Source organism: Nyctereutes procyonoides, unplaced genomic scaffold (assembly GCF_905146905.1).
Source record: "Nyctereutes procyonoides isolate TBG_1078 unplaced genomic scaffold, NYPRO_anot_genome, whole genome shotgun sequence".
NCBI classification, from domain to species: domain Eukaryota; kingdom Metazoa; phylum Chordata; class Mammalia; order Carnivora; family Canidae; genus Nyctereutes; species Nyctereutes procyonoides.
In genome coordinates this window covers 13,308,946-13,381,034 of record NW_026575121.1, presented here as the reverse complement: position 1 = coordinate 13,381,034, position 72,089 = coordinate 13,308,946, and positions in this window count along the sequence as shown.

Below are 72,089 nucleotides of genomic sequence, written 5' to 3'. Positions count from 1 at the left end.
ATTCTTTTGTTCTTGGAGAAGTCTCTTGAAGATTCCTGGGATTAGTTCTGAGATTAACAAGTAAATCTCCATACCAAGGAATGAATATTCCAGGCATTTTTCAAACTGCTGCTTCTAGGCTATATCTCAGAGGGGTCATTTGTTTTGCTGTTTCCTTAAAGGCAGGAACTCCATTTCCTATCACTCCTAGGTTCTTCCTAATCCTAGCCTGCTGATTTTTAAAATTTCAGGTGTTAGGCCCCAGTGACTGTAAGAACTCACAAAATTAATAAGCTCCTCTGTTTTTCAAGGCCAGCATTTCCCAGTGAGCCCCCTCATGCCTGGCGTGGGCTCTGTTCCTCTTTTCTCTGGTGCCTGCAGTGTCCCTCACTCCCACAGACAATCCTACAGGTCAGTGTGGTTCCTGACAACATTTCAAGCCTACCTACCCTTTTCAATGTGGCCTCTTCTTCTACATTTGGGAACTGTTGGGAGGTCAATTCTACTAATCTTGGGTGGGTCATTTTTTTTTTTTTACAGTGATGTGGGTATTATCTTGGTGTATCTGTAGGATGTGGTAAGCTTAAAATCCTCCTACTCTGCCATCTTCCCCAAAATTCACCTAAAAAGGATAGTTTTGAAATAAAGTGATTCATTTATCATTTTAAAAAGCATTATAGTTCTCTTTTTGGGGACTCCTGGGTGGCTCAGCAGTTGAGCGTCTGCCTTCGGCTCAAGGCGTGATCCTGGGATCCAGGATCAAATCCCACATCGGGCTCCCTACAGGGAGCCTGCTTCTCCCTCTGTCTGTGTCTCTGCCTCTCTCTCTGTCTCTCATGAATAAGTAAATAAAATCTTTTAAAAAAATAAGAAAATAATTCTCTTTTTGTCATTATCACTTGTATAATATTTATAGTAGTAATTGGACATTATAAGGCAACATACTTGGTAGATTCTCAACAATTGATCAACTTTTCTTTTCTTTCCTTTCCTTTCCTTTCCTTTCCTTTCCTTTCCTTTCCTTTCCTTTCCTTTCCAACTACTCTAGGAAGATATAGAAGCTTCTCTAAAACTGGTATTGCATTCATTATTTGTTGCAGACATACCTTGGAGATGTTGTGGGTTTGGTTCCAGACTGCTGTAGTAAGGTGAGTCAAATGAATTTTTTCATATTCCAGTGTAAGAAAAATTATGTTTAGACTATACTGCAGTCTAATTTAAAAATAGTATTTGCAAAGACTAGTAACCATTGTCTAATCTTTCAGCAAGTCATAGTCACAGATCACCATAACAAATATAAAAATGAAAAAGTTTGAATTTTTTTTTAGAATTATGAGATTGTAACTCAGAAAATGAAGTGATACTAGAAAAATGGCACTGATAAACTTTTCCAGTGCAGGGTTTCTACAAACCTTCAATGTGTAAAAAATGGAATATCTGTGAAGCACGATAAAGTGAAGCTTAATAAAATGAGGTATGACTGTATATGACTATCATTTGCATTTATCTTCTTTGTTAAACCAAGATGGTTCTTTGTCCCTTTCTCACTTTGTGAGATACTATAAACTTGTGATACTATAAACTTGAAAAAAAATGAACAGAAACATTAACTACACATTATGTACACACAAGAATGCATATAAAATTCATACATTAGATACATATTTGTATAATAAAACTAACAGTAAAAGAGTTTGGATCATGATGGACCCCTGTCCCAAATAATAAATATTTTCTGTGAACAAAAAAAAAAATTCAATCCCTAATACCACCATTCACTTTCTCTTTGTATGTTAAAATATGTACACAAATTACAGAAATAAAAAAAAATGTACTGTATCTCCCCTCTCTGTGCCTTTGGGTTGACAGTAAGTAGATAACAATTGGGGCAGATAAAATATATAAGTGATGACTAGATAGAAAAGAGACAGATAAATGTGGTTGTTATTTTAACTGTCTCTACAGTATGGAAAATAATGCTACTAATCCAGAACGTATGAAGAGAATACTCAAACTACAGCAAGTCTGAGATGCTATAAAGTATAGATTGTCTGACATTGTATTTAGAAAGGTATGGTAAACTTTAACTTATAACTACTTCAATAATTTTCAAAAGCAATATATTTGACACTGATCATCACATAGGATGGTTACAAACAGAAAACAGTATTTTTGTTAAAAAAAATTATTTATGCATGGTAGACACACACACACACACACATACAGAGAGAGAGAGAGGCAGAGACACAGGCAGAGGGAGAAGCAGGCTCAATGCAGGACTTTTGATCCCGGGACTCCAGGATCATACCCTGAGCCAAAGGCAGGCGCTAAACTGCTGAGCCACCCAGGGATCCCCCACAAAACTGAATATACTATTAAAAACTATTAAAGAAATAAATGAAAAAAAAGAAAGAAACATGTAAGAGGCAACTTTTTGTCATCAGAATATATAGCCCAACTATTTTGTTCATATTCTGATCCTTAAGATTCTTTTCTATATACTTTCTCCCAACTAACTATATAAATTTAGTAGATATAAATGATAATCTAAACTAGAAAGGATCAGGGGATTACTTTGTTTGGATGAAAAACAGGTTATATATTACACATGAGATTTATATATTCCTTAGAATCTTAGTTTGATGGGCTAGAAAAAGCATATTCCTCAATTTTATATTTTGGTACAGACCACCTCATGTTTTTGCCTCAGTAACATTTACAAGCATGCCACACCATTCCTTTCAAAAATCCATAAAAACTAGCACCATCATTTAATAATATTCTTTTCTTAGAATTTGAAACATCCCTTTGCACAGCATGGGGAACACAAATAACTCTGGCTTTAAAACCACTAAACCCCATGTATGCTCAATGCAATGCACAATGTAGCCATTTATTTTATGACATTTGTAAGTGAACATTATATGATGCTATCTCCAGATAGGGGTGTTTACAGAGCTGATGAGAGAATAGAATGCAGACAGTTGGTAAACTGCCAATTAACAGATCCAAATATATAGCAAATGAAAGACTCCAAGAGAGAATAATGATGACATGGATGAAAATAAATGCAATATCCTGTGATATTTCAGATGTATAATTTTAAATGAATGTAGAATCTACTTTCATGTTTTTTATATTTTAAAGGTGGATTCATGGGGATCCCTGGGTGGCGCAGCAGTTTGGCGCCTGCCTTTGGCCCAGGGCGCGATCCTGGAGACCCGGGATCGAATCCCACATCGGGCTCCCGGTGCATGGAGCCTGCTTCTCCCTCTGCCTGTGTCTCTGCCTCTCTCTCTCTCTCTCTGTGGCTATCATAAATAAAAAAAAAAAAAATTAAAAAAATAAAGGTGGATTCATTCTTGTAAATGAAAGCTTTAAAAATATTAGATCTGTATTCTTTTATTCACATTAGGATTTAAATATTTGAGTTATTAAGTCTTTAGAAACAAAGCAAAATGAGCAATAAAATTAAGGATCATTATATAGTCCCTCTTTTCTTCATCAGTTGTATATTTTGCTCAGTGTGCTGGCCATTAGGATATCTGGCTGCTAATTTGGAAATTCATATGAAATTTTTTTATTATTTCCTGAAGCAATTATTATAAAATATATTATTTGCTAGTAGGAGATTCTCCTTATTCTTATTTTAAACACATCTTTAACCTTTGCAACTCTATTTTTTTTTCTTACAATCTCAAGCTGGAGCTGGGAATTTATAAAATTGTAGCTCATTAATATTAGGTGAAGGTTCATAAAAGAAGCATCTATTTGGTCATGCTTCATCTGGTGTATCATAATACAAAAGTAGCATCATAATCACATATCATATAAATAGTGATATTTAAATATGAACAATTTATCTGGTGATGTAGCATTTCTAGTCATCTGTCACTACCATTTCTCTCCAACATAAATAGTAACTCCCCCAGTTCTCAAAATGTATTGTTAATAAGTGGCAGTTTTGCTTATTACTCTCTGATTGGCTTCTAGGAACTTTGATCCCTTTGTTGCTAAGTTTAATGCTTTCCTAATGCATTTATTATTTCCTTATACTCAGTCTCCTCCAAAGTGTTCTTTGGAAACTACCCTGTTTTCTTAAATTCTTTTGGCAACTCAAACTTTTGCTGTTAGTCTCCTTCTACTTGCTAATACCAACTAAATGCCTGCATACTTCAGATGACGTCATATTCAAAATCCCTTATTCCAAATAGGATATTCTTATTCCCTTTCATGGTGACTCACATGAAAGAAGTAAAATATGCCTCAGTGCCCTTGATTACTTTAAAAAAAAATCAGTGTTGCCATATTTGTTGTTCAACTAAAATGAACTCACAGTTGACTTCTGTGAATCAGTCTTGGACCCCACTTAGGTTTTTGGAACACCTTGATTTTTTTTTTCTTCTCAGTTATCCATCCTGGATAAAATAATAACAAAATGTATTTGTAAAGCAGTCTTACATAACAAATGAGATATCATTGAATAGAGAAGTCTTGAATTTTTTAAATTCAAAAAAATAAAAGGAAGAATTTGGGGGGAAAAAAGAAATTGCCTGAATTTTATGAGTCTGGCTCAAGTTGAAAAACAACCTTATGAATAAGTAGAAAATGATAAATAAATAAGTTGGTAGAGAAATAAAATAGCAGAGGTAAAATAGTTGTTTATAATAGAAGAACTCGATATTCCAATTTTCAATTTAAATTAAGCTACCCTGGTTAACTGTCAGAGGAAAAAAGTAACTATATACACAGACTTACACAATAGGTATAGGAGAGGTAACCTTGGTGGCCACAAATGATAGAACCTATATTTTCAATATTTTCTTTAATGGGCATATGTTTTATAATGGAAGTTAAAAGGTATCATTTAATAATTTGATAACAAATGGAAGTAAATTCAAATCCCTTTGATACAACTATTTTTTTGTACTTTGGAATTATTAAATCAAAAGATCTAAAAATGACTAGATTGATTTCTAGATTCAGGTCTATTTCTGGAAATTTCTGAGGCCATCCTTGGCCTTTATGAGCAACAATATAAGATCTATGAGGTGATGCAGTCATCCTAGTAATGTTATCTCCTTCGGTTCTACAGTCATCTATCTGATGATACATTTTATTTTTCCAGTTCTTCATTTCTTCCTCATCTTTGAAATAACCTAATTCTCAGGGAAGTAGAGCTTTGGTAATTAGAAAAATATCACTGTTTATGACATTATTCCATTTGTAAAAGCTGACAGATACTTTTCAGTTATGTAATTTGAGACATAAATTGGGGGAGATTGAAAAAATGAGTGATAAGACATGAGAATAATTAAACTTTTGCTTGTGAGCTGGCTCCACTTTTTATTTTGGCATGCTGTGATTATTAAATTTAGACAAAACAGATGAACATGGGGGAAGGGAAGGAAAAAATAAGATAAAACAGAGAGGGAGGCAAAGCATAAGAGACTCTTAATTCTAGGAAACAAACTGAGGTTCTGGAGGGAAGCAGGGTGGGGAGATGGGGTAACTGGGTGATGGACACTAAGGAGGGCACTTGATATAATGAGCACTGGGTGTTATATGCAACTGATGAATCAGTAAATTCTATGCCTGAAACTAATAATACACTATATATTAACTAAATTGAATTTAAATTTAATTTTTTTAAATTAGACAAATAGTAAATTAGACAGATGGAAATGTGAGCTAAGATGTGACATAAGTCAACTACACAAAACAGCTACTCCATACACAGACTCACGATGAATTACTATCCCTATGCTGAAAGTGGAGGTATTTGCATTTTCTCATCACATTTCTATTTGATGATGCCACCAACTACCAATTTATCTACTTCAGCTTAGTCTCTATCCTGAGATTTAGACCAAAGGGCTATATATAGGTAACTAATTACTCTTGGAATTTCTGGTCCTGTTATCAATATTTTGAGACCAATTGGCTGCTATTGCCTTTTCATTTGTGTGCTTCCCACTTAAATTCAGGGAACCAGATGCCTCCTAACTCATATTTCCCATAGATCATTAAAATCAACTGGTCATAAAGTAATTATTCAAAATGTGAATGAGTTTCCATGTGTAGTCAAGACACACCAGGATCCCTTTGTTGAATTGTTTTCCCAACTATCAGTGGGGCTCAATTAATATATGTAATTACATAGGAGAAAGGAATTTAAAAAATGCTCACAGATTTCTCTCAAAGTCTGGCTCTTTGCCTCCAATGCAGGGTTGAGTGAGAAATATGGCAGTAAGCCAAATTGTCCATCTTCCAAAATCAGTCACAATAGAATCTGCTGGATTGAAATAGAACATTAGGAGTTTAGTTTGGCACTCAGTACTTTCGGCCAGTTCTATATTTATGACATGATTTACTGGGCCAATCGCCCAAAGAAGCTCTGTGTCTGGCTGCCCAGTTTTGAAATAGAGAGAAGAGTTCATGACCACCATGCTTTGTAAACCTACATTTCTGAAAATTATGTTTCTTTATTTAAAAAGGCTGTGAGATAGCCAGATGTGTGTATTGGGGAAAATCAACTGTTTTGTGAAAAGGCTTTTGTGCACAATTTCTAAAAACCATCAGTATCACTTGAATTGGTTACACATTGCTTTCTGGCAGAGTAATTTCTGTATTTATATAGTTGGCTAAAAATGATCATCATTGAAATTTCATTGAAAGATTCTACAAATGTATCATTCTTGATATCGTGTTTTATTAAATATACTGTTAGGAAAACTATGTGGCCGAAAGGTAAGAACATGTACTTTGTGTCAGGTATGAATCCAGACTTGTTCTTGTACTTCCTGTGAAAGATGGGCACATTTACTAATGAAATTTCTCAAGATTTACTTTTCTAACCATTTGTAAAATTGCCTCACTGGGTGGTGGTAGGATTACATGAGTTAATGCATGTAAACCCTGACCACAACATCCCATGAGTTATCGTTAATTTACCCACTTTTAAACTAGGGAAATTAAAGCTTCAGTAATTTCTTAATGGTCAGGAAGGAAACAAGTGGCCATGTTCATGTTTAGACATAACATGACAATGTGACCTCCAAACCCAAAATATATCTAACCAAGTACTATCTCTTCTAATATCACCTCACTTATCTGTTCATCAACATCCTCCTAATTATCATCATTTTTAATGTCATTGGTATCATTGTCTCCTAATCATTGGATTCATTGAATTATCATACCATTATCATTTTTGTCATCATTATAAACATAAATTTATGATCTATAAACACCATTTATGATCTAGTTCTATAGCCTCCTAGCTCTGTAAACTTGAGCAAGTCACAACTTTTCTAAACCTCAGTTTTCTCATTTTCAAATTAGAAATAATATTTTTATCTTCATCATAGTAGTTACTGTTAACTAAAAATATTTAAATAAATATTTGGAATAATAAATATATATGGTTATTATAAAGTATGGTTGGCAGTAATAATTTGATTATCAATAGGATGAAGTTCTTTTTCTGTTCTTTTTTTAAAGATTTTATTTATTTATTCATGAGAGACACACACAGAGAGAGAGAGGGAGAGAGGCAGAGGGAGAAACAGGCTCCCTGCAGGGAGCCCGACATGGGACTCCATCCCAGGTCTCCAGGATCACACCCCGGGCTGAAGGTGGCGCTAAACAGCTAAGCCACCAGGGCTGCCCCGAAGTATAACTGTTAAAGATATTTGACCTTAATAGGTGTTTAATAATGACAATTTTTACTAAGTTATTTTAGATTTGGATTTAGTTTAATTCTGAAGTCAAAATGGATCAAATTTAAGCCAGTATACTATAATTTAAAATGCACTAGGTAGGAGTAAAAAAATTCTAAATTGAGGTCTTAGCATTACCACTAACAAATTACGTGATCATTTGCTAAAGCTGTAACCAGACTGAACCTCATCTTATTCATCAAAATCTTCATAAATGTTAAGTAGAAACTTCCTTAATTACCTTCAAGAATGGTCTAAAGAATTATATTAATAAAAATATGAGCTGAAATCTAATATCAAGGTAACACTATTTGGAAAGTTTATTCTTTCTAATAGATATTATCCTAAATTTTTGGTGAAAAAAGAGGACTAGTGGATCAAATTCTATGAATGGTGAGTCTGATTAGGGCACAAAGTTTACTAATTTTGGAATTTTTTAGACAAATAGAAATATGATCATAAATTATACCACAAATATTAGTACTATTGTAATTATCACAAATCAAAAAGTAAACTAGAAGACTAGCAATAGATATTTCTGCTTGTGAATAAGTGAGGTATTAATAACTTTTAATAATTAGGATTCACAAAGCAAAACAGGCTAATGGTTGGAATAATAAACTTCTCCTTTCAGTGTAAAAAGTATTTAGTCTTCATTTATGCAAATGCTCCTAATGAGGACAGTGCTGATTGAGTATTTTGACCCTTTGTACATCACTTTTTTTCCAAGGCAAAACTTTACTTGCCCTCTTTCTCATTATGCTTCGCTTTGAAATTGATTCATATTCAGCTCTGAAAATGAAGAAACCTGGGCATTCATTTAGATGATTAATTAGGAAGAAAAATTTATTCAGTCTGAAAAAAATTATACACAACCCTACTAGCCACTCAACACTGGCTGAAAATGAGATGTGATTCCCAGAAGTATGACTTGTTTTCCTGGGAATGAAGGAATTACTGCAGCCTTAGACTTCAACTGACTGAGCTGACTTTATTGCACTGGAAAGACATCCCTAGTGCAGTCATAACATCGGCTTACCAGTATCCCATTTACTTAAGTCATAACATTTGAACTAACATTGGAACTGATTTACTCCCATCCTTCATGTTTAAGTTAACAGATGGAATAAACCTTTCCTAAAAGAGAATACTGATATATGCCTGACTCTTGTTAAGGTCGAATATTTTATCTGCTTTAAAAAATTATTAGGCCACGGGTACCTGCCCATGGCTCAGTCAGTTAAGCATCTGACTCTTAATTTCAGTTCAGATTATCGCAGGGTCGTGGGATCGAGCCCAGCATTGGGCTCCACACTTGGTGCTGAGTCTGTTTGTCCCTCTCCCTCCCCACACTTGCTCTTTCTTTTTCTAAGTAATTAATTAATTTAATTAGAATTTAATAAGCCACATTTTAGAAATAGGTATTTCATAGATAGCCTACGTATCTTTCCACCTACAGATTTTTCATCTAATACACTTTAATCACTGTGATAGTTGTAATTAAGAAGCCTACCTTCCATGATATCCACTGAATTTAATAAGTAATATAGCCCTACTTTGTGCTACATGGGTAATACAGAGAATTAGTATTTTCACTAGTGTTTACTTTTAGATTTCATGTAAGAGTACATAGCTGTGAAACAATTAGAGAAGCAAGTGTTTGTTATGGTGGAAAAAGTAATACTCTGTGACTAGACCATTTAAAGAAAGTTTCTCGGGATCCCTGGGTGGCGCAGTGGTTTGGCGCCTGCCTTTGGCTCAGGGCGCGATCCTGGAGACCCGGGATCGAATCCCACGTCGGGCTCCCAGTGCATGGAGCCTGTGTCTCTGCCTCTCTCTCTCTCTCTCTCTCTCTCTCTCTCTCTCTCTCTCTCTCTCTCACTATCGTAAATAAATAATAAAAAAATTAAAAAAAAAAAGAAAGTTTCTCTAAAAAAAATATATTGTTATCATAGGAAGGCAAGACCATAGAAAGTTTGCCTAACAAAGAACTAGAAACTTTACAGCAATAAAATTTGAAGAGATTAACAAGGAAATAAATCCCATTTATGGTTTGATAATATTGCAATCTGAGGTAAGCCAATTTTGGTAATTACATTTGTTTCTTTTGTCAGATATCAATAACATTAAATAGAGACAAGTGAAGTATAAAATTATCTTCTCTCCCCATACTTAAATCTTCTATCAGCTGGAAGCAAATCTAGAATGAGGTTTTGACATATAACAACATGTATTTAGCAAGAAGGCAAAAACAAGCAAAACTACCATATAACCTGTAATTTTGATAAAGCTCTAACTCATTTTATCACACTGAAAAGTACGTTGTATGGAAGGTTTGTTTGAGATTATTATGACAATATCCTAGACACCAACTTTAGCTAATATTTTAATCTGTGTGAAATTTTCTTGCTGGCTAAACATACAGGACTGGATAGGGGTCTGGGCCCAGGGCATCATTCTGAAGGGCCGGGTTCCGAATTTTAGAGTTTTAAAATATTATACATGGAAAATCATGGTGTTTGAACAATTTTTCTCTCAAATTACATCCCTTGAGTACTATTTAAATAGAAAAAAAAAGTATGAGATGAATTATGTTAAGAAACTCTATACTAACCAAAGATGAAGATAGTTGAGATAGGATTGAAAGACTTGAGTCAGTCATAACTAAAAATGCCTAGAGTATATATATTTTTTCTCAAGTTCACTTCAAATATGAACTGTAGTTTGTACACTGAAACTGATTTACTTCCATATATAACTACAGTTAATGCTAACATTTCAAAAAGAAAATTATAAACAATATAGTTTTAACCAACTAAATATTTTAGTATGATTCTCTAGTAAATTTAAGCACCCCTCATATGCTGAGAATTACATTCTCAAGAACAATGGTGATTTAATTATAATATGTTAAATATTATAACCTATAGTTTTCCCCCAAAATTATCTTTACAGCTCATTTTCTGCATTAAGATATAATTTAGGACAAATCACAGTAGATTATTTCCAGACTCTACATTTTTAACTGTCCTTTTTGTTAATAATATTAGTTCTTAAAATAATAATAATAATAATTAATAATAGTTGTTGATGGGAGCATATGCATCTGACTGTCTTATTTTGGTGAAGATTGAATTACCCCAATTCCCTAAAATTCTTGCAAATTGGGAAGTCAAAACAAAGGACTTTATGAGATGCAAGTTAAGCTTTCTTAAAATTATATCATTTAATTGTATATGTATGATATTTAATGCTTAGTTTTACATTAAATATTAAATTATATTTTGTCATCTCAGTATGAGTGATGCTGAGATTAGGCAGTTGATTAAATGATGAAAGTTTGATTCCTTCTTCGTGTATTGTTTTTCCTTTTGTTATCAAAATATACCTTAGCATCACATGAATATCCAACATCCCTTTCTCTCCCCACCCAGTGCCACTTGATGATTCTTGCTTAAGTTAATGATCATATCAGGAGTTGAGATATAGTGATTTTTAAAAGAAATCTATAATTTAATCCATATTGATTAGCTTTTATCACTAAAGTAGACTTCTGATTGTACAGAACTATTCATTTATACAGGAATGATAATGACCACTTCTAAGAGTTCCTCCAAAACTGTTACCTAATAATCATAACTTTGTAAACATATTTTTCCTTATTTCTGATTTGTGATCATTTAGACTGTTCTCAAATTATTTTAATTGTTAAAATGTCCATATTACCCAAAATATCTACAGATTCAATGCAATCCCTATCAAAATACCAATAGCATTCTCCACAAAACTAGAGTAAATAATCCTAAGATTTGTATGGAATTACTAAAGATCCCAAATAGCCGAAGCAATCTGGAAAAAGAAAAATAAAACTGGAGGTTTTATAATTCCAGATATCAAGATATACTAAAAGCTGTAGTAATCAAAACAGTATCATACTGGCACCGAAATAAATACAGAGATCACTAGAACAGAGTAGAGAGCTCAGAAATAAATACATGATTATATGGTCAATTAATTTATAACAAAGGAAACAAGAATATACAGTGGGGAAAGGGTCTTTTCAATATATGGTACTGGGAAAACTGGATAACTATATGTAAAAAATGAAACTGGACCTCTTTTTAACACCATACACAAAAATGAACTCACAATGGATTAAAAACTTAAATGTGAGACCTAAAACTATAAAAATCCTAGGAAAGAACACAGGCAGCAATTTCTCTGACAGCCATAGCAGCATTTTTCTAGATATGCCTCTTAACGGCAAAGGAAACAAAGGCAAAAAATAAACTATTGGGACTACATTGAAATAAAATAAAAAAACTTCTACACAGCAAAGAAAATAATCAACAAAACAAAAAGACAACCTACTTAATGGAAGATCTACTGAGTCAAGTCTTTTTGTACCTATGGAGACGGTTTTCCTAACCTAGCTTCCTGAAAGTTCTGGTCTAATCCAATGTGGATAAAAGCATGTTTTTGAAGGTCCTTCAGGAATATTTCATCAAGTAAATCTAGATTGACATTCTTATTTTCCCAATATAAACCTGTTAATGGTGTCATTAAGGTTTGACAAAGATCATTGCTCTGTAAAATTATGAAACTGATTAGTGATATCCATGTGAGGTCCTCTCCTAAACAGTTGGTGTAATTCATAAAGTTTTAAAAACTGACATGGTATAAAATATATAAATACTGAACTATTCTACCCCTTTGGGTTTGTGTAACAGGCCTAGAACACCGACTAAGTCCACATTCTACCATGAACAGGGGATGCTGTAACATAGCTTGACTGGAATATTACTTGAATCCTAAAATATAGGATTACTATTAACCTATTACTATTACTATTCTAACCCTTTGAGTTTGTGTAATAGGCCTAGAACACTGACTAAGTCCACATTCTACCATGAACAGGGGATGCTATAACATGGCTTGACTGGAATATTACTTGAATCCTAAAATATAGTACCATTACACTGGCCTCCAGTCAACTCTAAAAATACTTATCAGAGTAGATAGTTGTGCTTTATCAAACCTTTAAGATAAACTTACATTTGTTGTGTCAAATTGTAAATGCCTGCTTTAATTTTGTGGTATAATTTAATATTAGATTTGTTTTTATTGTAGTAGAACACCTGGTATCTCAACTGTGAGGAAAAGGAACCATGCCCAAACCTACCTTTAATTGTGTGAGATTATTATTATTGATATCTACCAAAAGAACCCAACAATAATGATCAAATTGGATCTGATAAATTAGCAACAGAAAGCACCAAAGTATTAGTAATGCCTAAGATAGAATAGTATGGAAAGACTTCCTCTGTTTAAATTTTAAAGAATGTACTAAACTTTAAAAGAATTTTAATATATACAAATTCAATAGACTACTGGATGCTTAAAAAGTTCTATAGCCCTCTCATCTGACTAGAAGTATATTATATCGGAGCTAAAGTGATAATTTTGAGAAAAGTATTCAGACATTTTCAGTCAACATTTATTTGAAATAATAATAGTAATTTCAAAGAGAATATATTTGTTTATGAAGCATTTCAGTTTAGGCAAAAACCCAGAAATTACATCACCTATATTTCCAGAACATCTTTGATCCTGGCTCCTAATATAGTACTGTCACTGGTAAAAATGTAATATTTGTGATTTTACTTAGGCATGCCTTATTAAATATATCTTTATTTATTATTAGAAAACATTACAGAGTCACATTACATTACTGTAAGGACTTTATTACCAGATTTAAGGATGTCAATATAATGTAACAAAATTACCTTTAAAATGATAAAAGGAATAAGACATTTTACTAGAAAGCTCATAAAGATCATAAGAGGGAAGGATTGGAAATAATGTATGCAATGATTAAATAGATGTTATATTTAATGTTATTAGTGGTAGATTCCAGTCATGCCCTATTTTATTTAAAAGTTTATAAGCCAAGGTAGCCAAAAGATAGCCAAGAATTGCTCATATTCTATCCTTTATTGTATATATGCAGTAATATATAAAGAGAAAAAGAGATATATTCTCCTTTATATATCTTACTATTTTCTGGAACAAGTTTAGAATACTGCGGATATAATATCTATCTATGAGTATAAATCAGTATTAGAAACACAAGCCATATGACTAGCAATTTTCTTCAGTGGAGAAACAAAATGGATAATTGCTTCATTTACCACATTTTATTAATTCTAAGTCACATCTAATCATAAAATGCTCTTTTCTATAAATTTACCACAACATATGAGAATAATGTGAGTGAAACTATAACCTAATTCTTTTTCCTCATGAATGCTGATGACAAATTTGTCATGCTATTTCTGCTACAATTCCAAGCACAGATCCCAGGCTTATGATCATGCAGGGGAGCAGCTGATATTCCTCAAATCACAAGTATTGAGATTTCAATATAGAACTAGACCTGTGTTGGACCTTCAGGGAAGATGGCGGAGTAGAATGATCCTAGGCTCACCTTAACTCATAAATACACATAATACCCACATCAGTATAATTAACCCAGAAAATGATCTGACAACTGGTAGAACAGATTCTCTACAGCCAAATATAAGAAGAGGTAACACTGAAAACAATAGGAAGGGCAGCAATGACAGGAGCACAACTGACTCAGGAGTCTATCCCCAGGAGGGACGGCTACTGCCAACAGAGAAGAGACAGGAGCAGACCTCATACTAGGCACCACAGGCATGGAGGAACCTGCACTGGGAAGAGCAATCCCACTAACATTTGGCTTTGAAATCCAGAGGGCTCTAATTTTGTGAGTTCATACAACTAGTGGGGCTTAACACCTGGAAATATAAAGTACAGCAGAGTTGGCAAAAGGAAACTGAGTACCCTTAAAAAGAAAGCATAACAAACAACCCTACTGTGATACAACATAGAAACAGTGGTTTGAAAATACCTGGGATATATGGTGAGGAGATTTATTTACTAATGTCAGAACATGTGCAGGAGAGGCAGGGATCTTTAGATTTCTCTAAGAACAAAAGAGCCATTTTCCTCTCCAGCCTAGATACAACTGCTGGAGCTAGTGTGAATACTCTCCAACCATCTTGCTCATGGTGCCCCATGCCCTGCATTTTCCTACTAACTTGCCATGTCAATAGTTTTCCAAAGCAGCTCCAGGTCTCTTCCCACAGCAGACAAACATTAACACTATGTGACCTGCCCCCATGCTTTCCTACAGAGCTGCTCAACCAACCTGCCTTTGGCAGGAGTCCATTTAAAGCAGCACACCAAACTTGGCATTGTGCAAATAGCCACCACAAAGGCCAGTACCACTGAAAAGTGACTCCTTCTCATGGGAAAAGGAAGATAACCACATGCACAATCCAGTACTAGCCCCAGAAGTGAGCTGGGGGTAGACATTGGCCTGACTGCAGGCCCCACCTTCCAACAAAAAGCCACTTAGGAAACAACTAAGGGAAAACATCCTGTAGTTTGGTGTGAACACAGCTCTAGCAAATGCCTGGTCTGACTCAACTCAATCCCAGAGCAGCCCCAGACTGGCTCACTAAAAGCACAGGGCCACCTTGGGCTTGAGTTAAATCAAACAAGACCTGCCCACAATAAGCAAAGAGAGTCACTGCAGATGACTAGACTGAGGCAAGCACAGCTCAGCCACAACAGTAGGGCACACATATACACAAAAGAGATGCACCTGAAGCATCAGGTTCTAGTGCAGTGGACACTGCACTACAAGATACCATAGACCTTTTCTTCGTTAAGTCACTACTTTCAAGAACAGGAGACATAGCTGACTTTTCCTAACACATAGAAACAAATAGAAAATGAGATACAGGAAAATGTTTCAAATGAAAGAACAAGACAAAATCACAGCAAGAGAAGCATGCTAAACAGAGATAAGTAACACCCTGATAGGGAATTTAAAGTAATGTTCATAAAGATACTCATCAAACTTGAGAAAACAGTGGAAGATCTCATTGAGAACTTCACTAAAGGAATATAAAACATAAAAAAGAACCAATGAGAGATGAAGGACTCAATAACTGAAATTAAAAATTCACTAGAGGGAATAGATAGTAGGCTAGAGGAAGGAGAAGAATTGATTAGTAACACGGAGGACAGAGTAATGGAAAGCAATCAAGCAATAAACAGGATAAAGAAAATAAAAGACTAAAATATGAGAGTAGATTAGGGAAACTCAATGACATGATCAACTGTAATAACATTCACATTATAGGGAACTCAGGAGTAAAAATAGAAAAGGGAACAGACAATTTACTTGAAGAAATAATAGCTGAAAAGTTTTTGAATCTGGGGAAGAAATCCAGATCAGGAAGCAAAGAGATCCTCCAACCAAATCTATCCAAGGATGTCCACACCAAGATGCATAGAAATTAAAATGGTGTGACAAACTGATAAAGGAAAAATTTCGAGAAACAAAACAGTTACATATAAGGGAAACCCCATATGTCAATTAGCTGATTTTTCTGCAGAAACTTTGTAGACTGAGAGTGCCATGATATAATCACAGTCCTGAAAGAAAAAAAACAAAACAAACAAACAGAAACACAAACACAAACCTGCAACTAAGACTACTCTATCCAGCAAGGTTTTCATTCAGAATACAAGGAGAGATAAATAATTTCCCAAATAAAAGTTAAAGGACCCCATCACCACTAAACCAATCATACACGAATTCTTAAAGGGGACTCTTTGAATGGAAAGGAAAGACTATAAGTAGGAGTAAGAAAAATAGGAAGCACAAAAACAGTAACATTAAATATATCTATAAAATTATTGAAGGGATTCATAAAAGGATGTGAATTATGACTCCATATACCTAAAATGTGAGCAAAGGAGGACAGAGGAGTAAAAATGGGATGCTTTTAGTATGTGTGCAAACTTAAACAACCGTCTCATTAATATAGACTGCTACATGCAAATGAGCAAATGATGTTGTATATAAAATTAATGGTAACCACAAACCAAAAACTGGTAAAATATATGCAAAAAATAGAGAAAGGAATCCAAGTATATTATTAATATAAGCCAGCTAACTGTGAAAATAAAAGAGAGGAAAAAAAAGGAACAGAAAATAAGTACAAAAAAAAACCCTGTAAAACAGGTAACAAAATGACAGTAAGTACATATTTATCTATAATTACTTTAAATGTAAATGGACTAAATTTTCCAATCAAAAGACATAAAGGAATGGATTTTTAAAAAAGCAAGACTCATCTATATGCTACCTACAAGAGACTCATTTCAGACATAAAGACATATACAGATTGAATGTGAAGGGATGGAAATACATTTATCATGAAAATGGGAGTGGAAACAAAGCTGAATAGCTGGATAGTAATACATCAGACAAAATAGACATTAAAGACTACAACAAGCAACAAAAAGAACAATATAAATCTTAAAGAGAATACTCCAACAATAAGCTATAACAGTTGTAAATATTTATGCACACAACATAGGAGCACCCAAAACAAAAGCAGCTATTAACAAACATAAAGGAAGTAATCAATAATAATACAATAATAGTAGGGGACTTCAACACCCACTTACATCAATGGATAGATAATCCAAACAGAAAATCAACAAGGAAACCTTCACTTTGAATGACACATTGGACTAAAGGCTTCTAACAGATATATTTAGGGAATTCTGTCCCTAAACAGAATGCACATCATTTTTAAGTGCAGTGGGAACATTTTTCAGAACAGGTCACATGTTAGGCCACAAAACAAGTCTCAATAAATTCAGAAAGATCCAAGTTCTACCATACATCTTTCCCCCAACCCAAACTATGAAACCAGGAATCAACCACAAGAAAATCTGAAAAGAACACAAGAAAGAGAAATAAACTGAAAAAGAAACTGAAACAGAGAGGAGACTCAAATATGATAAGAAATGAAAGACTAGAAATACCTATCAATGGCACAGAAAACATAGGGCTTAAGAGACTAGTATGAAAAATTATACACCCATAAACTGGACAACCTAGAAGAAATGGGTAAATTACTAGAAACATCAAACCCCCCAAAACTGAATCAGGAGAATTAGGTCATTTTAACAGACTAATTACCAGCAATTAAACTGAAGCACTAATCAAAAAACTCCCAACAAATAGTAGTCCAAGACCAGATGGCTTCAACAGGTGAATTCTACCAAACATTTAAAGAAGAATTAATATTTATTCTTCTCAAACTATTTCAACAAAGAAGAGAAAGGAAAACTTCCCAATTCATTCTATAAGGTCAGCATTACCCTGATACTAAAACCAGTTGAAAATGCTAAAGAGAGAGAGAGAGAGAGAGAGAGAGAGAGAAACAGCATGCCAATATCTCTAAAGAACATAGATGCAAAAATCGTCAATACAATATTAGTAAATGGAATCCAAAAATGCATTAAAAAAACATTCACCACAATCAAATGAGATTTATTTTGGGGTTGCAAGAGTGGTTCAATATTTGCAAATTAATCAAATGTTATACACTACATCAAGAAGAGAAAGGATAAAAACCATATGATCATTTCAAAAGATGCAGAAAAAGCATTTGACAAAGTACAATATCCATTCATGATAAAAACTCTCAACAAAGTAGGTTTAGAGTGCACATACCTCAATATAATAAAGGCTATATATGAAAAACCCACAGCTAACGTCATATTCAATGGGGAAAAACTGAGAGCTTTACAACAAATGGTGCTGGGAAAACTGGACAGCCACATGTAAAAGAATGAAACTGGACCACTTTCTTACAGAATACACATACAAACTCAAAATGGTTTAAGAGCTTAAATGTGAAACCTGAAACCATAAAAACCCTAGAAGAGAACACAAGCACTAATCTCTCTGACATCGGCCATAGCAATATTTTTCTAGATAATGTTTCCTAAGGCAAGGGAAATAAAGGAAAAAATACATTTTGGACTACATCAAAATAAAAATCACACAGAAAATAAAACTCTCAACAAAACCAAAAGACAACCTACAGAATAGGAGAAGACATTTTCTAATGATGTATCTAATAAAGAGTTAGTATCTAGGGGATCCCTGGGTGGCGCAGTGGTTTGGCGCCTGCCTTTGGCCCAGGGCACGATCCTGGAGACCCGGGATCGAGTCCCACGTCGGGCTCCCGGTGCATGGAGCCTGCTTGTCCCTCTGCCTGTGTCTCTGCCTCTCTCTCTCTCTCTCTCTGTGTGACTATCATGAATTAAAAAAAAAAAGAGTTAGTATCTAAAATATATAAAGAACTTATGCAACTCAACACCAAAAAACAAAAATTTCAATTTAAACATGAGAAGAATACATGAACATTTTTGTCCAAAGATTTGCAAACTGTTGTAGTCACTGTGGAAAACAGTATGAAGCTTCCTCAAAACGTTAAAAATAGAATTGCCACATGCTCCATAAATTCTACTACTGGATAGAATTGGTAACCGCTAATTTGCAAAGGTATTTATATCCCTATGTTCATTGCAGCATTATTTACAATAGCCAAAATATGGAGGTAACCCAAGTGTCCATTATAGATGAATGAATGAATAAATACCCACAAACAGGAATATTACTCAGCCATAAAAAAGGAAAGAGATGTTAACTTTTGCAACAACATGAATCAATGTAAAGGATATAATACTAAGTGAAATAAGACAGAGAAAGACAAATACCATAAGATTTCACTTTTATGTGGAATTTAAGAAACAAAACAAATGAATAAAGGAAAAATGAGAGAAGCAAAAAAAGACTGAAATATAGAGAACCAATGGTTACCAGAGGGGATGTGGAGTTAGGGGGTATTGATGAAATAGGTGAGGGGGTTTACTAATCATGAAGAGCGCTGAGTAATATGTGGAATAGCCAAATTACTATACTGTCCACTTGCAACTTGTGTAACACTGTACATTAATTATACTGGAATAAAATATTTTTTTAGAAAAACTAAATATTAGCAAGCAAAAACAAAACAAGAGAACAGGACCTGTGTTACTGCCATATCAAATTTTATTGAATCCCATCAATTGTTTCTTTCAGCAGTAGGGCTGTGCTTCTTTAACTATACAGCTAAAAGCACCAAAGTCTGAGACTTTCTTCTACACTCTGAGATCCAGTTTGCCTAAAACACTGTGTTCTGCCGTAAAATACAATGGATCAACAGAAGTCCATGTTTCAGGTACTATTCCTGTTTCTGCAGATCTTCACAAATAAATGATTCTTTAGCAGGGTTAGTGGATTGTAAATTTTTGCCTTTGTTTTAGATAGCAATCTTAACGATTATTGAATAAGCTACTTTAAATTTCATAGATGTTTCTAACATACCAATGTTTCTAACATATAAATTAAAAATGCATATATGAAAAATGATTAAGAAACTGTTCAATATTCCCTCTCACTAATAGCCTAAATCTATATTAAGTTTTCTAATCATAGTCAACAATTTCATTTGTTTCCACATAATGCATTAGTTTTTGCCCTCAAGAGCATTGGTTATCCAACTTTTTCAGACAAGTACTTAATTTTTGTCTACAAAACTTTCTTCTAAGCCACTGAAACCCATTTTTAAAATTTAGATGCTGCTATTACATTAGTATGTTTTATTTTACTACAGTCATAGTTGTTTTTTTTTCTTAACAAAATTACTTACTGCTGGAATGTAAGCCACTTGTACAAAATCACTGGACGTTCTCACAAACTGATAACCTAAAAATATCTAATTTTCCATAGTAGTCTCTCTCTCTCTCTCTTTCTCTCTCTCTCTTTCTCTCTCTCTCTCTTTTATTTAAATATTACTAGAAATTTGATAATTTCCCATTTCATTTTTTTTTTCCCCCATGGCCAGTGATTGGAAATTCTTTTGTGTATCTCAGAGTAATAAGTTAGCTTTCTTACTTGGGAGTGTCTTCCTTACTCAAGTCCCATAAAGGATTTGCTTGTGGCTTTCAAGAAAATTTGAAATTGCAGCCACATTCCTCCAATGATGAATATTTGCTTCACTAATGTCTTATTTATGCCCTGCGGTTCTGCCTCTATGCCTCTGAATACACAATAACATTTTGCGTTGCAATGCTGAGACATAGTGGAACATTTTAAAAGACATTTAAAATGGTAATCAAACTTGACATGTGTAGTTCCAATAATGCACATGATTCAATTGAAGTAATTACAATATGAGTAGCTGAGACCAAGGTCATACATGGCAGGTAATGACAGCTCTGTCATAACTGGTAACAGTCTTATGGTGATTGTAAGACTATAACAATTGTGACAACAATTGTCAAATGCATCCCACTCTTACTAATATGAAAATGTGCAAAAATACATTTCATAGTGTCAATGAAATAGTCACTTAGAATCAATGAAACTTTTTTGCATATATCAGATAAAGGTTTTATCCTAGAATACAGATAAAATTGCTTCCTCTCTTAAATTATTTTTTTTTTACTAAATCATGGAGCTTTTTTGTTATTGAGAATATAGTCCCAGCTAAACATTATTTGTGTTTTGATATATATACATTTCTACTTCCAAATTTGCCCCAATAAATCTGTGTATATTTTAAAAGCTGAAGCTTTTCTTTGGATATATTTAATTAGTAATTATGATATAAGCTAGAGTTTTTGTAATTTTAGAGATATATCACTCTTTTTTAAATATTTTATTTATTTGAGAGAGATTGAGAGAGCATGAACAAGGGGAGGAACAGAGAAAGAGGGAGAAACAGACTCCCCACTTGGCAGGGAGAAAGATTTAAGGCTCTATCCCAGGACCCCCGGGATCATGACCTGAGCTGAGGCAAACCCTTAACTGACTGAGCTATCCAGGCACCCCAAATATCAACTTTAAAAAAAAAAAAACATACTCAAAACCAAAGCTATTAATGCGTTGATAAAAAGCTTTAAAAATACACAGCTTAGAAATATAAGGAGAAATATGTCTATACTCATCTCGGTATAAGAAATTTTTGTGCAATTTACTAAAGCTTTGTAGCAATAAATCCCAACTAAAGAAAATCTTTTTTAAACTAGGCTCTATGCCCAGTCATGAACCTAAGGTCAAGATCTGAGCTGAGACCAAGAGTCAGGCATTCAACTGACCGAGCCACCCAGGTAACCCAAAAGGAGAATTTTAATTTAAAATCTGGGCTGAGAGATTCGCCTTGAAACTGAGACATTGAGTCCTATCAAAGGACTATGTATGAAATTCAATAAGAATTTTACTTAGATTTACTTACAAGCCATTTTTACATGGCAGCCTGTAAAATGAAAAATGGCAATCTTTACAGAGTTTTAGCTATGTGTACAACTATCAAAATTATAAATAGTATTTAATATTAGTAAAAAGACTGAAAAATAAAGCTTTTTGGTTTCTCTTTGTTTCCTTTGTCCTTTGGTGCCCTCTTAGTTCCATCAATTTTCCTGTGTTTGGCTCACACCCATTCTCTTTCACATCCCCTTCATTCTTTCTTTCTTGTATCCCTCCTGTCTGATCTTCTCTCTTTTGTCTCCTTTAAATCCATCATTTCTTATATCTAGTTTAAAAGAATAACAGAGGCAAATTGGAAAGAATTTTTTATGGAGATTTTGTTCCTTTTCAGTGGAAAAGATTTCACCTTTCTTCTATATATTTGAACTTCACTATAGCATTAAAGCATCATACCTTTCACAGAAGTACGAGTAATGAATGGGCAGGGCAGTGAGTATATCAGTGATAAAAGGAGACAGAGAAGGGAAGAAAGGTAGTAATAGTTATCTTTAAGTATATTTTATGAAAATTTATTTATAAAAATGTGAATGGGACACCTGGGTGGCTCAGCGGTTGAATATCTGCCTTTGGTGTGATCCCCAAGTCTGAAGATGGAGTCTTACTTTGGGCTCCCTGTGAGGAGCCTGCTTCTCCCTCTGCCTATGTCTCTGCCTTTCTCTCTGTCTCTGTGTCTTTCATGAATAAATAAATAAAATCTTAAAAAAATAAGTGAAAACATTGTATGGTTCAATTATTTTTTTCAGAATCAGCATCTGTATGAACACCACACAGAACCAGAAATGAGATATGAATCAGCATTCAATATCCTCCCCTTCTCCCAGCCTCTCCTCTTTTCATTTCTCACTCTTCATTAGTTTTGCCTGTTTTTTTTTTTCACTTTACAATAATGGAATCATAAAGTATGTTTCCTTTTGTATTTGGTTTATTTTGTTTAATATATGTAAGTTCATCTATTTTGTTGCATGTAGCAGTCATCTATTCATTGCATTATAATATTCAGTTTTAAAATAAAACATACATTATAATCCACACACAGTTGCAGTAGCTTTGGATTGCATCTGGTTTGGGGCCAATATAAATGAACATATTTAAACACGTTTGTGTGTCTATCTCTCTCTCTCACATACACACACAATCATACACACACATGTTTTGTATACACCCATGAGTGAAATTGTTTGTTCAAAGGATAAGCATGTGTTGAACTTTGTTATGTATTGCAAAGAGTTTTCTATTATGGTACTGATTAAATTACCAACAATAATCCTGGATCTTCTGATGACTAAAGATTATGCTCCTTTCAGGTATTTGTCATTTTCATGTCATCTTTTGTGATGTTCCTATAAATATATTTTGCCAATTTTTATTTTGTTTTGTTTATTTATTGTTGATTTTCTGAGAACTTAATATTAGGTTGGAACTAGCAAATTATTTTATTTTAAATATGAATGGAAATCAATTTTATAGGTTCACTCTATTCTGGTAGAAATCTTTGGCAGATAGATGCAGTTGTAAATAGCTTCCACAAATCTGTGGCTTTTAGAAGTTATATATTTAGATATTTAATTAGTATGAATAATATAGTTTTCTGTTTATATGAATTTTCATTTTCTTTATTCAGTCTTTGGACACAGTTTTCTGTGATTTTTCCTAACTAGTTGAGAAGTGTGCTTATATTATTGAATTTTCAGCCTTCTTCTTATCCTAATACTGGAATCTAAGTCTAAAGATTCCTTTGTGAATAGTTTTCACTGCCTTCCACACTTTGAGATATGCCATATTTCATTTTTATGGAGTTGAAAACATTTTATGATTCTCATTTCTGAATCAGAAGATGCTATTATTCCAACTAAATAGAATATATATATATATATATATATATATATATATATTTTAGTTATGGAATTTATTCTTTTGGAACTAGTGGAGACTTTCTTCAGAGCCAACTTTCAACAATTTTGGTAAGATTTCCTTGAGATATTGTAAGGAATATTGTCATTGCATGAACAAAAGAAGAAGTTCAACAAGGAAATACCAATCACAGAAGAAAAAAAGAGAAAGAAAAAGAAAGAAAGAGAGCAAGAAAGAAAGAAGAAGGAGAAAAGAAAGAAGGAAGGAAGGAAGAAAGAAAAAAAAAGGAAAAGAAACAAAAATCCAGAAATCCTAGAGTTGAAAAATACAATAACTAAACTGACGAATTCAAGAGAGTTTCAAAAGTAGACTCAATCATGCGGAATAAAGAATCAGCAACCTGGAAAATGGGATGTTGGAAATGAGAGTGAAATAAGTGAGACAGAGAAAAACAAATACTATATGATCTCATTTATATGTGGAATTTAAAAAACAAAGAAACAAACAAAACTTCTCATAGAAAAAGAGACCAGATGGGATGTCTGGGTGGCTTAGTGGTTGAGCATCTACCTTTGGCTCAGGGTGTGATCCAGGAGTCCTGGGATCAAGTCCCACATCAGGCTCCCTGATGCATGGAGCCTCATTCTCCCTCTGCCTGTGTCTCTGCCTCTCTCTCTCTCTCTCTCTCTCTCTCTCTCTCTCCCTTTCTCTCTCCGTCTCTCATGAATAAATAAATAAATCTTAAAAAAAGAAAAGAGAAAGAAAAGAAAGAAAGAAAGAAAAAGAAAGAAAGAAAGAAAGAAAGAAAGAAAGAAAGAAAGAAAGAAAGAAAGAAAGAAGAAAGAAGGAAAAAGAGACTCCCAGATTTGCAGTTACCAGAGGTGGAGGGTTGGAGAAGAAGAGGAATTTGAGGAAGGTGGTGAAAAGTTACAAACCTCCAGGTATAAGATAAATAAGTACTAGGGATTGTAATGTGCAACATGGTGACTATAGCTAACATTGCTATATGATATATATATAGGAAAGTTGTTAAGAGTTCTCATCACAAGAAGAAAATCTTTTTATTGTATTTATATGAAAAGATGGGTATTAGCCAAACCTATTGTGGTAGTCATTTCATAATATATGTAATTGAAATCATCATGCTGTATGCCTTAAAATTCTACAGTGACGTATGTCCATTTTTCTCAATGAAACTCAGGAAGAAAAGATTTATAGTAATTTAAAAACAAAGTACATCTTGTATGATTTCATTTATCCGAAATCCTGTATAATTCAGATTAATCTATAAAAGCATTAGTAGAGGACTTCTGAGTGGCTCAGTGATTGAGCGTCTGCCTTTGACTGAGGTCCTGATCCCAGGTCCTGGGATCAAGTCCTGCATTAGGCTCCCTGTGGAGAGCCTACTTCTCCCTCTGTGTACGTCTCTGCCTCTCTCCCTCTATCATGAATAAATAAATAAAATCTTTTTTTAAAAAAAGAACATTAGTAGATTAGGGATTGATCACCTGGGGAAGATGAAGGGTTGGGGAAATGTGGGGAGAGGTGGAAAAGCTGGATTAAAAAGAATATAAGGAAACTTTTAAGGGTGACAAATATGTTCTTTATCATTTTGATGTTGGATTTACTGTCGTATATAGATATCAAAATGCCAAATCATAAAATTTAATTTACTGTATGCCAATTATAACTCAACGGAGTTGTAAAGATAAAATTGTAGAAGATATATATAGTCTCAACATGTGGGTTATTTAGTTATATTCCACTTTACTTCTTTACTTTAAAATGAGAACTAAAATTATGTAGATTTATTCCCTTTGTAATATGTGAGCACACAAGTGATTTCTACTTAACATAGGTCACAGAGTGTCTGACAAGTAAAATAAATAACAAACGAGTATTTGTGTCAGATTAACATTTATGTTAGCAGTTACTTGAAAGTTTAGCGTGTTTGTTTAGCTTTTAATTCTTGATTCAAACATATTTGCATAACATTTACTTAAAAACAACCTAAATGCTTGAAATTGCTTATTAATCATTGTAGTTAAGTAGTCTACCTGTATAATTTAGGTTTGTTATTCTGATACTACTGCATAAATTTGCATGGTTGCATAAAATGTCAGTTTTATAGTTGTTCATACACAATTGCTACTGAATTCCTATTGTGTGCATATCACTAATACACCTTTGAAGTTTTCTTTATTTGCACCAGAGATGTTGCTAAGGTCTAGGGCGTTTTGTAGCTCACTGTGAACCAAAACCCATCATAGACTGCTCTGCTCAGATTTCTCTTTTCCAAAGGAATATTCTCCTTGTAATGAATAGTGTGCATCAGAGGAGTCTACATGGCTTACATATGCATTTCTTTTTGCCTATATGAAAGCAATTTAGTAGTTTAAGCCTCAGTTGTTAAGGAGTAATGGCACATTGCCCAATAGCAGCACATATCCAAATGAGTGAAAATGGATATTCTGATGAGTAACAATACAGTGATTGATGTGAAATACTTTTCTATTTTAAAAGGTCACTAAACTTCAGAACAACATTAATCAGGTATTGGATTTGCAATTAGAGATACTATCACTTTTAAATCCATCAGACATATGTATGGACAGGCATAATCAATCACACACTGATTGTTTTGCACAAAAAAAGGCATTTTCATTCCCATCCCATTGAAGTCTGCCTGAAGAAATAGAAATATAATTTTTTAAAGCACAATGTAGAAATTTTGATACATAAACTGTCTGAACTATAGTAGTATGTGAGTCTGTTGGTGTTTATTTGAAAAAAGGTGTTGCTTATTATCATAATTATCAATTCAATTTCATATTTTTTCAGGGTTTTGAGGTCTATGTCAATAAAGTAGTATTTCCATTTTATTTAAATTGTGCATTTTTAGGAAGAGGCAAAACTACGTAGATAAATGAAAGGACCTAGAAAAAGCTAGAGATATTTAATAGTAAGATTTTCAAGTAATAATTTAGGATTCTTTTAATTATCAAGCTTTCAAACTTGACAAGTGCATTTTAACTGGCAATCTAAAATATATCCATTTTGCTATTAATTTCTCTTTTCACTTTGCTTGTCTGAGAACATTAATGTTTATTTACTTTACTTTTTTATGCATGACTATTTACATATTTACTATTTTAACACATGCTCTGGTTAGTAAAATACCATGAAACATGTTTTTTTTTTTTTTTAAGATTTTATTCATTTATTCATGAGACAGAGAGAGAGAGAGAGAGGCACAGACGCAGGCAGAGGGAGAAGCAGGCTCCATGCAGGGAGCCTGATGTAGGACTCAGTCCCGGGACTCCAGGATCATGCCCTGAGCCAAAGGCAGACACTCAACCGTGGAGCCACCCAGGGATCCCTATGAAACATGTTTGACTTAATATACTGAATGATTTAAATTAACAAAGTGATTCAACATGCTGCCTGAATTCATGAGCCGGACCAATAGGCTTCAGTGCTGTCAAAAGAGAGATTCAATTCTTATAATGTAATTATTTCAGTAGCAGCCTTTTAATCAGATAATTCCAAACTTGAAAAATGACAATTTAATGTTATTAACATTGTTTTTCAATCCACTGTTTTTCTGCCCCTTTAACCACATATGTATCTGTGTCATAAACTCTGATCCACGTTCTGTTTGTGGAAACCTGGTCATTTGCATATAGACGTGGTAAAAACATTGTGTGAGCAAGAACTAGGTGTCTACTTGCATCAAGTAGACTAAGTATATACATCTATCACTCCTCTACTTCAGGTTATTATTGAAAGTAGAAGAAATGTACTTTTATGAAAGAAACCATAACATTGGAGAATTAAACTGACCATGGATATTATAGGGATATCCAATTTATGAAGAAAATAAAAATTGTAATTCAGAATACATGAAATATAATCCTTTTCTGAGGAAAATCAAGACATGCTCCTGGCTCTGAGTCTGAACATCCAGGGTAGTGGGTGGGGCAGTCATTGACAGAAAAGAGTGAAAAGACTGTAATTGGAACCACAGAGTCCATACCCACGTGTTCCACCCTTCTCAAGCCTTCCCACTCCTTCCACCTTGCCATGAATTTTTCATCATTCCTATATAGGTCATATACGTGGTGCAGCAAAGGCATGTGGCTCATGGAGAAACCCAAGAATTCTATGTAAATTTACTCCTGGAGGTTTCTGGTGTGAATATATAATAATCTGAATGGAGACCTGAATCAGTTTTAAGGAAGTTCTCTACCACTTCAATCCATTTGACATGGTAAAAGGAAAAAAAAAGAAAGAAAAGAAAAGGCAAAGCAACTCTATTTCACACAAGTGATAAAAGGAAAAAAAGAAAAAACTACTGAGGATGAAAGATATTTTAAATTTAATCAACATAAATGCTTTCACGAATTCATGTTTGATTGACATCTTTTTTTTTGTCTTAACTGCTCTGTATTATTGAGATATGACTTAAAGATGTATACCAGACTCCTAGTACTTTTTAGGACATCCTTTTTTTCACTACTGTAGCCAAACATACTCTTTCCAACATGGTTGGCTGGGTGCATACTTAAATATACAACTTAAACCACATCTCTTCTTAGCTAAAAAATTCTCCAATATTTTATTATCTAACCTAAAGCAAAATCCAAATCCCTTACAAGGACCAGTAAGGTCATAATGGATCGTCCCCAATCCTCCTTTACCTCTGGCAAATTTTCCACTATCTTCACATTATCCTCATTGTTTTTTTTTTTTTTTTGTTTTTTTTTTTTTTTTTTTTTTTTTTTTTTTGTTTGTTTGTTTTTTTTTTTTGAGAAAGAGAATCTTAAGCATGTTCCATGACCAGGCCCAGCACAGAGCCTGAAGAGGGAGGGTCTGGATCTCACAACCCTGAGATCATGACCTTGGCTGAAATCAGGAGTCAAATGCTTAACACACTGAGCTACTCAGGCACCACTATCTTCATTCAATTGTAAACTCTGTTAATAAAGGGGATTTATTTTATTTGTAGTTTTATCCTTAATACCAAAATTAATGCCCAGACATATTAGGCACTCAGTAAATATTAATTTTAGTGAATTAAAAGATGTAGATATTGCATGAATTTCCTTAAAAATATATTTGATTGTAATTCTACAATTTCATAATTTTTTTGCATATTTGTTTAATGATTTAGTATTTATAACATGCTAACAGAAAATATGTGTTCATATATTTTTTATAGAGTTTGGGTAGAGAAGGCTTATCAAAGAATGAGGCAGATCTGATTGTCTTTTTTTTTCAAAATGGTAGATTTGACTACCTAAATAATGTAAACCAAAACCACAATCAAAAGTTGTTAGCCACAATACCAAAGTCATAGTCCAAGAAAAAATAGTCAATAACCCTCACTTCATTAATTATATTTAAATTTCTGCTCTGCAAAAGACACTGTCAAGAGAATGAGAGGACTAGCTACAAATTGGAAGAAAAATATTTGCAAAGTGACACATCTGCAAAAGACACATCTGACGAAGGGCTGTTATTTGAAATATACAAAGAACTCTTAAAACTCAATGATAAGAAAAGGAACAACTCAATAAAAAAAAAATAATAAATAAAAAATAAAAAAAAAAACACAGGCAAAAGACCTGGACATCTCACCAAAAAAGATACAGCATACAAGAAGATGCTCAACATCATGGGTCATTTGGGAATTATAAGTTAAAACAACAGTAAGATACAGTATATACCCATTAGAATGGCCCAAAACAAAAATGTCAAGTACCAGTGAGGATATGAAAAAAGAACTTTCATCCATTGCCGGTAGAAATGCAAAAATGGGGGGATCCTTTGGTGACTCAGCGGTTTAGTGTCTGCCTTTGGCTCAGGGCATGATCCTGGAGCCGCAGGATCGAGTCCCACATCGGGCTCCCTGCATGGAGCCTGCTTCTCCTTCCACCTGTGTCTCTGCCTCTCCCTCTCTCTATGTCTATCGTGAATAAATAAATAAAATCTTAAAAAAAAAGAAATGCAAAAATGGTACAGCCACTTTGGAAGACAGTTTAGCAGTTTCTTACTAACTAAACGTTCTCTTGCCATGTGATCCAGCAATCATAATCTTTGGTATTTACCCAACGAATTTAACATGTCCACAGAAAAACATCTATGTAAATCTTTATAGCAGCTTTTTTCATAATCGCCAAAATTTGGAAGCCAAAATGTCCTTCAGTAGGTGAGTTGGTAAATAAACTGTGGTATATCTGAATATTATTCAACATTAAAAATAAATGAGCTATCAAGTCGTGAAAAGAGATGGAGGTAACCTTGAATGATTATTACTGAGTGAAAGAAGCCATGCTGAAAGGACTACATATTCTATGATTCCAAGTACATCACACTCTGAAAAAAAGCAAAACTATGGAGAAAGTAAAAAGATCAATGGTTACAGGGGTTAGGAGAAGGGTGAGATAAATTGGCAAAGCATAGAGGATTCTTAAGGCACTTACAGTATACTGTATGACATTACAATGGTGGATGCATATCATTATACATTTGAACTATTCTGGTATGGGATTTTAATAGTGGGGAGACTTGTGTATATATGGAGGCAGATGGTATATGGAAACTCCCTGTACTTCCCTCATAATTTTGTTGTGAACCTAAAACTGTTCTAAAAAAACTCTAACACAAGTAGACTTGAAAAGAAAGATACAAAGCTTAATAATCTACACACACCCCAACATGTGAACATCTCCTAAAAAACAGAAAATCAATAAGAAAAAAATGAACTAATGTAAAAATGTGAAAAAAATGTGCCAAAGGAGAAAAATATTTTAGTTCAGAAATGCAAAACAAAAAATAATGTAATGTTGGCCATGTAAGGAATTTTAATGATTCACTACCTACTGTTGCCTCTTTTCCCAGTTCCTTGTATTTTTACAATAATACTGTGGGTCATCAGCAGCAAGTTTTCAGAAGGATGAAAGTGATTCCCTGTAATATGCATTTTTATTAAATCCAAGTTTGCCTTTTAGCCCGATTTCCTGCTGGCCTTTTAGTGCATCTTCTTCAGTCCTCATCAGTAAAGAAAGTAAATGTTGCTATTAGAGCAAGCTGTCAACCATTGGCCAGATGGCTCTACTGGGGATAGAATTGGTTGAAGAGTCTGGTAGAATAATTTCTTGAGGTTTAGAGATTTGTAGAGATTTGGCTCTGTGGTCAGCTTCAAGATGTGCCTGGTTAGACCAGCAATGGCACCATCCATGTTGGATATCTATCCATTTGATTATCAATGCCAATGGCTTGGGCTTTTTATTACTTCTGCAGTCTATTATGATTCAGAATAGGTAGTAAGGAGCTCTACATTGGAGATGTTCTTTACAAAAATTCTTAATCATTTGTGCATGTGTGATATTCAAAGTAGTACATACTTATTTTAAGAAAAGTAAAGAAATATATGACTGAGAACTTAAAAAAAGAAAGAAAAGAAACGTGAAATCAAAATAAATATTACCTTTCAGTCCTCTCAGGGATTAAGGAAAAGAGTGGTCTCATGCAATCTTGGAAGACATGTAACTTAGAACTACCTTTTTGTAGTATATTCTGACAACAGGTATCAAATTTTATTTGAGTCACTAGCTCCACTTGTTAAATTTATCTCAAGAATATATAAATCAAGTATGCTAAAGTATGTTATAAAGATGTTAACATAGGATTTCCCATACTGGAAAACCATGGAACCGATAATTTTGTGTTGATTAAATTAATAAAGAAGACTTACAAAATGGGGTTCTATGAAGCTATCAATAAAAGGTCAGTTATATCTATATATAAAGTTGATATTAGAAATATTTAATAGTTGGCACATCATGCGAGCCTATAGTAACATTATAAATAAATATTTAGCTGTCTGATGCTTTGTGGGTGACTTTCAGCCATGGGTTTAACCTTTGACATAAAAGATTACATAAGACAGATACATTGTTAAATGAAAGGAGATGATTTGGTTTCAGAACAAAATCAGTCTATTTGGTCATTTGAGAGCTTTAACATATCTTTATCTGTATTGCCAGTTTTGTAAGGCTTGATATTGCCTAAAATTCCTGCCAGCCTTACTCAAAAAAGAATATATTGGTAAAATTACCCCTGCATTTCCCTATGCTCATCACCAACCTCACCCTCTCTATTCTGCATCCCTTTTCCTCAATGATGTATCAGAGAGTATATCCTGTTTTCTTACAGTAAGATGTAAGAATTTGAGGAAACTTTAATTTCTTGGGACCCTGAACCTTTGCTTTTTAATAGAAGTTAAAACTTGAAGCCAAAAAGAAATGAAGATTTGTCCTTGAGAGCTAGCTTCCACGTGATGTGTATAGAAGCCTTTTCATAAAGTGATCAGGGCCTTGTTGACTCTGAAACATGAAATTCAACCGAAATTTATGGGTTTGGAGGTCAGAAAGGATAAATGGATAGGAAGAGCCACATAGATATTTTTAATTTTACTAGTTTATTTCTGGAAAAATATATATACATGTGAGATATATAATGTGCATTTTTACAAAAGTCAGCTATATTAATACATGATAAAACATTATGTGGATAATTTCTTCTTCTCTGGCCATTCAATTATATTTCTTTGATCAACTATATTTCTTTGATCAAATTAATTTAATCTTACTAGCTAAAAGTAGATCTCAGTTACAGACGTTAAATTGTACTTCCCCAAGAAAATAGGAAAGTAAGAAACACATAAGTGATGGACATATCCCTTCCCGTCTTCAGCTTGTGTCTATCACCACAGTCAATCTAGGTCCTGACTGCTATTGGAATAATCACCAGATGTCTTTTGGGTATAAGCCGTTAGAGTCCACGATAAGAATACTAAACATGTGACTTCAATAATAATCAGGTCAAAAGACACAAACTGCAGTGGTTTCAACGGTATTCTTCAATCAAAAATGAAGAAATCTGTTACACAATTTCCCCTGAAGGATCTAGATTAATCTGGGCATCTGTAGAACCCAGGAGGCCTGCAGAGATTCAGTGAAAGAACAGATTTGGTGGCTATATATCACTGAATTGAGAGTGTACTAATTAAATCTCCCATAAAAGAAAACTATTAGGCTTTTGTAGAGTGCTATCATTTATAAGAAGTTGTCATTTGGGTGTAATAAAAAAGTACATCAATAATTTATTATCTACAAATTTTAGGCACATATATTTTGAATTAAATTTAACTTACAATTTTCAAACACAAAACTAAATTTAACTGCGTTTGAAATGCCATTTCAATATCAACCAGATATTTTATTAAAAATAAGAATATTTATACATCACACCCAAGAATTCAGCTACTCACTAAGATTCTACAATTGTCTGCATAAAGGAAATATATGCAAAATACTTGAGGTAATTTATCTGAAAAATTAGGACACAGGCAGTTTCAGTCCTTGTTCTATGAAAATACTAGGGTATGCATATCTATCTAAATTGATATATGCTGATTAGCCATAAGGTAGTAAATGAATAACTGCCATAAGAGTCTTCTTCGTTTGCCTACATTGGCATTATTTCCAACATGGTGTCACACCGAAATACTGACCATAGAAAATAGCCTAAGGACAAAGTATGTAGCTCCTCATTTAAGATCAGCTTGTTTTCTTGGGACATCAGTTCTGCCTATACTGAAAAGATGGTGGGAATGCAACCACCTAAAAATCAGGTATACCTAATTTCAACTTAGATACTATTTTTTTTCACATTGGTGTCATTTGAAAGACTGATGGTTACTGTCTTCCTTCTTAGCCATAGAAGCTGGTAACTTGAAGGAAAAGAACCCTTCTAAAATACCTGAAGGAAATCTTATTTCTTTGTTTTGAATCTGTGGCATTTTGGGCTGCCTCTGAGAAGAAAAAAAAATGTTATGTCTCTGTTCATAGCATATCTACTCTCTGAGTAGAACACGGCACAGCAGTGATTTTTCTAACTTTGATAACACTCTTTATCCTATGCAGAGAATTTCGATTTTCTGTATCATCATTCAGAATATGTTACAGTTTTGTGTATACTGAGTATATACACATAAAGTGTATGAGAGACTGCTGTTATTTTTTAAAAGGGAAAGCAAATAGGAAATCCTGAATGGGATGCATTCTATTCTATTATTTTATTTTTTTACATCTATTTTAAATTGGAACATCATCTTCCTTATCAATTGCTATGTACTAAGTATCCACATTGTATGTTTTGTCCATACCTGGCTAAAGGAACTAAGCAGAAATTCTACTCGTTTCCATCAGTTGATAATGTAAACTAAATAAAAGGGATATTGAAAAGTATATAAAACTATATATCCAGAACAAATTGTGCAAAACCTAAGAGATAATTGGCTTCATAGTTTGATATTTTGTATCCCTTATGCAAAATAAACAAGAAAAAACAAAGGCCAATGCAAAGTTTCATTATTACCTTTTCTAGACATATTTTGCACCTGTGTTGAAAGTTTGAATTGTCTCAATGGGCATGAGTTCCATACTGCTTTGATATTTTAAACTTTCTTTTCTTTCATGCACACAAAAATACTATCATTCTCTATTACTTTGTACTACACATTTTAAAGTCTATATTTTACAAGGAGTGCATTGTGTGATACCAAATTTGACAAATTACTCCATCTTGTAGGCATGTTAAAATAACGTTATACTTTATGTGTAATTTGTCAAAAAAAATTCAATTACCTGGGAGAACAAAGATGTCATTATGACTGCAACAAGTTGTGTATGTTCTTCAAAGAAATCAGAAACAAGGGACCTTTCTTTCTTAATCCCTATGTTTTTATACAGTTTCTAAATAGTTCTTGAATTTAATTTGCAAACTCCTAAAGCCGAAAGAGAGAACTCTCTTGGTGTTATAGAATTTTGAACTTATTTCTGGGCAAGAAGAGAGTTTTCTTGTGTGAATTCAAATTTGCTGTCTACATCTTTTCTACGTTTCATGGCTTTGAGACAGAGTTATGATCAGTTTAATGCCATTCATATAATTATTTGAAACATTTTGACAATGTCATGAACTTAAATTTTAAGTTTTACAACTAGTATCATTATCCCTTAAATTTACATGCCACTGTTTAGGAATCCCCATTCCTGGTTTTCATATTTGTGTTGAAAGGGTATAGAACTAAGAAAGCATCAAGGTACTGCTATAAAAAGTACCTTCTATTTTTCAGTAGAGAATTATATTTAGGAAAATATTTAACAATGTAACAATACTAATTCTTTTGGTCCATCTTTAAGTTTTTCTATTGAAAAAAAAAGTTTATTCTGACTTTTTCTCCTATGTCAATCTGTTCTAAACCAAAGCTCTGCAGGAGAAGAGATAATAATCCAGAAAAAGGTGAAATACAAAGTATTAGAATAGGATAACTGATTTGATTGTTGTATTCATTAGGACAAGTGCATTTTGACTACGTGGCCTTCTTGCTCTGGATAATAGTCATCCATCATCAAGCCAGTCAGTTCTGCATCTTCTTAGTCTTCAGTTCCCAACATGGAATTTCTTAAAGGAGAAGCAGCTAAGTTAGAAATAAAGGCTGAGCCTTCACAACTTCCACCACCATTTGTTGATTATATGAACAATTAATTTGTTTCTTCTACCTCTGGAATACAACTGGATATGACATCCATTTCCACATTTCCTAATCAAGAATTGGCATCTTTGGAAGTAACATACTTTCAGCTGTTTTGCAGAAACTAACCTATTCAGAGGCTTCCTCTGTTCCTCTGCTAAGTGAATTCTATTTATGCCTTCAGACCTGCACTTTATCTGAATCATATTTCAAATATGATGAACATCTTCCTGGCACTTTCATATGATTTGGCAACAGGAATAAAATGATTATGTTTATGTAGAAAGAGGAAGAAAGATAAAAGCAAAGAAATAGTAGTGCTCAACATGAACAGAAGAAACCTTTCTATATAGCTCCTTTACTATCAATAAAAAAAAGTTGTCAGTTGTGAACACAAATAGATAATATCTTGGAACCTTTCTATTTCTCCTTCTGGTAGCAAACCATGACTTAATTATTGAGAAATATTACTATAATTATTGCATTTCTACTTGTCTTTTCTCTCTCATAACTCCGACTTGTGATGTAGTGTGGTTATTATTCTGGGGATCAAATAAATTGAAAATACACAAAGAAATAAGATAATTTTAAGTTGATTTTTGCCTTTCACACAAATTTTCTGTGAGAATAGGCGCCAATAATATTTCCGTAAGTATATGTTTTGTATAAAATGCTATATTGTATATATAATTTATGTCTGAGGGAAAGCACACTTATGTATTTTTTCAGGTAAGATATATTCTAGGTCTTCTGAGAAGTCCTTCCAAAATTTATGTTTTACTTTACTAAATCTACATTAGTTGTGTGGTTTTTTTTTCAGTTAAATATCAATGCAAAATTGTAACACAGTGGATAATTTACCCCTCCCTTACCTTCTTCTACTCACATACAGCTAAATACAATCAAAGGACTAAAGAGATAATCTGGTATTTGAAAATGGGCAGAAAATATAGTAGAGAATGCTTGAATTTATGAGTCATGACAGTTGTGATATAAATCATTTGATATATTTTGTAAGATCTAACTATATTCTGAGAAAGTCTTCCAAGGCTTTACCCTGACAATATTTTTGAAAGAAAAATAAGTCACACACATAGACAAATTTACATGAGACATACTTAAAATAATATGGGTAATAAGCTAAGCCAAATATTTTAAAATATTGATTCATATACATGCCTTCTGCTGTAGCACTCACTGTCTTTATTTTCAGATTATGTTCCTAATTTTATTAACAAAATTAAATTGGTATTGGTATGATTAACTCTCAGCTAGAAGGAGATTCAACTGTTATTTTCCTAATGAATTTGTAATGTTCTCTCAGAGCATGACCATAACGGAATATATTTACTGTGATGATTAACTTTATATGCCAACATGACTGGACCATGAGATACCTAGATACGAGGTCACATATTCTTCAGGGTGTTGTACCATTGGATCTCCTGGGTCTTTTGCTTGCTGACTACAGGGACAGTAGACTTTGGGACTTGTCAGCCTCCATAACGTTAACCAACTCCTATATATGTTTTAAAATACATTACTTGGGCAGCCCAGGTGGCTCAGCGGTTTAGCGCCACCTTCAGTCCAGGGCCTGATCCTGGAGACCCGGGATCGAATCCCACATCAGGCTCCCTGCATGGAGCCTGCTTCTCCCTCTGCCTGTGTCTCTGCCTCTCTCTCTCTCTCTCTCTCTCTCTCTCTCTCTGTCTCTCATGAATAAATAAAATCTTAAAAAAAATAAAATACATTACTAAAGAGTATAAATATGGGAAAATAGCAGCCATGGAGGATATGTTCTAAAAGTGAAGTATTCCAAAAGATGTAAATTTCTAACAGGGGCAGGAATAAAAAGGTTTTACTATACGTGGCTTTATATGATACTCGTTTTTAAGGGACACATATCAAATGTAAACAGAAAACATACTTTACCTACAAACGATTTGAAATATTTAAATCAATCAATGAATATACGTCAGTCTCCTTCTATTTGTAATACTGTGCCAAAGGCTGCAGAGGATACCATCACATTCTGTACCATCATACAATTTTAAAGTACATTGGCAAACATAATGCTAGTAAATGTCAAGGCATCTCTTCAATTCCAAAAACATTGCTGTGCCATATGAAGATAGAGAGAGGAAATTTTTTTCTAATTTATTCAAGACAATTATTTGATGACATATTGTAGCATGATGACAACTTGAGAGAAAAAAGCCACAGGTTTTAAAAATGAGTATATCAGCCGGAAGTTTGGTGGGACTGGACAAGAAAGTAATTTAACGTAGGCTTATTCATTGAAATTGATGTAAGAAGGATATGAAATAGATGGTGCTTTTTGCTATTTTTTTTTTATTCCCGACTCACTGCCCCTGCGACTGCAGGGCATGTCCTTCAGCAGTGGCAGGATCCCTTGATAGCCTCAAAAGTTCACCATTGTATGTCTGTCTCTCAAAAGTCAATTATGATAGGCTTAGCCCTCTCATCAAGTAATTGATTAAGACAGAGACATCCATTCCATTTCTGGCCATTGAAATATGAGAGAAAGCCTCTTTTGGATGCTTCCTAGAAGTTTTATTTCACTCTTATTTCACATAACCCAGCGATGATCCTTTTCTTTTTTCTTTTTCCTACTTTTTGCCTTCCTATAAGGAAGGAGCCCTGAGAATATCATGAAACAGAGGGAAAAGGCAGAAGGCGGGAGACAAGCTCAGTGGAACTAGGATGTTGCCAAGTAGCCGAATCAACCAATCTCTGAATTGCCCTGCCTTTGGACTCCCTATTATATGTAATAATACATCTTCTTATTATTTTATCCAATTGGTCTGCTTTCTCCTATGGAAGAAAAATACCATAGTTGAATTGTTAAATAATGGCCCCATGGTGATTTTCAGTGTGTGAATTATTTCTTGATCATTGTGCTGCCTTCAAGAAAACAGTAAGAGAGGGAAGAAAGGCTTCACTATATCTACAGTAGAAAAACAACCTGACAGCTTATGGGCTAACTCCTACACAAAACTTCAGCCAGTATTATCCATAGGAAATTTCACATAAAAAGCTGAATTTTTCTCTTCTTTTAAAATATGATTCAATTTCACTGAGCAACTTCCTACATGGCAACTTGGAGGAAACAGTTAACACCGGGTTTCTAAATTCCTTCCTTCCTCCTAGTACCTAACCAGAAAGATTGCCTGGTTCTGTGCTTGCATTGCCTCCTGAATCTATGTTTTTGTTTTGTTTTGTATTTTGTTTTTATTTTTCCTGGATATATATATATATATATATATATATATATATATATATATATTGCATAGGTTTACCTATGCAATTAGAATCTGGAGATTAAAAATTCAGAACCAACAGTGCAGCATTTGTGGAAGAAGAGAACAAAATGAAACCTCACCCAGTTGATTGTGTCCGACCCTTGATTGTGGCTCAGGGCATGAATTCAGGCTCTTGAGATCAAGCACTGAGTCAATTGAGATTTGTCTGGCCTGGGGCCTCACCTTCCTTCCAGCTTCATCCTCTAGGAGCCCATTTGGGGTTCAGCTCTGTACGTAGGAAAACCGCCTGCACAGCAGTCTCCCACCGTTTGACCGCCAAACAGAACTCTTTTTAAACATGCTAAAGAGCTTTTAAGTTCTTATGAGGGTTTTCATAGAACTTGATGATTACTATACATGAAGCCATGATTTGGATTTATGGGATGCAGCTGGGTTCACAGTGAAATTATCAAGTTATTGATACAAGTAAGTCACATAAGTCCTTTAGCTACATGACAATCAAGATATAAAAACCAAAAAGAACCCCAAACTAAGTGGCTGCCTTGTGTTCAGCTGTTCTGCATGCAGTTGGCATTTGTCACTTTGAAATAGAACTACATCTCAGAGTGCCAAAAGAGACTTTTGGACATCTAAAACTTCTAAAGAATGATGATGAGCTTGTGGCTATTTCCTGGTTGTTTTCATTCTTTACTAATCATTAGCAAATGTCAGTGTTGGGGAAAACCTGTGACTTACGGGATCTGTTTTGACAACTCAATGATTTCTGGTGATGCATTAACAATTGGTCAAAAATAACAGACTGAATGTACCTTTTCAGTGCAGCCAGAACTCATGTACTTGGCATTGCACATTTAATTCTAAACAGAAGTCCCTTTTGCTGTTTGTGAAATATTGCTGCACACTGGGCGCCTGGGTGGCTCACCCAGTTGATTGTGTCCCATCCTTGATTTTGGCTCAGGGCATGATTTCAGGGTCTTGAGATCAAGCACTGAGTCAATTGAGATTTTCCCTCTCCCTCTCCCTCTGCTGCTCCCCACCGCGTGCTCTCTCTCTCTCTCTCTCTTCTAAAATAAAGAAATCTTTAAAAAATATAAAATAAAATAACTTAGGGACAGTTGCAAACTTAGAGGACAGTTGTATGGGAAAGTATTGTAATTCTTGATATCCACGAAAACATTGATGTGACTAACAAACTTTTGGTAATATTACCATCATATTCATAACACTATGAAATAACTTATTCCAGTATTTTGAGGAAAATCTTAAGATATTCAATAAACACTGTCAACCTATCTAAGTGTTAATAAAAACAGTGTTCTTGCAATGGGCAGTACGAACACTAGACAAGTTCCAACCATAACAAAAACAAAACTACAACAGTAATGGCAACCAACATGATAACAAGATCATATCAGCAATGCTGTACAAATACATAAAATTTAGGTTAATTTCATGATGTACAATGATATTAGTATTCTTTTATTGTTTTACTCACATCATATAATCAGTGCAAGAATTGATTAACCATAAAAAACAAAACTGAAAAATATTGTTTATAGCAAATTCATGTTGGTTTCTAAAAAATCAGATATATAAGAATAAGCCTAAAAAAATTTGAAGAATTACAAGTTATGCAGAGGGTAAAAGGAAAAAAAAAAGATATATTGACATAAATACTGAGATATGTTCCTAAATGAAGAATCATATTTGTCAAGCTGATAATTTGTCATCTGAATAAAAAATTAATTGCATTTAAGCTTCAAATGCCTCTTCAGAATTTACATTCATGGAACTTAATCAAGAACACTTGCAAAATTTAAATAAAATATTGTTCATCATGGCACTGTCATCATCATCATTGTATTTTTTTAACCTAGAGGCTATCTTCATTGTATTAATCTACCAAGGCTGCCATAACAGAATACCATTGACTGGATGGATTAAACAAAAAACTTTTTCCTTATACTTGTGGAGACTGGAAGTCTATGATCAAGATCTTGGAAGGATTGTTTTCTGGTAAGGTCATCTCCTTGAGTGGCTACCAATGTCTTCGTACTGTGCCCTCACAGGCTCTTTCCTCAGTGTATATACTCTCCTGGTATCTCTTCCTCTTCTTATAAGGACACTAGTCCCTTTGGATTCAGGTTCTACCCTTATACCTCCTTGAAAGACCTTCTCCAAACACAGTCAGATTGGGGCTTAGGGCTTCAACCTATGAATGTTGGTGGTGGTGGTGGGGAGGGTAACAAGTCAGAGCATAATAATCATCATCGTCATTTAAAAAAAAAGTATTGTGGCCTTGTGAGTCTCTTTTTTCTTATAAAAAAGAATATAATCATGATAAAATATCAAATGAAAGATGTAAAAAGAACAAGTTCCATGTAATCTCATTCCTCAAAGTCAGCAGGACCTATCTGATATTTACTCTGACATATCTTTCTCTTTAAACTAATGGCACCATAATTTTATTTATGTTGGAATCACACTGAATGTTCCATTTTTTTTTTACCAGAATTATCTTTGCTAGACAGCAGATATTGGTATATAGATATAAATGGTACAGATATATAAATATACAGATATAGATGTTACTGGTTGGGTTATCTTGAATACTCAGGTACAGATGCACATGCGGGATGTTTATAAGTTTAGACTCCTTCAGTCAATACCTACAGAATGTAAGAGGAAAGGGCAGGATGAAGAAAGGGAGAAGCTGAGTTGTGATGCCCTTTATTTTTTAATTTTTTTTAGTTTTCTTTTTTTTTTAATTTTTATTTATTTTATGATAGTCACACAGAGAGAGAGAGAGAGAGAGAGAGAGAGAGAGGCAGAGACACAGGCAGAGGGAGAAGCAGGCCCCATGCACCGGGAGCCCGACGTGGGATTCGATCCGGGGTCTCCAGAATCGCGCCCCGGGCCAAAGGCAGGCGCCAAACCGCTGCGCCACCCAGGGATCCCTGTGATGCCCTTTAAATGAAATTCTTACCTAAACCCATAGAAACATTTGGAGATTGAATGGTGCTTCTGATTAGTCCTGAGCTGGAGTTAGCAAGACTTTTACCCCCTACATTTATCAGTTATTGAATGTGGGTTGCCCCTTGAAAGGAGAGGTATGACTTTGGTTGAAATAATTTTCTTCAGTCCAATAAATCTCTGTAAAGGTTAAAGTCACTCATTCTTAGGGGGAATCTCGGAGGTAAATTACAGTTTACACCAGTTTACACCTCTTGTCACATTTACCTTCATATTAGTCTAAACAGTAGTAGCTCCAAGACATAAAGGGCAACCATCCAAGAGCTAAGACATTCACATGTTTATAGAACCTTAAAAATTTAAAAAAAGTGATCCATTTGATAACAAGGGACTTTTATTTAGATGTTAAAAAAAGTTGCAGTCACAGAAATATAATATACTTTATGCTTGGTAAAAACATTGTTTTAAAGTCTAATATTTAGAATTTCACACTAATATCTGAAAATTTATAATAATTTTCATTAAATGGTTTCATGGAAGGAGACAACTACCAAATATCAAAATAGTATAGAAAAGGATAGTGAAGGGGCAGCCCTGGTGGCTCAGTGGTTTAGCGCAGCCTTCTGCCCAGGGTGTGATCCTGGAGACCCGGGATCGAGTCCCACGTCGGGCTCCCTGCATGGAGCCTGCTTCTCCCTCTGCCTCTCTCTCTCTCTCTCTCTCTGTGTATCTCTCATGAATAAATAAATAAAATCTTTAAAAAAAGAAAAGGATAGTGAAGAATGCAAATCCATTCATCAGCAACAACTGAGCATCTGTTATGAATATGACAGTCTCCTAGTTCCTGAGGACACAATAGTGAAAAAAAAAAAAAAACACTTCCATCAGCAACACAGATGGAATAATTTCAGAAAAAAAAAAAAAGGTGACTATACTTTTGCCACTTATGGTCATAAACTGACTTAGCAGCTCCAAGCTACCAAAATCAAATGGTAAAGAAAAAAATAAGACTGATGAAGAGACATTAATCGAAACTTCTGACAGTAAGCGTCATATGTTGGTGAGGGGCAACCTGTAGAAATCCAGTCAAACAAACATAAATAAATAAATAAATAAATAAATAAATAAATAAATAAATAAGAAAGCAAGAAAGTAAAGAGAAAATAACTTTAGTAGAACACTAGAGGCCATATAAAGCAGAGATAAATAAATTCCACAGAATGAGTTAACCCAAGTAACTAAACAAATAAAGTGTTAGATAGAAGCTAGACAAGACCAATAGAAGGAACACCCCAAGGCAGAGCCCCAGGTCCTTGAAGGGGAATAACAGAGACATTTGCTGGAGGCAAGGATGGGTGATAAATGGGTTACACATTAGAAGCCTGAGGTTCCACATCCTAACCCTGTGGTTTCCAAGACCTTGACGCTGACAGATCAAGAGCCACTGGTGCGGAACAGGCTATTTCCCCCAGGGCAATCCCTAGACTCATGGTAATTCATCTGCATTGCAGGTGCAGCACCCTTCCCAGCCCTCCAACCCCCAAACCTATAGAGAAAGGCTGCCATGACGGTTATACTACCAACCTTGTAGGGACAAGAAAAACTGGTAGAGAAAAACTCCCTCTCCCAATCTGTGGGAGGAGTTCCCCAAATAATTGGAAGCAGCCTCCATTAAAGACCCCCCGCAGCTCCTCCCAGCCAAGAGAGATGCAAAAAATATCCTATTCTAAAACAAAGGACTAGTTACCTTGGGAAACTTGCCCTGCTCTTCCACTTCAAGAATGTACTTTCACTTTAATAAATGGCTTCATACTTCCTGTCTTTATTTCAATGTCTATCTTCACCTAAATCTTTTCTTGGGGAATCCAAGGACCAAGGTCTCCATTCATGGAAAGCAGCCCAGAGGTCACAAAAGGAACAGGTAAAATCATTATACACAGTTATTATAATTATTATCAAAGTACCCAATTTTTAATTAAAGTTACAAGAGTATGAGATGTATATAGGCGCAGAAAAGTGTGATCCTTACACAGGATAAAAGCAGGCATTAGGAACTATCTTTGAAGGGGCCCAGATGGTAAACTTAGCAGACAGACTGTAAAGCAGGTTCTATAAATATGTTCAAAGAACTGGAAGAGATTATCCCTAACACATTAAAGGAAGGTATTATGACAATGTCTCATTAAATTTAAAAAAAATCTATAAAGAAATAGAAATTTTTAAAATAATCAAATAGATATTCTGGAGTTGAAAAGTACAATTCCTGAAATGGAAATTTCACAACAGTACAGCTGAAAGAGAAGACAGAAACTACGTAAAGATACAATGACCAAACACTTTCCCAAACAGTTAAAAAAACATTAATCTATGCATCTATGAAGCATCACAAGTCTAAGTAGGATAGATGCAGAGAGATCCATACTCAGACACATCATGGTCAATATATTAAAACCAAACACAAAATCTTTAAAGAAGCAAGAGAAAAATGACTTTTGTACAAAAGAAAGCACAATAAAAACAGCAGTGGACTTATCATCCGAAAACATCAGAGCCATGAAGCAGCGGAACAGCATATTCAAAGTGTTGAGAGTAAAAAGCAAAACAAAACAAACAACAAAAAAACCCTATCAATCAATAGTCTTATAACCAATAAACGTGCCTTTCAAAAGAAGATAAGATACATTTACATATTTTTTAAAAAGCCTGAGAGAATGTGTTACAGATAGGATAAACTTATAAAACCTATTAAAGGATGTTATATGAAAGCTCTATGTCTAAGTTTATTTTTTTTTTACATGAGGATGACCAAGTGTTATAGCACCATTTGTTGTAAAGCCTATACTTTCCCCCATTCAATTGCCTTTGCATGTTTAAAAGATCAGATGACAGTGTAAATCAGTTTGTTTTCTCTGTATCAAGTATGTGCTTTGCAAATAATCTTTACCTGAGGGCAGAGTTGAATATCAAGTGCACTTTGTCATCTCTCTACCTTCAGTGATGAACATTATGCTGAACATGGCACTGAATCATAGTTGATACAGTTGTTTCCACAGGCCTATGGGTTTTGGCTAACAATTTTGATACTGCTATACATGTGTGCTGAAACTGAACAATTAAATGGATGGCAGATGGTAGGAGCCAAGTTTTTCACTGTTACAGTTGGTGTTTATAGATAATAATAGGAGGAAGCTCACTAATAAGAGGAAGAGGCTAAAAGGATCCACATGTTAAAGGAAATTCTGGTAGGAACAAACATACCTAAAAAGCACCATATACTGATCTCTAACATCATTCTTTAGTAAAAGAAACCGGGGATCCATGGAAAAAGGGTTTATTCTAGGACAGAAACAAAAAATACACAAGATGATCCTGGAGCATCTTGTGGTGTCAGAAAATAAGAAGGTGCTCAACACACAGACACACACAGACACACAGACACACACAGACACGCACAAATGATAGGGATATTTTAAATGGAATACAGAGCCACTGGAAGAGTTCCTGATAGCCAAAATTGAAATAATTTGAGCAACCAAAGAAAGTAGTATTGGCTTATTTTCTAAAAGTATATTGTAAACATCCATGAGTCTATACTTACAGAAATAAGTAAATTAATTAATACATAAAGGATTCTGGACAAATTTCCTATGCAAGAGCATTTCAAATAATTTATGCAGCTATTCATTCCTCAAGGAGAAGAAAGAGAACTCCCCACTCTGAGTGCATAATGTACATAATAACTTTGTTTCAAAAAGCGTAAGACTGAAAGGGAGGAAAAAAGAGCAATCTTAGAAACATCATCTCAGCCAGGTCACCAAGGTCAACATTAACAGTGATAAGTCACGCTGATAGTGTACACCTGATGTGATGTGATGATAATAGAACATTCCTGCTGTGGTCTGCCTCCCCAGAACACAGACTCCCTGTCGAATCATGAGAAATATATTAGACAAATCTTAATTAAGGAACATTCTAAAGAAAATAAGACCATAAATCCTCAAAACTATAAAAGTCATCAAAAACAAGGAAGATCTGGTCACAGGTATAGGAGCCTAAGGAAACATGCTGACTAAATATAATAGAGTATTCTGGGATAAGATCCCAGAAAAGGAAAAGATAACAAGTAAAAACTAAAGAAACCTGAGTAAAATAAGGAGATTATTTAATAATAACATATTATTAATTATAAAAGTTTATTATTATAAAAAATGTACCATACTAATGTACAAAATTAAGATGTTATTAATTGTAGCAATTGGGTGTGCAGTGCTTGAGGAAGTGTGTACTCTCTTCAAATTTTTTCTGTAAACTGATTAATAGGCTAAACTTACTTTATTAAAAATAGATATACAATACAAACATCAAATAGTGTACTGTTGTAGGAATTTGTGTTTTGTGAAGAAAGAGGTTTTCAAAACAGGCTTCATAACATGGCACACTGACATGAATTAATAAAAAAAAATAATCAGAGGTCCAGCGTTTGAATCTTATTTACCCATTTAGAACTTTTCAACTGTTATTTGTAAATGGTCTTTTTTTCTCTCTTTTGAGCTATTTTATCTAATAATCCATCAACTATCTTTGACATTTATTTATTTGTTTGTTTTTAAAGATTTATTTATTTTAGAAAGAAAGAGAGAGACTGTGAGAGCAGAGGAAGGGGAAAGAGTCTCAAGCAGACTCATCACTGAGTACACAGCCAGGTATGGGGCTTGACCTCACAACCCTGAGATCTTGACCTGAGCTGAAAGCAACGGTCATTCGCTTGACCAACTAAGCTATCCATTGCCCTGAAATTTATTTTTAATATTATACTTAGTCAACAGACCCTGTGTAGTCACATCAAAGTCCAATAATGCATTCTTAAATCCAAGTTCAAATCTGCCAGTATCTAGCTCTTGGTTACTCTTGGTACTTGGGCAATTAACTTCTTTGGATTTCACATGTTTAGTCTTTTAAGAAAATGTGCTACTGGCTGAAGCCCTTAACATTAGTTTATGTTTTACTTAGTTATCAGTTCTTTTTAAAATAATATCCCACAGTAAAAAATGTCAAATACTGGGGGATCCCTGGGTGGCTCACAGTTTGGCGCCTGCCTTTGGCCTAGGGTGTGATCCTGGAGTCCCGGGATCGAGTCCCCTGTCGGGCTCCCTGCATGGAGCCTGCTTCTCCCTCTACCTGTGTCTCTGCCTCTCTCTCTCTCTCTCTCTCTCTCTCTCTCTCTCTATCATGAATAAAATAAAATAAAATAAATCTTTTAAAAAAAGTCACATACCAAAATGTCATGTCAATAAAGTTGTATTATTAAGACAACCAGATATCTTTCAAGAGTCAGCTATAAAGTCAACTTCAGGGTTTTTTTAAAATATATTTTTTTCCCATGCAACTAAGGGTTAATTGTCCCTTCTATTTGCAAACCACAGCACATTACACACATAACATTTCGTTTGCCATGTTATGATTATTTCTTTCCTTCTCTCTCTCCCCTACTAGAATATATACCAAAATTGAGAATGTTTATGAAACATAAAGATATATTTTTATTTATTTATTTTTAAAGATTTTATTTCTTTATTTGACAGAGAGAGAAAGAGAGCATGTTCACAAGCAGGGAGGACAGCAGGCAGAGAGAGAATCAGGATCCCCACTGAGCAGAGAGCCTGACATGGGGCTCAATCCCAGGACCCCCGGGGTCATGACCTGAACTGAAGGTAGACGCTTAACTGACTGAGCCACCCAGGGACCCCTAAAAATATATTTTTAAAGGCAGTTTTCAATCAGAGGAAAGACTAGACAAAGCAAGCTAACTAACCTATGCAAGATCATGTTTTCATTAAAATCTCCAGGGGAAATGTTTATCCCCATGTATCTTGGAGTTTATTAAGGATATATTTATAATTGATCAGAATATGGCATAAAAAGAGACAGCCATAAAGAAATAGAGCCAAAGAAGAGAGAAAAAATAGTAACATTAGAAGACAAATTATTGCACTAGAACTTAAGGAAAAGATGGGGCACCTGGGTGGCTCACTCGGTTAAGCATCTGCCTTTGGCACAGGTCATGATCCCTGGGTCCCAGGATTGATCTGCAAGTTGGCTCTCTGTTCAGCAGGAAGCCTGCTTTTCCCTCTCTCTCCACTCTCCCTACTTGGGCATGCTCTCTCTCTCTCTCTCTCTCTCTGTCAAATAAATAAATAGAATCTTTAATAAACAAAAAAATAACTTAAGGAGAAGAACAGAGGAACTAACCAAATCCAACAAAAAGTATGTATTCTTGAAAGAAGAAAATACTAGACTCCTGCTTAGCCTAGACCATGTAGCCTTTGTCTCCAGTATTTCAGAGGCTGATAAGGGATAAATAAGTCTATAAGATATAAACACCATCCAGCTAAGTATATGCTTTGATTATATGCCTGTGTAAGTGAGATATGTATAAAGGTCAATAGATTAAATATGTAGTTTAATCAGCAAATTATGTAAATTAGCACAAATAAAATACACTCTACAATTTATGATCAGTAAAGCATGCAATTCCATTAGCCAAAAGTAGGTACATTTAAGTGAGTTAAATATGCTCTTAAAAAAATATGCTCTTAAATCAGCATGATTTAAAAAAAAAGAGGAAAACTATAAAACTTCAGATGTGGAATCTGCTCAAATCTGGAAGGTATTGGCACACTGGCTTCCAATCGTGGAGAAACTGTTTTATGGGACTAGTCCTCACTTGGATAGCAGCTAGAAACTGAAAATATTTGAAAGGAAAACACAGAAACAAAAAAAAAACTACTTACAGGTAATGGAAAGGAACCCAAATCAGTAGAAACTGGCACAAATGAAGGCACTGGGTGAGTTTGCTTTTTTAAAATTGTATTTTCTTTTTTATGGCTTTTCCCTGACCAAAGGTGCCCACTGACACAAGGAGCACTAAAATTTAGGAAGAAACCTACAGTCTTACTGTCTTGAACCAGGGCACAGAGTTCAGGACTCCCACAGCCTCTAGACAGTGAAGGGGAAAAACTGCAAAGAACTGAGCCAAGAAGGGAAGTTGGATATCTGTGTAAAGATGGGAAAGAAACTGTGTATAGACCCAAATATCTGGCAGAATCTGGACCCTCCTGTGTGGGTGGAAGACATCAAGCAGGCCAGTGACAGGTGTAAGAATTATACAAAGATTTCAGTTGCTAGCAATTGAAAGACAGGGTTTGGAGTTGGAATTCAGACTATCTCTATTCTCTCATTCTTATTTTGCCCACATTTCTAATTTATTTAAACCATACAACAGTAATTTTACCCAGCACTTAGTTTACTCTTGTATATGTTTAACACTTATGTGTCTCTATATATATTTCTATCCCTATTCAGAAAAGACCAGAAATAACTACTTATAAATAGATATGAGAATCTGCATAAAACAAAAATATGCTAATGCGTTGACTCGCCAGGTGGCAGAGGGTAAAAAAAAATGTTTTCAATTTTTATGTCTAGTACTATAATGCTTCCCAGTGCTAAACTTTTATTAAACAGTTGTTTTCCTAAAAACTTTGCCTGTGTGTTAACAAAAATAATACCCAAATCTTCAGAAACCAAAAATTAAATTACAGCAGAAAAATTGTTAAGTTTGTATCTAATTCAATAAACCATACAGAAGTACAACAAAACTATTTTTGTTATCTAGGTCTGTATTGACACATGTGCAAAAGTCAAAGGGATTCTGGGTCATGAACAACCTGACAAAAAACACATATCTGAACACACAGGAAAAGTTGTCCATAATGAAAAAGATGTCAAAGAGTTGGTTACTCCCTAGCACTGCCTATGATAATAAAAGGAGCAAGGGTGCAAGTGGCCCAGTCGGTTGGGTGTCTGACTCTTGGTTTCCACTTAGGTAGTGGTCTCAGGTACTGGTCTCAGGTTAGGGTTGGAGCCCTGTGACCAGCTCCAAGCTCATAACTGAGTCTGCTTGAGACTCCCTCCCCCCCCTCCCTCTGCCCCTCCCCACCCTGCTCTCTCTCCCTCTCTCTCTCAAATAAATAAAATCATAAATAAATAAATAAATAAATAAATAAATAAAATAAAGCAAAAACTGATAAGTTATTTTGTATAGATAATAAATAGGAGTCACAGTTTCTTCTCTTGACATTTTCTTCTTGAATACATACAGAAAAGATAACATGTATTCATTTGTTAATGCTTTGTTATATTGCATCCTTAAACAATAGTAGTGTTCTTAAAGAAAAATAGTCTATTTTAAAGACTTTCTAGTCTCAATTATAGATTTTAATATATATATTTATATTTAATATAAATATAAATATTATAAATATAATAGATTTTATTAAGCCAGTACCAGTGGTTCTCGACCAAGTGTAATTTTGCAGATATTTTTGGTTGTCACAACTGGGGGGAGGGGGCTGCTGGCATCTAGTGGGTAGTGCCAAATAGGTGCAGATCCCTGACCCTGAACAAAATATTTGGTCTAAAACGTCTATAATGCCTTGGCTAGGAAAGTTTAGAACCCACAATTTACAGTCCTAGTATTTTGCTTCTTTATTTTTTTATTTTTTATTTTTCATTGGAGTTCAATTTGCCAACATATAGCATAACACCCAGTGCTCATCCCATCAAGTGCCCCCCTCAGTGCCAGTCACTCAGTCACCTCCACCCCCGCCCATCTCCCTTTCTACCACTGCTTGTTCGTTTCCCAGAGTTAGGAGTCTCTTATGTTCTGTCTCCCTATTTGATATTTCCCACTCATTTTTTCTCCTTTCCCCTTTATTCCCTTCCACTATTTTTTATATTCCCCAAATGAGACCATATGTTTGTCCTTCTCCGATTGACTTATTTCACTCAGCATAATACCCTCCAGTTCCATCCACATCGAAGCAAATGGTGTGTCCTTGTCGTTTCTAATGGTGAGTAATATTCCATTGTTAGCATTTTGCTTCTGACAGTGTTTTGTGATATAAAAAAAGAACATGCTCTATTGATACAGTAACCATCTGTGTCTCTGAAGACAGACTGACTGACCACAACTTGTCACACTTTGGAGAAAGGACCTCTGTGTTATAAGCTCCATTTTCCTTCCCTATAAAACAGGAACTCAGAGCAGAACCTCTCTCATAGTTTGAGGTAAGAAAATTCTACCTGAAATGGGTTGTAAGTATTGACTGTGTGCTGCCATGGGCCCAGCATTTATATTGAATTGGAAATCTATGTGAACATCCCATGGTTTTGATTCTTATCATAAATTTTTTTAACAACTGTCTTCGGGACATTTTATTTAAATAAATCTTTCTGATCATGATCTAATTAAATATGCTTCAAACTCCTAGCCATTCAAAATATTCAATTATTACAGTTTCAGTTTGGGATGTGTGGATATAGAATCCACCACTTACCTACCTGCAGTTACATGGTAGCTATTCAAAAATAGATTGAACGTTTGCCTCGGGCTAGAAATGCCATGCAATAGTGCTTTTGGATCAACATCCTGCATATAACTTTGAGTACTGTCTCTGTAATAAGATGTTCTTATGAAATGGCAAGGAAACAGTAACAGGAGATCTAAATGAGAATACTGACAGTGGCATGTCAAGAACATTTGGTCCTTAAAGAAAGGAAGGCTCAGGTATTCTGGGTGTCTCTGGAAGACAGTGAGACAAGCAGTGGCACACTGGGACCCATTATGTCCAAGAAAATCATATTGGAGAGCAATTTCTGTAGGCAATTTGTGGGTAGGGTTATCTAGTCCAGGAATAGGATTTGCAAAATCCTATCAATATCAATTTGAGAAGAACTATAATTAGCCATTCAACTAGAGTTGAATTGATGTACAAAAAAAAATACTTTTATAGTGTAGAAAGTCAAAAACAAGCAAAATATGAGGTTATGAAAATTGTCTGCCTATTAAGATATTTCTAGTTATTTTTGACAAGTTTCCTTGACACTGCACTTGGCATTGCATGTAAATCAAGGTTAACACTGAATCTTCACAATTCATATCTTAAAACAATTAGTTGGCTTCAAAGCATTACTGATATGGAATAAGAATGTTGTTTGATTCAATATTGATTAATAAGACATGTTCTAACCTATTTTACGATCCAGCTACAAGCTATATATATGCCATATACAGGTTCCTTTTCCTTTTCTTCTTTTTAAAATCTGTTATGGGGTCTTTTAGTCAGATTTTGATTCTGGGCTCTTCAAATTTCCTTGACCTGAGACAGTGAAGAAGTCACTGTCAGTGACCAGGAGCATGTTTGTCAGAGATTCAATTGCTTTATATATAAAATGTGGATAACCTAATCTGTGTTTAACCTCACATGATAGGTAGTAAATTAAAATATTTAGAAGAACTTTATAAATATAAAATATATATGACTGTTAGGTGGTCATAAAACTCGGGCACATAATAATGCCATTGTCACTATATGCCCTAATAGTGAAGGCTCAACTTCAGACAAGCACCTCATAAAGAAAATCATATCAAGTTCATATAGGGAAAAGCAATTGTTTTTGCTATTACCGCTCTTTAAAGGAGAAATAATTATAGTGTTCAAGTAAAACATCCAAGATCACAAAATTAATATGGCAGGTTCTAAACACAATCTGCCAGTCTCCCTATCTGTGATGTCTAATTCCATAATATGATAATGAACTTGAATACTAGATCGATAAATATGTACAATAAATATTTTGTTGAATATGGATTGTAGAGATCAGTAGTTTTCAACTTCCAATTACAGTATCCAAGTAAAACACTGGGGCAGTAATGATTGCTATTTTCCAAGTATCCCTAATTTTCCTTCTTCTGGACACATACAAAAATTGCATTTCCTGACCTTAGTGGTTGAATGGAATCATGTCCAAGTAGTTGTGAAAATCAGACTGTCATTTCCAAGCTACAGTATTTTAAGTGCCATTGTAGTGGCATTGCAAGACTCCTACACTTGCTCTCTTTTCCTTGCATACAAGACTGACAACATTCAATATGGTAATTTCTTCATTAGCCTATGTGTCATAGGGACTGCAATGGAACAGAAACTTCTCTAGACCTTATCAGGCATTTAGTAGGAGTTAGAAAAAAAATCTATGTTATTATAAGCAGCTAATATTTTTAATTTTTTTCTGTAGCCTATTTTGCTGATTACAAACACACTCCATGTACATATCCGATTCCACACAACTTTTAAAAGTACCAGCTAAAATCCCACCACTTTCTTTCCGGTTCAAAACAAATATCCAGTGTGGGAAATATCAGAAAGGGACACAGAACATAAAGACTCCTAACTCTGGGAAACGAACTAGGGGTGGTGGAGGGGGAGGAGGGCGGAGGGTGGGGGTGAATGGGTGACGGGCACTGAGGGGGACACTTGACGGGATGAGCACTGGGTGTTATTCTGTATGTTGGTAAATTGAACACCGATAAAAATTAATTTATTAAAAAAATATCTGAATCCATGCAAGGAAGAGGAACATTCCAACAGAGGAAATCCAGACTCTAATCTCATTTTTCTTTTTATACATAGATTATTCAAAATCATTGTTCTTTAATAAGACCAACATAATGTGACAAACTTCAAAGCTGAATAGGATAGACCAAGATATTGCAGTTGAGAAAAGTTGATATAAATAATACATTTCTATATGGAACTGGTACTTTGATTTTCAGCAACTCTTGTGTACAGAGAATACATATATTGCCATTATAAAAGAATCAAGCGATATATAACAATTCAAAGCAAAAATTAAAGTTCATCTTTCATTCCCTTTCCACTCATCTTCTTCCTTCCAGAACTCTTACACACATTACAGATGCTTACAATTAATTTTCTTTATATAAATACTGTCGTTCTACATGTGCCATTTTTGGAATTTGTTTTATCTCTTAAAAATATGCCTGAGAATTGTTCCATGTTATTATTTATAGGTCTCTATCATTCTGCTAAATCTTGTCACAGTTTTCCATAGTTTGTATGTACCAGATTTTATTTAACCACTGTCATATTGATGAGATTTAAGGGGCTTTTTTTTAACAATATAAACAAAGCAATGTTGCCTTGCACAACCTCTAAATAAATCTTTGTCTTTTTTATTCTGAGTTATTTTAACCTCGTGAACCTCATGAGTTTTCAGGTTTCGTTATGCCTTATCCTCTGAAACATTTTTTTGTATAACAGGGAATTTATACCTGAGTCGCTTGGAGATTTGCCATATGCCCTTAAAAACTCTAGACCTCTTGACTTTTTTTTTTTTTAACCCAGGTTGATTATTTTTAATTTCTTTTATGGTTATTGAATTATTCACATTTTCTTCTCCCTAGTTGAGACAAACTTAGCAAAATATACTTTTTCAGAGGGAGTGCCCATTTGTCTAGATTCTTAAAGTTGTTGTCATACAGTTGCACATCTAATTCTGTTATAATTTATTTAACTTCCTCTCTATCAGTAGTATATCCTGTTTGTCATTATAATTTTTCATCTTCTTCCTTGTCTTTTCATTTTTTTTTAAGTTAAGTATAGTTTGTGCACAGAACTTTGGGTTTTTATCGATGTTGTAATTCAACTGCTTTTAATTTATTTTGACCTTTGAACTGTGGCTGGATGCATTTAACTCAGAATGTTAAATACTTCTGACATCTTTGTTTCTGTAAATGTTCTTCATACATAAATGAAAACTTTACTCTCAGAGTAGCTTGGAATCACAATTTTTTTTTTTAACTTCACAATTTTTTAGCTACTGTGACATTAACTTTCTGGTGTTCAGTTTATCAGAGAAAAAAATATGTGCTGATATTATTTTTGTCCCTGTGTAGGGTCTTATTTTATTCTCCTTAAATTACATGTATTTTTCTCTTCATTTATAATGATGTGGTGCTTATTTAATTACTTTTACATGAAAGAGTAAAATCTTTTATTTTGCAAATTCAGGTTGTTTTCCAGCTCATGTACAATTTAATATTGATTTTGATCTGGATTATTTTCTCTGCTTCAATGTTCTAATTTTAACCAGGAAAGGATTTTGTTTTACTGGTTTAGAGTTCACATTTTTTTTTATCATCCATATATTTCTTACATTTACTAATCCATTTTAATTCCTTCTTGTGTTTTGCTTTCTTTCCCTTCTGAGAGAGTAACTCAGGTTAAACCATGATAACAAGTATTCGATTTTCCCTCTTATTGGGTCTACTCTTCACTATTGAAAACACAATTTTTCTATTTATCGACTTAATTTTCTTTGTACTTTATACTTTTCTGATTGAATTTTCTTTTCATTTCTGTCTGTCTCTCTGTTTTTCTAGTATTCATTCCTGGAACTCAACTTTCTTACTCCTATAGAGACTGTTAAATACTCTTGCCAATCTTCTATTCCATGTTCTATAGCAAATAAATTCCATAGGTCTATCTGTTTGAGACTTTAGTATAATGTATATTGTATACTAGGACATCTGACCACATTTCTTGCAATTACACAAAACACTAGAATCTATTATGATACAGCATTATAATATCAAAAGACTTTTAAAGTAATTATACAATCTAATTTTTCCCTGTTAAATATTTTTTGAAATAGCTCCCACTTTACCAAGACTGTAAAAGGCATTTATGGATAATGATATTTAATACTAATAATAGTGGAAATGTATTTTTTCATTTACAGACAGGGGAACTATGGTTCAGAAAAATTAAAGTGACTTGCTCAAGATATCTTAGCCAGTTTAAGGAAAAAAGTTCAGATTCACAAAACATAACTGTAAGTCCTTATTTTTTCTTTATAGCTTATGAAACTATTCAGTAAAAGTGATTTTATAGATTATTTTGATCAAAAATGGGTGAATAAAAGTTAAATATTTTCTTTGTTATTTCAAGACAATAGTATAGCATTTAATAACTATTCAAATTAGAATTTTAAATAAAAATTTTAAAAATGTTGTTCATTATTACTTTTATTATTATCTTTAGTTTTATATATTTGAATGTAAATATAAGGTGATAAATATTTTTCTTTGACAGGAATTCATGAGACTGAAAAAAATATTACAAGGAATAGTTTTAATATTTTTAAAAACAGCATTTTAATACTAATGGTGACTTAAAATTTTAAAATAAAATTTTCTTATTCAATGTAGAATAGCTTAAATTAAAACCACAAAAAACCAATTATGTATGAAGATTGTGTTCATAATCAAAGCTGTGCAAATTGCTTTATTTTTAGAATGTTTGAAGGATAAATGCTCAAAGTTATAAAGTGAGTTAAGTATTAAGTATAATTCTAAAATTGTAGTAAACCAAAATGCCTTTGACATGTTTACATACAAAACAAATGACATTTAAATATTTTAGTGTATAGTCTTTCTGGATTTATTTTTTCTCATCTCCAAAATAATAATTCTTACTTCATAATGTAGTATGACAATTAAGTTAGTGCTTAACAAATGTATGATATTATGAGTTTCAGTAAGACTACTAGAATACATATTTAAAAATTAACTATTAACTCATCAGTCAATAGCATTAAAAAGCTGTTAGACATAGGCAAGAACATGGTATGATAAATATATCAATAGAGCTAAGCATAGTGATGTGTTTATTTTTCCTGTTTTTATTTAAAAGTAAATCATACAATGAATAAGAATAAAGTTTTAGCTTTTAGAATATAGACTGATAGATTTTTTTGTTCTTACATATAGTACAAACAGGAGTAAATTACATCTTTAAGTTATTATACATTAAAATACTTGTACCTTAATGAAATGAAAATAATTAAAATCATTTATATATATAATAATTATTGATTTATTATATAACTAAAAACTATCTGAAGTCATGGTGAAAGGCAAAATAAAATCATAACCTTTACAACAATTAGTTATTAAGGACTTCAAAATATGTTGGTGAAACATGTTGACAATTTCGATATGATATGGACACATCTTTAAATGGCAGAACAGGTGCTTTAGATGACTTTTTCCTTGAATGACATATGACACTGTCAGGGAGAAAAGATGAAATCTGCTTCCAGAACCTAAGGGGCAAAACATTTTGCATGGAGTGAAAAAAATATGAAGTCATTTGAATGTATAACTGGTCAAGGTTAAATTTGAAAAGCCAATTCTCCAAAGAGCTAAACTTAGGTCAATCTAATTTTTTATGTATAAAGGTGATGAAAAAGTTATAAGATATCTTCAAATGACTTTAAGCCATTACAAAATCAAAACATTCCTCTACCCTTCCCAAGTAGTACATGTCCTGGAGATATATTACAAAGGCATCACTGAAGTGGACCATCTTGGAAAGCTGAACACAATTCTCCAGGATGGTTTCTATCTGGAAGAATATTAAATGATACCTTAATAGGCCAGGGAGGAATTAAAATCTCCCCGTGTTCGTAGAAGCTGTTCTATAAATGCCTCGTCTGCAACAGTTAGAGAACTTAAAATGTCTTGAATTTGAGTTACTGTTTGACTACCATTATTTGCTCTAGTGTTTGGTAATACATAGAAACTCTGTTAAGTCAATGTTCTTTAGGAGGTCTTGAAACTTACTCCTCGGCTTAAAATAAACATATTACCTAAAGAATCCTAGGCAGAACAAAAATCTATCTGTTGGTTTGCAAGTTCCTTAGGGGCCTCCCAGGTGTAATTTGAAATCAGCCCCTGTAGGTGGAGGGTACGTAGAGACAAGAAGGAGGTTGGTAGGTGACAGATTTATTAAGTAATAAAACCTACCTATCAGGTGTGCTAGGGTGGCCACCAGATGAGTAGGTCTCCTACTTGCCCACCGAATCTTAAAATTTTACACAGAGGCCTTAACTGGGTTCAGTCATGTATACCATGTAGATAGTCTCAAGGTCTCAAGTGATGTGATATCGTACCATTATCTTAAGGCTACATCCTTGGAGTAGCCTCTGGGAGCAGGGAAGGCAAGCAAAATGCATTTTCTAGGATGGGGAGAAGATAAGGGACTTCCAATTGCTGGGGTTCAGCTCATGGGTGAACCTATGGTCAACCTGTCTCGATGAACTCCCCAACACTATCTTATTTTACTATCAGGTTTTATTGCGAGAAGGGAAGCCAATTGATTATTTTGAACATAATATATACCTTAGTGCATATATCTGTTATCTATGGCTGCATAATAAATCATACCCAAACTCAGTTACTCTAATTGACAGTGACTATTCTTTATGATTCTGTGAGCTGAATCTAGAGCCTAGGTTGGCTGATTTTCTACTCCATATTGCATAGGGTGAGACTACTTCTTTGATTGAATCAGCTAGATTCCCACGTGAGGCTGGAATGTCCACCTTGCTCCATATGGCCTCTAGCAGTTTAGGCTGGACTTGGATTTTTCTTACTGCATAATGCCTAGCCTCCAAGATGGAGGGGCAGAAGCCTTAAATAGTTCTCTTAAAGCAAATTGTTCTCTTAAAGCTTGAACTCAGCTATCCCAAAACATCATTTTAGTTTTATTTTATTGAACATAAGGCTGGCTCAGACTCTGCCACTTGATGTAAGTGATGACATGCATGTACAGAATTGGGAGGAATTATAGGTTACTCTGTTACAAGACTTCCTAGTACAGTGAACAGGTGCAAAAACAGAGAAGGAAGTTGCTATCTTAGGCTTAGTTATTTTGTTCAATTTTCAGATTATTTTTCCTTTGAAGGACTGACATGAAACATGAGGAAAACAAAATATAATTAAGATTACTTTTATTTTTGAAATAACCTTACTAATTATTCTGATTTCAAAATAATACTATCTAATGGAAAAATCTAATTAAAAAATGAAAAAGTATAAAGAAATTTATCTGTAGTTCCATAATCTAATGGTAATCACTGTTAAGTAGCATTTTATTAAATGCCACTTTAGAAATGGTAGTTACATTATTTTCAATTATAGAATTATAATATGATTAAAATTAAGTATAAGGATATATAATATAATTAAATTTTTCTACTTTGCTGCTTTTAATTGTAATCATATTTAAGAATTCCACTTTGTTACATAAGCATCCATAGAAAAGAAATAAAAATATACTATTATGTATGATGAGGAAATTATCATCTTTATAAAAACTTTAGAGCAAGTTTTATGCTTTTTCCCTTAAAAATCTTATCAGTTGGACCATGATGGTATTCCATTTTTTTATTTTTAAATATCTAATTATTAATATTATCATTATTATTTTTTAGAAAGGGTCAGAGGGAGAGGGAGAGAGAGAATCACAACAGAATTTTCTCTTTCAATTTTAACTTTATGCTTTTTGGCTTGAGCAGCTAGAAGAATTGATTTGCCCTTTATTCAGATAGGGAAGATTAAAAAAATATATGTATATTATTTAAGATTATATATATGTGTATATATATATATATATATATGAGAGAGAGAGAGAGAGTTATTCATTCAGCAGTTATTTGTTGAGCATTTGCTATGGGCTAAACTTTTTTGTAGGCTCAATTTTGGTAACACTTAATTGTCTCTTAGACATCCAAGTAGATTTCATGTAAAAGGCCTTGGTTTAAAATAGAAATTTGTAAATCATCATCATATACATGTATTGAAATCTGGTTGGATGTGATCCACTTAAAGGCTAAATATGAATATTGAAATATGATCATTATATTTAACAATATAGAGGTATTGAGATGATACGAGTAGTATTTTTAAGATTTTATTTATTTATTTGAGAGAGAGAGATAATAAGTGAGCACACAAGTGGGTGGACGGGCAGAGGGAGAGGAGAAACAGACTCCCTGTTGAAAAAGGAGCTTAATAGGGGCTTGATCCAGGACCATGGGATCATGCCCTGAGCTGAAGATGGCTGCTTAACTGACTGAGCCACCTAGATGCTCCAATAAGAGTAGTTTTGCTGTGGAAATGGAAATGAAAGGCGCGTGAGTGGCTCAGTTGGTTAAGCATCTGACTCTTGGATTTGGCTCAGGTCCTGATTGCATGGTTCCTGAGATTGAGCCCTATATTGGGCTCCCTGCTCAGTGGGAGACTGCTTGGACCTTCTCTCCCTCTGCCCCTTTGCCTGTGATCTCTCTCTGAAATAAATAAATCTTTTTAAAGAAAAAATATGGGGGCACCTTGATGACTCACTTAAGCATCTGCCTTCTGCTCAAATCATGGTCTAGGGGTCCTGAGATTGTGCCTTACATGGGCTCCCTGCTCAGTGGGAGTCTGCTTCTGTGTCCTTCCCCTTCACTCACACACACTCTCTCATATGCTCTCATATGCTCTCTCTCAAATAAATAAATAAATAAATAAATAAATAAATAAATAAAATCTTTAAAAAATAAATTTAAAACGTTTTAAATTAAACAATTTTAAAAAATGGAAGTGAAAAATTTACTTAGACAAAAAAAATAATGTAAGGTGAGAAATGAGATAATGCATATGTAGATAGCCATTTCAATAAGATGAGAAATGAGACAGCATCTATAGATAACCATTTCAATAAAACTCTTTCAAGGAAGGAAAGTATACTAGGAAGCATATCCTTCAACTCAACAATTTTATCTGATGATTTTATTATAATTCTAGATAGGAATATATATATATATATCAGAGAGAGAAACACATTTCTCAGTGACTGAGCTTATAGTATCTGAGAACAAAGCAAAGATTAGTGAAGTCCCTCAGGATGCAGCTGAGTATCACCTAGGAAAAGGATCTGAAAAAAAATAATGACTCAACGTAAGCTCCATCCACTTGAGAACCATTCTTTTCTCAGCTTCAGCAAGCTAATTTTAATCATAGGTCAATGTTACGTTAGTACTATGACCTCATTTCTTGACAGTAGAAGAAAAAAGTTACTTTGATTAAAAGCCAGCATATAATTTATTTTGCAATATGAAACCTAAACCAGACAACAAGAGTTTTTCTAGTGAATAAATTTTCTTTTCCACTATTATGTAATCCTTGCCTAACATAACATTTCCCAAAGGTGAGTGAACTTGACATATTTTAAATTATAAACAAATAAAAGAACATCACCAGTAGACTAAGAACAAATGAAATTTGGATTGAAGTAGACAGGGAAAATGATATCAGACTTGAATTAACAATTGTAAAAAATTACTGATATTTGTTTTATCTGTGTTTTTAAAGAGTTGAATTCAAAAAACAAAATTCAAAACAAAATATTAGCTTATGATATGGATGTATCATAAACATGTGCTGAAATTCTAAGACGTAATATAACGTATACTATAGCATGATGTTTGAAAAGGCATTCTCCTAATGGTTGAACAAGCTTACTTAAGACCATATGAAGGAATATGGGAATACAGGATAGGAGAGTGACCGGACGGATGTGGTCTTGAAAAGGGCTTCCAGTCTCATGGCAGTTTATTAAGTTTCCATTTCAGTCACTGTTAAATAAATATTCTCATGGCTAAATAAAATTTAAAATAATTCGAAGTAATGAAGAAACAGGTACTGCATGTAAGCTATAGAGAGACACACAGTGTAGTTTTAAAAATTGCAGAGGAAGCATCTAGATAAAAGTCACTACCGTGGGAACAATCTTCTTCCTATACGGCTGGAGCATAGTGATTGTGGGATTGGGGATTATGAGATGAAGGTTGTGAGATAATGAAGGGCCAAATGATGAGAACACTGTTTATTCTAACCTTACTGGTTGGGAGGTCTGAGGTCTGAGGGGTGGATTTGAACATGGGGAATAACATGATCTCGTTGACAGTTCAGAGAGCAGTCCAGCCCCTACAGAGAGTACAGGCAATTGACACAAACGAGCACAAAGATTAGTTAGGAGGCTATTTTGTCTCTCAACGGAGAGATAGCAATGGTTTGGATCAATGCTGTCAAGTTTCATTAAGATCGTGGAGTGAATGCCCCCTCCATATTAAGGCAGGACTCTCAGGAAAAAATGGCACTACTCAGGAAAAACGATGCCAAGACAAAGGAGAAAACCCTTTAAAAAGCAAAAGGAAGTTAAAACCTGGCTACATATATTAGAGAAGTGAAGACTGAAGAAATGATAGAAATATAAAATAGAGAAATCAGGTTTTATTTCCCCTGTGAATTCTCAAGGGAGGGGCAGAGTAGAATATTCACTTGGACATCAGGGGATACTGTGTTCTCTGGACACAAGACTATGATGCTTCCTCATTGGCAGTTTTCCTCTGGAGAAAGTGGAGGGGTTACACAACTCAGGAGCACAACTTTGTTCAAACCAAGGATAGTGAGCTATTGGTAGGTTATCAGCAGCATTATAAAAATAGAGTAAAACAAAACCATACAAAATAAAACTGCAAAGTCTTCATTGTGTTTTGAATACATGAGGCTATGAGGTTTGAACACATATCTGGTAATATCTAGCTACATGTAAAAGACGATTTTCCTTCCCCTTGACTACATTCAATATTCTTCTGCTCATCCAGCTCCAACATTATCTTTGAACAGCAACAAAAGCATTCTGATAAACGATACTCAGGAGCAGTTGGACAAAGATGAACAACAACTAAACATTCCTTGCTCATTTGCTCCCTTTACAAACTTCCTGGGGAAACATTGTCTCCAATATGATTTTATTCATTCCTGACAGTTGAATAAATTTACCTCAGGTACTCATTTTGTTGTCCTTTCTAACCTTCTCATTATTTCTCTATCTTGCCCTCAGGATAATAATGAGCCCAAAACTTACTTAATTGCATCTGATAAGTATAAGAGCAGTATGAGCAGAAGCAGAATATTCAGAAACAAGGAAAGCCACAAATTGTCAAGTAAAATTGAACAGAATAATCAATCTGCAACATTTTTGTTAGTTTAATAGCCTTTTTGAGAATATTTTCTAAAACATCCATCCACTCCCTTTTCTTGAAATCTCTTGTTTTATCAAACATTAGCACTCAGGATATATTAATAACCTGTATCTACTTTAATTCAATAAATTCTGTTTGCTCTAGAAATAACTGAAAGTAACTAAGCAATACCCCTTGATGCAACAACTATATTTTAGTAGGTTTACATACTATATTAAAAAGCACAAGTATCTATTTTAGGTATATAATTACTTTGTTTCCAAAACCAACCTTCATATATAATATTCTTCCTATGGAAACCCACATACACAAATTGTACCAAAATGATTTTACAATACACTGTTTTTATTTTTCTCTGTCACTCTACTTTTATTTTTATTTCTATACGTTCAATATGAAAAAACATGTTATGCCACATGTTTGGTCTCCTAGTGATACAATTTTCCTTGAGACGGTAGGAGCTTAACTTCACAGTAGAAGAGGAACAGAACAACATATGGTCCAACACTTTCATGCTGGGAAAGGACATCTTCAACCTGTGAGGAAAAGAATGGATGGAGTGCTTGAACTATGGTTTAGTCTAGAGTTTTCAAAGGTGAAAAGAAGAGACTCAGTGAATACAAATATAGAGAAGCAATAGATTAAGTTTGAGTCTAGGAAATCCACCATTTTAGTCATTTATTAGTCAGATTTTTTTTCCCCCTTTGTTTCATCTAATTTCCTGGAGTACATCGGGACTTTTAAAAGCACATTGATTTTTTCCATTCACTGTCATTGTATCTGAAACTATTTGAGAGTGCTTTAATAATTATGCTAGGATGTTTTGTGGTTGATATTCCTCTTGGGAAAGAACATAGATTCTGGGCAATAACTTTAACAAAAATAAGTGTATTTAAATAAAATATTAAAAGTATCTCTGGGGTGCCTAGGTGGTACAGTCAGTTGAGCATTGGATTCTTGGTTTCCACTCAGGTCATGATCTCAAGGTCCTGAAATCAAGCCCCACACCAGCCTCAGCACTTGTTGGGGAGTCTGCTTGAGATTCTCTCTCTCCATCTCCCCCCCTCTCTCCCCCACTGCTCATACCCCTTCTCTCTTTAAAAAAAAAAAAAAAAGAAAAAGAAACAGATCTCTTTCCACTCTTTCCATGAACTCACTTCCTCCAAACTTAAAAATAAAGAAAAGAAAAATATCTCATATGAGCTTTTTTCTTATAATAGGAATGAAAAATGCATACTATAAAATATTGTATAACGGTTGAACAAAGTTGCAAGTATACATATGCTCGTTGCAAGTATACATATGCTCATACATAACACCATTTAATAATGGGCAAGAGTTAAGTAATTAGTAAAACAAGGGTTAACTTACTCATCAAACACCTATGGAATAGGCTCTGTATATTTTTTACATCTAATTATCATATTTAATCCCATGAGTAATCCCACAGGTATATATTTATCACCCCAGTTTTTGGTAAATAAGAAAACTATGGCTAAATGAAGCTAAATGTCTTATTCCAAGTAACAGAGAGGCTAAGTAGAGGAGATAGTATTCAAATTTAGAGCTATCCAAACCCAAGTTCATTGGTTTCCTGTTTTTATTACACTGCTTGGTAGATTACTGTGATATCTAAAAGGAAACCCCAGTGACATTTTTCTGAAGGTGATAGCTCTAAAATAATGCAAATATATGTAATATGTATGTGTACATAGACATATATGAACTGGGGCTCTGGATATATATGTATACATGCCACTTTATAAACTATATGTTTGGGATCCCTGGGTGGCGCAGCAGTTTAGCGCCTGCCTTTGGCCCAGGGCGCGATCCTGGAGACCCGGGATCGAATCCCACGTCGGGCTCCCGGGGCATGGAGCCTGCTTCTCCCTCTGCCTGTGTCTCTGCCTCTCTCTCTCTCTCTCTCTCTCTCTCTCTCTCTCTCTCTCTCTGTGACTATCATAAATAAATAAAATAAATAAAAAAATAAACTATATGTTTCTAACAAAGATATTAGGAATTACTCTTACTATAATTTTTATTTTGTAACATGTGATAATTATGATGAAAGTTCTTTGGTAAACAAAATGTTCTAATTGTACTATGTTATTCATCTTGATTGCATCTGACTTCACATAATAATAGGCAATAAGACAACAGTATGATAATGGTGTAAGAATTATATATTAGAACATTTAGATTGATTACCTTTATATAATTAGTGGCAATTTATTTATATCAACAAATTATAATCAATATCCTGTCACAGGAAAAGCTAATAACACTCCTGACATGTGACCTCTGTTCAAGGAAAAGAATTTGGTCCTGGTCATTGTTTTCTAATCCTTTTTTCTCTTGACACATTGTAAAATAAAGTAAGCATAATTAATTAATTGGCCCTAGAAACCATTTGTAAGTAAAAAGTTCGTATCTGGATAATTAATTTGACAGTGAAGCCTATTTTCCTTAGAGTGAGAATAATTTCCTCCTTTACATTCGCAAGTGATTTGACAAAGACTGGCAGACGAACAATGGGATAGACCAGAAAATTATCCCATTTTTCTCTACCTCATATGCAAACACTTGAGAAGCCTATTTAAAATCTCCACCTAAAGACAGAAACAATGTCAATTGAAATGAATGGGAACACGGAGATCTTTACTTCAAAAAGATTAAGAATCTGTCAAAGGTGATTCTGATAGTTCATACTGGTAGAGAGTTGCTTAGAATGCAATATATTTCCACACGATGGGAAGAGAAGGACATGAAGACTGCCTTAAGAGTCTTGCCCAATCATGGGTGGACAGTGTCACGATTTAGCTCCTCCCCTGGCCTCTAAGAGAGTTCTATGAAAGCCTTGTCATTCTTGAAGAGTAGCAGACAGACAGAACTGGTAGCCCAGAAGCCTCATCAGCAGCAGATTGTTCCAGAGAGCTGTGGCCTGATGGGACATTGATGAGAGCTGGCAGGAGAAAGCAGCAGGCAGTGTAGATAAGCAGATTAGAACAGCCTGGCATAGAACAATTACCAAAGATGTGTTAATCACTCCCTCTTCATTCTCCCTCAGAGTCCTGTGCAGTCCCCAGAAATTAATACACCAGTATTAGGAGACATAATCTAGTTTCGGGGATAGCTAATTTACAGCTAGCCTGTGGGGGAATTTGCCTTAGCACTTCACTCAGTTCTCCACCTTTTCTTAAGTGGTATTAATATTATCGCTGACACAATGTTAGAAACTGCAGCCAAAGGAGGTGCCATGCTCAATTAATAAACAAAATTGAATCTCTATTGTCTGTCTTATTAAATGGCATTGGAATAATGCTGATTTATCCCAAAATGGAAACTTCCCTTCTACTGCAGGCCACAAAATTTTTTCTGCTAATAAGGCAAATACTCAGATCTATATCTAGAGTCACAGTGTATAAATTAACTCTCCTTTCTCTGACCATGTCCCCAGAAGGATCTAATTCCCTTCAGTGATTACTTAGATAATTACCAATTGCTACGACTTTTTGAGAAATTTCTCTCCGCTGTAAAATAACAGCAAACATTTGCAGTTTGTTAGGTGTTATTTTAAATTGTATTTTAACTCGTGTAACCTCTGCAAGGACCTTACCACCCCTGGATTACAGGTGAGAAAACTGAGACAGGGGAGCATGCCTGAATTCACATAAAGAGTAAATGAGGGACTTGGACTCAGAGTTAGGCCATTTAGAATCTTAATCACTGTATCATGCTAACTGTATGTTTGTCTTTCAGAGTTTGTACAAATTTTGCCAGTGCTAAAAGACTCTTCATTATTCACCTCATGCTTGCCCTGTCCATGCTAATGTATGTTAAATTGATTCCAAAGAGATAACTGATTTCATAGTCCTCTCCAAAATTTAAATTTATATCCAAGTCGTGCTTAAAAAGTTTGTCTATCATTAATCCTGTGAGTCACTATTAAGTGTTTCCTGAATATCACCTCCTCGGTGTGGCCACCAGCACCTCCCACCTCTGGCAATCCAGTATTCCCTTTTACTCACTGTATCTATTTCGAAGGGCTTCCATAACATCATCAGATCTCTATATTGCTAACAGAATGACAAAGCTCTACTATGCATTGTGTACCCCTCTAAAGACTTGATATTAGTGGACATTCAGTCAGAAACAACAGATTAACAATGGTTACACAGAATACTTAAATTTTCTAGGGCACAGATACCATGTTTACTGATTCTAGAAATATTATGGAGCACTTTTTATAAATTAAGTCTTGTGTTTGGGCCTAGGACAAGTCACAAAAAGATACAGGACAATCACCAGATTATTGTGTTCCTTTGAAGTCACAGCAATTACCTGGAGGATTTCAAAGCAGTTAACAACAAGTATTTTGACTAATGATCAGCAAAATCTAATCCAAGACCCCGGATAGGCTTGGAAAGCTTTGGTTCTCCCTCCTACTAGGTTTACTACTCATTCTAACATACACAGTATGAATGAAAATCCTCAGATATAAGGAGTTGTACTGCTTTCACATCCACCTAAGGAGAGCTCTAGCGTTAAAACATAACTTCTTTTCCATGTTCTTTCAGAAGCCATCAGCAAAAATTAGAGTTGGCTGAAAGCTCCAGTGTCCTCTGAGAATTCAGCCTATGCTAACATTTAATCTTGAAACACTTAAATTATATATAGTTCATCCATTCATTCAAAAGTATTCATTGAGCACCTACTATATATCATGTATTATTCCAAAATTCCAGGTATAGAGCAGGGAATGAAATAGATAACAATCATTGCCTTAAATGATCTGATGTCTATATAATAGAGGATACATGAAATAAGATAAAGGAATAAAATGCAGAGAAACGTAGGTAGTGATAAATGCTGAGGATAAATAAATAGAGCAGAGAAAGGGCGGGAAGTATGAACATAAGGGGGAAATGTTATAAACTTAGAGTTGATGGTGAAGTCAAATGTTTTCTTTTACAATCCCTTTAAAAAATGAAATATAAAGAATTTTCACTAATTTTTATTTAATAAGGACACTTCAAAATGCTACTTAAGGACTATGGAAATAAAATAATTCAAGCATAATTATTGATCAAATTCAAAGGCCTAAATATGGGGATGCTGTTTAGGCTGAAAAAAACATTCTGTAACATTACCATGACAAAATAAATATTTTCAAAATGCTGTTGCAGTATGTTTTTGAGTAAGTCACTAGAATCAAGATAGCTCATGCTAGCTCCTTGAAATGATAAGTGTGCAATTTCATTTGTATTAATTCACAGATGAGAAGCAATTTTAGAGGCAAATGAACTTATTGCAAGGTTATTTTATGTTACATCCTCTTTTGACAATAATGGAAATCTCTCTTAAAAGAAGAAATATTAGATGCATGTGCTATGCAAGGATTTATAGTCCCCAATTTCATCCATTTGTAATACCTCAGAGGCATTAGTTGAGATCTCACATCAAAAGAATGACCAAAAGAGGTGATGGCTAGTATTTTTTTTTAAGCAGAAAATGGCAGTAACATTATAAGTATTTATTTTCTAAGTTTGTCACAATAAGTTACAATTATTTGCTCAAAATGCAACAAACATCTGTTATTTTCAAAAGACTCCATTCATACGGAATAGTAAAAAGTACTAAATAGGCATTCATTGAGAACTGAGTGTAAGGGTTCTACTGACAGTTTGGAGATAGACATGGAATAGAAACTGATATATCTTTTGTTTTAGTAAATATCTGATCTAGTTTAGGTGTCAAAAATATGTCCATGACTAATTTTTGTGTAATTGTTAAAACTTTTATTGATGCAAATATCCATGCAGAGAAGTACACCTGTTATAAGTATATAATTAATTATCACACACTGAAGACATTCAGATCATCAGCATGCATATGGAAAGAGAGTTACCAGCTCCCCAGGAGTTATCCTCACGTCCCTTTCCAATCATTAATTCCTCAAGACATTAACTGTCACGACCTGTATCACATTCTATTATTTGCCTGAATTTGTGACGTAAATAGAATCATGCAGCATATATTCTTTTGTACCTGGAGTTACTTTTAACACACAGTTTATGAGATTAGTTATATCATTGTATTCAGATCTAGATTTTCTTTTTTTTTTATTTTGATGATTTTATATATTTATTCATGAGAAACACACACACACACACAGAGAGAGAGAGAGAGAGAGAGAGAGAGAGAGAGGCAGAGACACAGGCAGAGGGAGAAGCAGGCTCCCTGTGGGAAGCCTGATGCGGGGACTCTATCCTTAAGACGCCAGGATCATGACAAGAGCCAGACAGATGCTCAACTACTGAGCCACCCAGGCATCCCTCAGATCTAGATTTTCTAATCTCCATGCAATATAGTGTTCTCTTGCAGTGAACACACCCCAAATTATTTTTCTCATCTATTTTTTGACATTTGTGTTGTTTCCAGTTTGAGGTATTGCAAAGAGTCCCACTAAGCTCATTCTAGTACACGTCTTAGATGAGCATATTAACAAATTTCTCATAGATTCATACCTAAAGAGGAATTGCTGTCCAGTTTACGGATGGATGTAGCTCCAGTAGATATCATGTGTTTTCTTAACGGAGTTCTACTGCTTTACACTGGTACCTATGTTGTATTAGAGTCAGTTTTTCCATGCTCTTGTCAGTATCTGGTAATTTCCTGTCTTTTTAAATTTTAACATTTTAGGGATTCCTGGATGGATCAGTGGTTGAGCATCTGCCTTTGGCCCTGGGCATAATCCTGGGGTCTTGGGATCCAGCCCTTCATTAGGCTCCCCTCAGGGAGCCTGCTTCTCCCTCTGCCTATGTTTCTGCCTCTCTCTCTGTGAGTCTCTCATGAATAAATAAATAAAATATGTTTTAAAATCTCACCATTGTATTAGTAACACACAGGGTATAAATTTGCATTATCCAAGACATAATGTTTGAGCAGTGTTTTTTTCCAGTAGTTCTTCAAGCCCCCTCCAGATTGCCTGGGGGAATATGGGAAATGGGAGTGATGGGTGGGGAGGTTGGGCTGCTGGAAAGGGCTCACTGTCCTGTCAGTTCCTTAGGTTCTCATTTAAGCAATTGTTAAGGAAATATTTCCATATCCAATATAAATTTGAACATCACTGATTTAGAGAATGAAGAAGTAACTTTTTTATTTAAAACAATTCAAAAATGAGATAAAAATATTCTTCCTTTGTCTTGATATTTTCTTATTTTATGGGACATAATCCCTTCCTAGTTTTTATGCTTATGCCTTTAGCCTCCCGTTTGTATCCATTTCAGGTTCTCTTCCTATTTGGTATTCAAACACCAGCTCACCTTTCAAGTAACATGCTTATCTACTCTGTTTCTTATTCTCCACTCTCTGTCTTTCTGCACACAGTGTCTTCTCTGGTATCCATCACAAGACTTGAACTGTATGGTGCGATGCATGGCATAAAATATTCATGGCACAAATGATAAACGAAGAGAAAAGAACGAATGAATGGAGCATCCTCACCTCGCTTTACTTACCACCTGCAACCTGATGCCTCAAGCTCAATCACTAGTCTGACCTCTGAACATAGAAATGTCATATTATGTTATTCTTCATTTTAATGCCAAAGTCTTTTCAAACTTTAAAATAGCTCTTTTTTCCCTTATTTTAAAAATCCTATGGTCCCAATTTAGATCTCTTAAAATAAATTCAAATATGAGAATTTTTTTTTCCAATTAAAAAGGAACAGGCTCATTTTGCAAATTTAGTGAATGGAAGAAAATGAAAAAAAGGAGCTTAATATGCTCAAATTGGAAGACATCACTCTCTCTTTCACTTTGTCATGTGTTTCCATTCCCCATCACTGAGGATGGTTCTGCCATTCTTTGAATTAATGAAGTAAGAAACACAAGGCTCTTCTGGGCCTTTTCTCTTATGTAATCAGGGTCTTGAGAGATTAGCATATTCTTTCAACACTCCTGTCACACTCCATCCCTTCTCTATCACAGCTTTAGAGTTCAATCTTTCATCATTTTTCTCCAGGGTCACTATACATAAGACATCTAACATTATCTTCTCAAGGGTTGCCTCCTTCTAGTCTATGTTCTTCATTGGTAGTTGCTAAGATCTGAACATTTGTGTGTCCTCCCCACCCCACGCCCATCGCCAAATTCGTAAGCTAAGAATCTGATGTACAGGATGATTATACTTGAAGGCAGAGGCCTTTGAGAGATGATTAGGTCATAAGAATAGAGCCTCCATGAATGAGATTAGTGCCCTTATAAAGGAGCCCCAGAGAAATCCCTCAACCCCTGGTCAGGTGAGGACATAGCAGAAAGGTGCCTTCTATCAACCAGGAAGGGTGCTTCCACCAGATATGAAATTTGTCAGTGCTTTAATCTTGTACGTCCCAGCCTCGAGAACTGTGAGAAATAAATTTCTATTGTTTATAAACCACCTAGTCTATGATATTTTGTTAAAACAGTCTGAACAGACTAAGACATGTAACTGAAAGTTCTTAACTTTTTACCACTCTGCTATGCAAAGTCCTATAATGTTGCAATTTTTCCTTCAGGATCAAACCTGACATCCTTCTCACTGGATTTTTTTTTTTTAACCACTCCTCCTAGCTTTATAGATAACAAACCACTTCCAGAGCCATATCAGAGAATGATAAAACATGATTTCTGAGTGTGTCTGTGAGGGTGTTTCCAGAAGAGGTTGACATTTGAATTAGCAGACTGAGTAAAATTTGCCCTCACCTGTGTGGGCAGGCATTATCTAATCTGGAAGACCTGAGTAGACCAAAAAGACACAGAAAGGGCAAATTCTTTTTCTCTCCCTCTTCCTAAACTTGGATGTCATCTTCTCCAGCCCTTCAACATCACAGCTCCTACTTCTCAGGTCTAAAGAATCTGGGGCTTTCACCAGGGGCCCCCTGTTCTCAGGCTTCTGGGCTTGGAGTGAATTATACCCCCAGCTTCCCTGGTTCTCCAGCTTTCAGGCAGCAGATTGTGGGATTTATTTGCCTCCATAACTGTGTGAGCCAATTCTTATAATAAATCTCCTCACGTATGTATCTATTTATCCTATGGGTTCTGTTTCTATGGAGAACCCTCATGCAGAGATTATGATACAACCAACACCAGTGTTATTTTGGAGAGATGATAGAGCTTGTAGATTCAAATTACCTATAAGCACCAAGAATTATTTGTTCATTTCCACTCCAAACGTGGATCAGTTTATCCTGAGACAGAGACTGAATGTGAGGGGTAAGGAAGGAAGTGAAGGATTCTGGATCACCACTGATCCAAGACTATTCAGGCAACCAAAACAAAACAAAAACCAAATAAACAAAGACAAGCCTCACATAATACTGCTCTGTACTAAATTTGGAGTTTAGTCAAGTTTTGCTATGTAAATTTATGGCTTACAATACCAGCTTAGAGGAAGGATATTCAGAAAGGGGAACTAAACTATGATAAAAAAAAAAAATACAGCTGCCAGTGTCTGACAGCTACATGTAATGAGTCTTTGCTTGTTTGAAGCAGATCTCCCTTTGCTCTGCAATGAACTTCGGCCATGCTAATCCCATTGCTTATGGCTGGGTTTGCTAAATCCCAGGG